Source organism: Poromitra crassiceps (assembly GCF_964638095.1).
Source record: "Poromitra crassiceps genome assembly, chromosome: 3".
Classification (NCBI taxonomy): Eukaryota; Metazoa; Chordata; class Actinopteri; order Beryciformes; family Melamphaidae; genus Poromitra; species Poromitra crassiceps.
Genome location: NC_139625.1, coordinates 79,289,577 through 79,361,665, shown reverse-complemented (window position 1 = coordinate 79,361,665; position 72,089 = coordinate 79,289,577). Strand labels below are relative to the sequence as shown.

The following is a 72,089-nucleotide window of genomic DNA, read 5'->3' as shown; positions in this document are numbered from 1 at the left end:
AAAAGAAAAATCCTTTACTCAGTCTGTGACAGAATGAAGTTGGTCTGTTGTGATTCAGAAATTCAGAAGGAAAAAAACATTGTCACAAATGTCCACCTGTGTGTCCTGTAGGCAGAACCGCTGGACCAAGCGCGGCCTGGCTGTCGTGCCCACCAAGTTTGGCATCAGCTTCACCGCCCTTTTTCTCAACCAGGTGAGTCTGACACCAATCTGGCACCAATCCATTGCTTAAAATAATACAAATGATTTTGTCTGACACAGCAGATCTTGATCTGGACTGATCAAGACTTTCCAAACCAACTCACCCAAACCTCACCTAAGCCCAGACCTCTCTCTGTAGGAGCGTTCCCACCTATACTGAAATACTGAAAAGTATACATACGGAAAGACCTAGATCAGTGGTCCTCAAAGTGGGGTACAGGGACCACCAGTGGTCCTTGAGAGGGTTCCAGGCAGTTCCCTTAGCAAATTCAGCATTAGCCTATTTTATTTACATAAAGTTAACACAATTGGAGAACATAGAAACATCATTATATTGATCATAGTTTCACTGTTATCTACCTACATTACAGATAGACATGGCTTTCTGGACAAAATCACATCAAACAATGTGTGTGTGTGTGTGTGTGTGTGTGTGTGTGTGTGTGTGTGTGTGTGTGTGTGTGTGTGTGTGTGTGTGTGTGTGTGTGTGTGTGTGTGTGTGTGTGTGTGTGTGTGTGTGTGTGTGTGTGTGTGTGTGCGTGCGTGCGTGCTTGTGTGTCTGTCTGTGCAGGCTGGAGCTCTGATCCATATCTACACAGATGGCTCGGTGCTGCTGACCCATGGAGGGACAGAGATGGGGCAGGGCCTTCACACCAAGATGGTCCAGGTGACAAACTGAGTCTCTGTAGAAACCAGCTGTACATGTAAGGGATAATCAACTCCTAGGTGTTCGTTAAACGGTTTTAATGCACGACTTGGAGGCGAAGAGGTGGTTGCCTCAGTGAAGTGCCTTAAAATCGTTTAACGCAAACCTAGGAGTTGATTATCCCGCTTATACCATGGTCATTTGTCAACAATATAAAATAAAAGCATCCGTGATTTTTGTGTGTGCAAGTTTAGCAATCAAAATCTTTATTCACAAGCCAAAAGCCATGACTCTGTTTACCTATAGCAACACTATTGGGAAAGCGACTAATTCAGTACCTGGGACAATCATTACCATCCTGTCAGCTTTTCATGGAATGGAAACTTTGTTCGCTGTTCCAGTAAATAGGACGGACCTTGGATACGTGTGTGTGTGTTTTAATCACACCTGCTGGCCAATCAGAAACGAGCATTCACCCAGACCATGCTCTTCAATAATCATGAACTCAGTTTTTTCTGATGGATCAGTGTAATCACCACCTTGCTGTTTAGCTGTAGCAGTCAAACTAAATTCAACTAACAGCAAAAGCAAAACTTTTGGATTCGTTTTTTTTAAATTCACATTACATTTCTAACCACACATTAATTTGACTTGCAAAATAATATTTTTTCATTGCAGTGTGGACAGTTTTACTCTCCAATGTACAGTGTTTGGGGAACTACTTTAAAGCTGTAGTTTACCAAACTACACGTTCCATTACAATCAATGAAAAGTATTAAAGTACATCTAAACTATATCACAGCAGGGTGGGAATTTCATCATTTTAGGGGCAAGGCCATCTGGCCTGTGTCATCACAATATTTTTTAGGGCACAAGGCCACATGCCAGGGCACAAAGGCAATTGCTCCATTGACATCATGAAGAGCGATTTTTTTCTGAAACTTACACATCCTTTGCATAGGGCAGGCTACATTAAACTGAGACCACTGATGCTTTTAAAGCAACTGACAGTAGCAGGCTGCTAGCAGGGCACTGCCAAGGTGGCCTTAGGGGTCTCAGGGCATCATGGCCAGATGGAGGGGCAGCACAGGCCATGGACTGATGACCTCTGTGTAATTCCCACCCTGCATCACAGTAAATGATCACAATCTGAGTCTGGCGTTGTTAGATAGAGTACCGTACTTTATTTATCCCTCGAGGGAAATTCTTGCGTTACAGCAGCAGTAACCAATGACAGTAACACACACAGGTAGGTGTCGGTGAAACAAATATAGATATTACATACTATAAATATATAATACAGTATATACAAGGTTCAAGGTTTTTCTTTATTTGTCTCCCTTGGGAGAAATTTGTCTTGGAGACAGGGCCACAGCTGCATACATAGAACATTTTACAGAAAACACCAAAACCAAAAACATTGCATAATACAAATTAATACATCATTGCACATACCCCCGTGATAAAGTGTCTCTAGTCATTTCTAGTTGTCATTAATCATTTTGATTGACAGAGGAACAAATGAGTGTTTATATCTATTATATTTGCACCGCGGTATCCTATATCTCCTGCCAGATTGCAGTAGTTCGTACTCTGGGTTCAGTACATGCGAGGGGTCGGATAAGATATTCCGAGCTTGTCTTATCACTGATTGCTCAAAAATGGCTTGGGGGGTGATCGGGGGGGTGGACATCCCCATGATCTTCCCAGCCATTTGTGCAAGCCTAGCAATTTGAGATTTAGATTTATAACTATATATACATACTTTACGAAACAATATATACATGTTTTACACCACTACTAGTAACTGTCCACTTGTATCATATTATATTATATAATATAATACTATACTAAGGATTAAGGATAGGATATAATGGATATTAAAAGCATAGTGCATAATTCATACGTTTGGATCCAGTATTTTCCTTACATGAACATAATTTAAAAACACTTACAACTCACCAATGTGTCCACATGTGACCGCACAAACAGCCTGTGTTTATTCCTCTTTCTCTCTCATGTCTGTGTTTCTTCAGATCAGATCGATAGCCTACATATCACTGTGGATGGCCACAAGATACAAATGCATTTGCAACACTTTATGATTTCACTTAGTCTTATTTTTTTTACTACACAAAAGTTGCATTGTAACCTGATGTGCAAACCGATCCAGTGTGTGGTCTTTTTAATACGTGCATGAAGGGAGGGGGGGGCAATGTTGTATTATGATCCTCTCCTTGCGCCTGTCTTTTTACTTTCGATTTCAGCTACCGCTTGTTCTCTTCGGTCTGCCTCTCTCTTCCCCGCTCTCTGTCTGTCTGTCTGTCTGTCTGTCTGTCTGTCTGTCTGTCTGTCTGTCTGTCTGTCTGTCTGTATGTCTGTCTGTCTGTCTGTCTGTCTGTCTGTCTGTCTGTCTGTCAGTCTGTCTGTCTGTCTGTCTGTCTGTCTGTCTGTATGTCTGTCTGTCTGTCTGTCTCTCTCTGTCTCTTTCTCTCTGCCGAATCACGCGGCCCCGTAGCAAATCCTTTGCGGAGCGGCACCAGTCCGGGGCCCGGCGGTTGGGAACCACTGTTTTAAGGAGAGGATAGGGAGCACTTGCTGAGGTGGAATCAGGGAAATGCTAAATTTCTGGGGAAATCCATAGATCACAGACATCTTGGTCACAAACACGGGGGATTTGAATCAAATAGCTGGTGATGTCATTAAATGACAAATGCGGCCAATGAGTTGTGGCATTGTGCCATATTGTACAGCAAAAAGAGAACAATGAAAAAAATCATGAGAATACTATGAATATTTACTGTAATTTATGAACTACCTACTATTGAAAAAGTGACTACGTGTAAGATTTGAATGTAGTTAAATTACCAGCCGAAGCAAGCAATTAACTACTTCCCAACACTGCAAACCTATTCTGTTTGATTGCATAATAAAGAGACTAAAGTAGCTCTGTATCTGTGCAGGTTGCCAGCAGGGTCCTGGGGGTTCCCTGCTCCAGGATCCACATCTCAGAGACGAGCACGAGCACAGTGCCTAACACCTCCCCCACCGCTGCCTCTGCATCCTCTGACCTCAACGGAGCCGCTGTCCAGGTCACACACACACACGCACGCACGCACGCACACATGCACTCACACACACACCTACACACGCATGCATGCACACACACGCGCACACATGCACTCACACACACACCTACACACGCATGCATGCACACACACGCGCACACATGCACTCACAAAAAATTTGGGGGGTTGGAAGCCAGATTTAGAGGAATATCTAATTTTAAATTAACAGACTGAGCAGGTGTAACCATAAGGCTATTTTCCAAACTGCTCAGCCTCCTGGAAAAATCCATAATCACCAGACTAAATACATTGCCACTGCCCAGGCTCAATGGACTTGACAAAAAAGGGAGACCACATGTTTCAAAGCAATGTAACACAATGTTTATTTTGGCTGGTATTGCCTTTTCAGAAGGTAGAAATCTTTCCTCTAGAGCAGGGGTTCCCAACCTTTTTTGTACCAAGGACTGGTAGATACATGGGAAAAAAAGTTGCGGACCGGTTGTCAATTTTAATGGTTTTAGTTATATATATTTACTCACCAGGTGGCGACAAAGGGTAAATAACAGCCTTTTGCGTTGTACTGTATGTAGCCTATGCAGTATTTATGTTTTTGTTTTAACTACAAACATACATAAACGTAAACTTGAAACTATGTTTCAACTACCATACACAGCCTATAATATTATAGCCTATGTTTATTTTTATTATTATTATTATTATTATTATTATTATTATTACCGGTATTTATTTTTTTTACCTCTCAAAAATCTGAGGGGGCAATTGCCCACACACTCACACACACACACACACACACACACACACACACACACACACACACACACACTACATTCAACCGGTTACCGTATTTCACCCTTCCGTCTTCTCCTTAAGGTTACATTACACATTTTAAGGAAAACTTAAGGGAGTTTTGTGCAAAATAATTTATATTAAAACTATACCTTAACCCGGACTTTAAGGGAAATCTTAACACAACATATTTTGTGCAACCAGCCCCAGGCCTTTATATTACCCTTTGTGTGATAAGTGATTAGCTCACATTTTAGTATCAAGCCTCCTTGTTTTCTGATCTGCTTCTGTTGGTTTTTCTTAGGTAGCCATTTTTTGTGTGTTTGTTATCTCCGCTAGAGGCGAAGCCGGGGGGAGATTATATGATCGGTCGTGTGTGTCTGTCTGTGAGTGCGTTTACATGCAGACAATAAACGGATAACTGAGAATAATCAGTTTATGGCAATAATCTGATTTCTGCGTTTACATGCACTTTAATAATCCGACAATAGGAGAAACCCGGGTTTACATGATTCAGTCAATTAGTCGGATTTCTCTCCAGAAGGCAGTGGTAATTCTGCAATAAAACAACAAAAGAAGTTGCAAAATGCAAAATCACATTTTCATTACTTCTTGTCTGGCTCGGAGGATGGTTTAGGTGAAAATTAGTTTGTATCTCGTTGTCGGGAGGCGTCGCTTTGGAAGTGTGAATCTGTCATATATTTCCAACTTTACCAAGCACACAGAGACAGGCAGGCGACTGAAGCACGTCAAATAACATGAACGATACAGATCTTGACCCAACTGAATTTAAATAGCTGTCAGAAAACTGAGAGAATTAAGGTCTTTAGTGGCGGATAACTTGTGTTTTGAACAGCTGAGTAGGCTACGTTTTGTTCGTATAAATCTTTTTAATCCGTCATCTGAAAAAACCCGTCACACACAAATCACGGCTTGCACACTGAGTCCAATGCGTTTTATTAATGCGTCGTTCTATTCGCAATTCAAGACAAATATTCGTCATCTCCTGTATCCACATTACAACATAGCAGTGCAGCAACGGGGAGGCAGCAGGTCGGGAAACGCCTGTTGCAGGAGCTCCGTGCTGCTCACCTTCATCTCATCAAGCCGGCTGTGGTGCGCCATGGCCGGGGAGAAGAAGCAGAAAGGGGCCAGTGAGTGAGTGAGTGAGCAGCGCGCGTCTCCAGCTGCCTCTCTCTCCCGCAACGTGTACATGCGCAGATGTATAAACCCGAAAGAAAGCTGGTTATGCTGTATACATGCAGAGAGAACACCGATTATTGCCCAGAAACCTAGGTGTGTTTATCGGTTTATTCATAACCCGTTTATGACCATAAACGGATAAAGCTTATCGGTTTATGCTGTTTACATGACCACTTGAATAATCAGGTAACTCAGAAATCCGCTAATAAACAGTTTATTGGTGTGCATGTAAACGCACTCTGTGTGCGTCTCTGTTCCCTCCTCACTTGTTGCTGATGCGTTCGTCTGTGTGGCTGTTCCCTCCTCACTGGGTTGTTTTTATATCATCAGTTTCTGTCAACTGATGACAGCACAATTTCTGAATGACATCACTGATGTCTATCATTGCTGATGCTGTCACAATGGCTCTGTGAGAAGGCCTAAAAACATGAAATATCGCTGTAGTGCCCCCCTACTACTATAATAAGGCGGCCCGGCATCTTTGCTGATGCATTCGTCTGTGTGTCTGTTCCCTTCTCTCTGGGTTATTATTATGACATCATCAGTGTCGTCATAAAATGACTGATGACGTCACAATTCTCGAGCCGACAGAGCCATCTTGTGTCATACTGCCATCTTGTGGCACTTCCACCGTTGTTTTTTCCCCCCCCCCCCAGCTTGTATTTGGGGCAGGCCTTTATTTGTTTGTGTCGCCCATTGACTACCGACCATTAAAGGAAACAGGGTAAATTCTGGTTACAATACTGACACACTCATTTTGAAGACGTTGATGTCTCTCCTCTGCAGAACGCCTGTGAGATCCTGGTGAAGCGTCTGGAACCCTACAAGACCAAAAACCCCAAGGGATCATGGGAAGACTGGGTGAGTAGCAGTATTATGATGTATTATTCTCATTAGTAGTAGTAGTATTGACAGTATGTACTCCTCTCTCTGTTCCAGGTGACAGCAGCTTACTTTGACAGAGTGAGTCTCAGTGCCAATGGCTTCTACAAGTAAGTTCATTGAATTGATCAACTAATCAGATTCAGATCAATAAACGGATCAATAGGTGTGCCTCCTGTCAGATGACAGATATGTGTCTGTCTCATCAGGACTCCAGACCTAGGTTATGACTTTGAGTCAAACTCTGGACGGCCGTTCAACTACTTCTGCTACGGAGCCGCCTGCTCTGAGGTGGAGGTCGACTGTCTGACCGGCAGCCACAAGGTGTGTGTGTGTGTGTGTGTGTGTGTGTGTGTAGGTGTGTGTATGTGTGTGTGTGTGTGTGTGTGTGTGTGTGTGTGTGTGTGTGTGTCTGTGTCTGTGTCTGTGTCTGTGTCTGTGTGTGTGTGCCCTCAGGATTACACTACCAAGTGTGTTGCCAAGCAACAGGTAAACTGTGTTTTTGTCTGCTAAGGGTGTTTTTGCACAACCCTTAGGTGTGGTATAATAAGCATATGTACGGCCTCTCGTGAACTATTGCTGAAATATGATATGACATTAGGCTACATGACTGACGTTGTGCCCTGTATGTTGTGTGTTGTAGAACCTGAGCACCACCATAGTGATGGACGTCGGCCACAGTCTGAACCCAGCTATAGACATCGGACAGGTGGGAAACTCATGGAGGGACCTTTTAGCTTGTTTTAGCTTGTAACTTTTTATGTTAGCTTTTTACCGTGTAACTTTCTGCAGAAGACCTGATACCACTGTGTTGTTACCAGAATAAATGGCTGGTTGGAGCTGAAAATGATGCACAAAATAACTGTTACAACATTGTGATATTGTGGTTTTAGCTGGCTAATGTTAGATAACGTTAACTTGCTTGCTAAGGTGGACGAATTGCTATTTAGCTACAAGTAGCTAGCATAGCTAGCCAATTTACCATCCAGATCAACCCTGGGAGTATAATGTCCGCTATTTCATCCAGATGCTTGGGCATGATCTGGCTGGTGAATTTGCCTGTCTGTCTGTTTGTCCTTCTGTCTGTCTGTCTGACTGACTACCTGTCTGTCCCCCCCAGGTGGAGGGGGGCTTCATACAGGGTCTGGGCCTCTTCACTCTGGAGGAGGTTCGTTTCTCTCCTCAGGGGAGCCTGTTGACGCGGGGTCCCGGCTCCTATAAGATCCCTGCGTTTGGAGACATCCCCACCCGGCTGAGCGTCTCTCTGCTGCGGGACGCGCCCAACCAGAAGGCCATCTTCGCCTCCAAGGTCACTGTCAGCATTATTATAGAGAGCCAAAGTCACACCCCCTTCCGGGTTAGGCATATGTACCAAGGGATTTCACCCACCATTTATTTTTCCATAGACATTTCATAAAATTCTTACAAAAATACTTTTGCTTGGTCAAACCAAGGGATTCAGTTATATTTAGAATTAGGCGAGACCATAGAACATGTCACTTCCAGACCAGTTTTGGCACTTTGGCACCTTATTGTTTTGGTCAGAATCTTAGCTTATTGTAAATTGCTCTAGCTCAGTGTCTGATTGGTCAAAACTTTTAAAATTTGGCACACCCCGGTAAGTAGGTCTCCAATCGGTTTAGTCGCATTTTGGCCAGAGGGGGAACTACAACATGCAGTGAAACTTAAATGTTCAGACTCCCGGCTTCTCCATGTGACCATTCAAATTAAGACCCATAAGGTTTGTCTTTGTAAATACGTCAACAGTTGCATTCGCACCTTAACCACACTGTCTGAGACAAATAACAGACAGGGCAGATTTAAGACTTCTTACAAAATGAAAAATGTCAGCATGATATTATGAAAGGCTATCACAATATAACATGCTATATGAAAAATTCCATCACATCCGCCATGTTGGAAAATTTGAAAAACATTTGACAATATTCTCCTCCTGAACCGTAATTCCAAATGACACTAAATTTGGTATGCATGGCCGGTGATGGACATGCCCAAACCAAAAAGAAAACTTTTCGTAATGATCGGGTATAAAATGGTGGAGTTAGTAGCCAATTATGATTTTGACAAAATGCAATCTATCAGTCTATTGCCATAAGTACTGTAATGTTCTCTTGTACATGTTTCTTAATGTGATCTATCTAAACTGAAACCCAAAATATTCATGTATTACTGACACATATCCTGACATTAAGTAATAATAAGTAATGTTGAAGTACTGTAATACATGAAGACAAATACATTTGAATACACTAGATAGAAATAGGTCTTAAAGGAGAATTTCGTTTTTTTTTAACCTGGAGCCCTCTCCTCACATTAATTATTATCTGACGACTCACCCAGTGTTCTCCGCAGCGTTTTTGTGCCTCCTAGGCGTTGTTTGGAGATCAATAGTGTCCAAGCCAGTCCTAGAATTGAGCTCCGTCGGGGCCACATGGCAGCGTGCTGTTCCTCCATGTAAATAGACAGTTTTATTCCCGTTTTCGACCCATATCGTCATTATATGATCCCCAAAGAAACATCAGACTGCCAATCTCCCCCGGGCTATTTCCAGCAGTCTTTACAGGGATCCCATTTCCTCATTTCGGGTCAGTGTCACCAACTCTCGTCAAGTCAGTCCACAGCGGTCCACAGGCCAGCCGGCAGGAAAGTCTCGCGGGACTTGACGAGAGTTGGTGACACTGACCCGAAATGAACTAAAGCTAAAGCTACATGTGATGTTCGTTGATGTAGTAGCTAAATATGTATTTGGAAGAAAAAAAAAATCAGTGAATATCTTAGTCACAACTAGATTGAGCTAACAAGGGGCAGCTTTGTGTTAATACGTATGTGTGGTGTGTGTGTGGAGTTTGGGAACTCTAGATCTAGATCTCTAGATCAAGTTAGCTTGCTAGGTCAGGACCACATTTCAAGGGGAGAGGTAACCACACCCCTTTTAGGAAACCGGAAGAGTACCATTTCATAATGAGCAATCTATATAATCCATCATCTATGACATTAGTTAACATTATTAACAAAACATGTATAACATATAACAGTGCTCTCTCTCTCTCTCTCTCTCCAGGCGGTGGGTGAGCCTCCTCTCTTCCTGGCAGCGTCGGTCTTCTTCGCCATCAAAGACGCGCTGAGCGCGGCGCGAGGGGAGGCGGGGCTTAGTGGCCCGTTCAGGCTGGATAGCCCCGCCTCCGCCGAGAGGATCCGTCAAGCATGCCCAGACCGCTTCACACAGCTGGTATGACTCAGAAACCGTATAAATATATGGACATAGGGGCATCTGGGTAGTGTAGAGGTAAAGCACTATTCTACCACCACGGAGACCCGGGTCCTACAGACACAATTGGCGGCTGTGTCTACGGGTTGGAAAGCCGATGGGGTATGAGTCCTGGTCCGCGCTACGTCCTGCCGGTGAAACTCCTCGCTGTCAAGTGAAAAGAAGCGGCTGGCGACTGCACATGTATTGGAGGAAGCATGTGGGAGTCTACAACTTTCCCCATATCGGCAGAAGGGGTGGAGCAATGACCAGGACAGCAGGGGGAATTGGAAAAGTACAATATTCAGGCGTGTCTCGTCATAGACGTGTGGTCAATGGGTCAGCATGGGGGGAATCCTCCCACTCTCGCCATTCAGCATAGTTAGCATTTAGCTGCTAGCCCAGCCCAGGCAGACAGCATCAGGGATTCAACCACCGCAGTAAACGCACATCTGAACAGACGTCTATGTAGGCCTACCTGCTTTTGAATCCCCAATCCTGTAGTGTAGAGCCACAGCACCGTCCTTTGGTGAGTCAGCCCATAGATATATATGGGGGGTTATCCCCCACCGTCTAGTCTCGCACGTCAGCCGTAGTAACATTTTGTGGGTGTTCCCACATAGACAGACTGTATCTATTGGGGAGACAAATCTTAAAAAACGCGATTTAAAAAAAATATATGGACGTAACTACCGTGACGTCACCCATTGGTTTCTGGACTCCCATTTTGAAACCTCGTGTTTGTCATTTTGGCCATCGCCATTTTGGTTATTTGGAGCCAGAAACAGCGAGCGTGAGACCAGGGGTTTCCCAGAGCCACGGCGCCACCTGCTATTGGTCTGTGATTGGCAAGCTGCGTGATCACTGCACAGGCGACCTGTCAATCACACCCAAAACATACTCTGCTTTATTGTCTATTTGACTCTAATTGGGCCCATCATTGACTAAATGAACATCAGGCTGTATTGAAGAAGACTTGGAACTAGTGATTGAGAAGATCAACTCATTAGGAAAGTGTTTAATGAGGTTATAAATCAAGTGAGAAGTAGGGTCATCATTTCCCATTGACTTCTATACAATCAGACCTCTTTTTGCAGCCATAGACTGTAAAAACAGGATATTCTATAAAAATTCACCCCACATACAGTTGTCATGAACAGGAAAATTAGCTATAGAGACCAATGTTTTTGAACCAGGCTGTAAACATGTTAATTTCTGATGTAAACTTTGGCGTTTTAACATCGGGGTCTATGGGGAATTACTCGTTTTTGGAGTCAGCTTCAAGTGGCCATTTGAGGAAGTGCAGTTTTTGGCTCTTCCGCGTTGGCCTAATTTTTCAGCCTGGTGGTTGCCACTTGGTGTAGAAGTGTGTTTTATTGGTTCGATACACTGTTTTCTATGAAGGAAAAGAAATGGGATGAAAATGTTTTGGGCATTTAGTGATAAATACATGTATATTATGACATGGAAACTGTGTCTGTTCTGATCTGTCTGCTTCTCCATTACAGTGTCCTCCTGCTGAACCTGGAACCTTCACACCCTGGGATGTACAAGTCTAGCAGGCTCGCCCAGAGAGAGAGAGAGAGAGAGAGAGAGACAGAGCCAGAGAGGAGGAGAGAGAGAAGGGGGTAGAGGGAGGGGAGAGAGACAGAGGGAGTAACGTAACCCTAAAAGGCACTTATATCAGGGGTTTCTGATTGTTAGAAAAAACTTCTGAGGACCACCTTCCCAAATATATGGGGGGCATACAAAAGTAATTGAAATTTGAAATTTTGCATTTCAATTGCTTGTTTGTTTTTTAATTTATGTAAATTCTTGAGCACATTAGAAATACAAAAATATTAGCATTGTAAATTGCACCACTGCCTCCGCGGCGCACTAGATGGTGCTCTGAAGCCCACCAGAATAGCTGCTCTATGTCTCCATACCCCGCCCCTTCTTTGGCCCTGATTCCTGCAGTAAATTCCCTGCTAATTTTCTCTACATTAACTCATTGAGTGCCAAGGACGAGTATGTTCGTCAATTCAAATACTAACGTAGAGTGCCAAGGACGAGTATGTTCGTCAATTACGTTTTTTGACGGTGGGACATGGATCAAAGCCTCTTACATCTCCTATAAAAATATGGGAGCTATTGAATGTGTATAATCTATTTTACAGACCCATTAGGTGGCGACAGTGCTCTCCAGATTAGAGAAAGGTCAGGAAAACAGCAGGAAAAAGCCCCGTGATGCTGCAGCCAGAGCCATATAGATTGCTCTGGCTGGAGTTAACGTTGGCTGCGAACAGCAGTCAATCCGCGCCCACAACTGAGCCTCTCTGTCTCTGCTGTATAGTTTCTCCACACGATTAGCCGCCAGAAAAGCAGCACCCGATGCCGAAGGGCCAAACCATTCTCAGCAGTCCGGTTTGGCTTTTCCGTGTCGCGCTGGGAGCCGACGCACAAAAACGGAGCACTCCGAAAATAGACCTGGGTGCGTGAGGCTGTGTGTTAGTGTGGGGAGGAGTTTGCAGCTGAGGGGGGGGGGCGGGGGGTGGGGCACGCAGGGCACCACACAACTACACCACGTTACTACATCAGAAAATATTAGCTTCAGACTCAGTGAATGTGCTTGAAATGCTTAATTTCACAAAAGGCTGAATAACTCAGCTTCTAATTTGAAACGCCTGTTTTTGCTTAAAACAACCTATCTTCTCCGGCTCATAACTAAAGAACGGAAAATGGTATCAATAAACTTTTTTTTGCTGATGATACAATAGACTCTCCTCGTTCTTTGTGCGTGTTCGGTGTTTACATAGTAATATCACACAATATTCTGTGGGCCTCGAGAAATCACTGAAAACGCTCTGAAACTCTGGCACTGGGAGCGTCCGTTCTCCAAAAGTGGCTGGCACTCAATGAGTTAATTTCAGAAAATCTAAATATAGATTATTATTTTTTTCTTTCTTTTTCTTTCTTGGTCAAAGTATGAGGCCACAGCACTAGTTTTCAGTCACAAGGGGAGGAACCTGACTGACCCCATCTGACTAATGGCTAAATATAATAGGATACAGAAATGGCTGCTTCTCAAAAACTACAAGGAGTTATATCAAATACTCAAACAACTTCATTTTCAATACAATATGTGCAGTGATCCAGCTACAGTAGTGTTAATCTGATATAAGTATGTCAAATTAATGAATGTTAAACTTATTTATTTGTGAATTTCTGGCGTTTTTAAAAGAAAATCAACTTTGTCTACCAATTAAAGGAGAATTATGGTTTTTTACACCCCGGACCTTATTTCCAGCTTAGAAAATTATGTTTTACTCACCCAAATAACTTTGGTTTCATTCTGAGCCACCTAGAAGATATCCAGATCCGAGTAAAGTCCTTGAACTGGCCAAAATGGGCGTAAAGGGGGCATACGTAGTACACACTGTAAACAACATATTTTCTGTCACGCTGTGGTTCATTATGGTTGTTATATAATATCGATAACATGAATTAGCTATGTAACGATCCTCCGTGCTGCCGACAGCCTGCTCTGTTTGCTGTCCAAGTGTCCCTCCCAATCCTTGTGTAATCCATTATTCCAGACCAGCTCAAATAAATACACGCGCCCATTGAATTCATCGTCCATAATCTCGAGATCAGATATGATCAGCCAGCATGTAGTGTAGCTAGCATGCTACAGATCGGCTGCTCTGCTCTCTGAAATCTGCCTTGCAGGGCAGAGTTCGAACTCAGAGCAGTCGATCTACAGATACAGATGCATCTCTGTAGATCGACTGCTCTGAGTTCCAACTCTGCCCTGCAAGGCAGATTTCAGAGCTCAGTCTCGGTCTGGAGTAATGTATATAATGGATTACACAAGGAGACATGTTAGTAATATTGCACATTGGTACCCCGGTTATCTTACCTCCCAATTGGGCAACCCTGTCTAATTTATTCTTGTTCTGTACACTTAGTGCTCCACCCCCCAACACTGAATACAGAAGGTCAGCACACTCTGGATGCAGGTCTTATAGAACAGTATCTGCAAGGTTCTGTCCACTTTAAAACTTCTAAGTTTCCTTAAGAAGTAGAGACGTTGTTGAGCCTTTGCAGACCTGGCATTGGTGTTGGCATTCCATGTCAAACTGGACTAAATGCAGGCATTTTGAAAGTGTAATACCGTGGTATTTGTACGTATTTGTACGAAATGCGGTGAGATCAAGTTGCAAGGAACTCAGGAGTAAAACAGGAATTCTTAATGATAGAATGGTTTTTCAATCATGAGAGACTAGCAAGAAGGTTCAAATAAACTTTAATGATACAATAAACATTTTAAGGTTTGGCGTATGGTTTTAAGTCAACTTTCCACTATTATTCACTCTATGGCTAATCATAAAGACCCCCTAAAGTCAAAAATCTGTTTTTCTTCAAGTGGATGTTTGAGCTTCACTGTACAGAATGATGCACAGTATGACAGAAGGCTGTTTTCACAGTCATCTGCTGAAAGTGGAAAGATTCTCTGAGCTCATTCTGCTCACTGAAAAGGCCGTTTTCAACAAACATAATTCCTGACATCACAAATACTGGAGCCAATCCCTGTCCAGTATTCAGCAGTTAAAGCCTCAACACATTCTCACTCCCAACTCGTCATACTGCAGATCAGTCAGGAACCCTTGTCGTCACTTTGTCACGAGTTGGGAGTGAGATTGTGTTGAAAGCCTGTGTTGTATGCTGTGATTGGCTAGTTAGGTTCTAGATAACCCTGATTGGTTGCTTTGGATTTTTAATTGATGGAGGAGGGGAAGTAATTTTTAGGATTTTAACAAGATAATATAACCTTTTTTATCTGAAAAACCATCAGACACAAATTATTATTCAAAGTAGAGTATTTTATATACATCTTGATACATGACTTTAGAGGGTCTTTAACTTTGTGAAAGAATTGAATGGAAATTCACATCTAGAAGCCACTGTTTCTGCTCTGTAGACAGTGTGAGTTATACAATCTGCCTATTAATAGCTTGCAGTATGACCTCTACAGACATTGCCTTATATTGCACACACTTCAATGCATATGAACAAAATGTAAGTAAAGTAAGAATTCATGTTATGATTTGGTCCATTTGAAAGAAAAACTGTGATTGTGGTTGTATTTGATTTAAATAAAGCTTTTGCAGCATACTCTGCCTTGTGTTTGGTCACACTATTGTGCTTTCCAGCAGATGGACACAAACGCAGGCACACAAGCGCGCACGCACACACACACACACACACACACACACACACACACACACACACACACACACACCGGGAGAAGTGGAGTAGGACAGCATGAATGTCACAAGGTGTGGGCATAATAAAAAAATATAACTTGTGATTACCATAGTAAGGAAGGAATTTGGATAAAAATATGCAATATGCATAATGTAGGCTATGCTAAAAGTCAAACCACAACAGTCACATGGTTTAACACAATCAAGTCTAATTCTTTTTAAGTTTTAAACCTTCATGTTTCAGCTCCTCTTCCTCACAGCTGCAGTGAGATCAATCAGACAATGATCAGTTTCCTCCTGATTTGGACACTCAGTCAATTCACATAATGTCCGACTCAGTGTAAACAGCCTGCTGACTGGAAAACACTGCTCAGTCACCTAAAACTACAGGAGATACTGTTAACATACAAAAATAGTTCTAAGCTTTCGGATGGTAGATACAACAGAAACACACACACACACACACACACCTCCCTGTCAGTTCTGTGGTCAGAGTGTGAAATGTTTGGATCACATGTTTGCACCGTCGCCTCCAAAACACCAACAGCCAGGATGCAACTCAGCTCAATCTGTTCTGTGTTAACTTTACCTTTTGATGTAAGATAGACACCACACACCAACAATCATGTGCGTTAAAAAGTAATGCCAACCAAGGGTTTTTCACTCTGTCAGAACTTGGTGCATTTTACTTTGCTTATCATCACTAACCCAAAATGATAAAGACTTACAAGATTTTGGGCTTTTGCAATAGTCTGAAAAATACAGCAGAGGGTGCTCTACATCTACACCTCCGAGAGAGACCAACACCATACACTGTTTTCTTTCTCTCTTAAGTAACATTAGAGGGACTAGAGAGAGAGATACTGAGATAGTGAGACCCACAGACACTCCGAGAGAGAGAGAGAGAGAGGGGGAGATACACACACAGAGAGAGGGAGACAGAGAGAGAGTGGTAGAGAGACCTACAGTCAGTGTGATCATGGCGTCCAGGAGGATGGAGACCAAACCTGTGATCGGCTGTCTGAAGACTCTGCTGTTGCTCTACTCCTTCATCTTCTGGGTCAGAAAATAAGTTATTTTCATTTATTTTATTTTATTTGTTTAACTCTTCAGTTCAGTGAAAACTTCCAAAAACAAATGTACGACAGTACAACAGCTAAGACTTTTTTAGACTTCAAATTTATGTATTAACTATCTGTGAATAACAACACAGTTACTTTTACGCTATTGCACATACAGTTATACAGTTACTAATTATTGTAGCCAGTACACAAATGTAAATGATTCTGAACTAAAAGTGTCAGTGATATTATATATATATATATATATATATATATATATATATATATATATACAGTATATATATATATACATACATACATACATACATACATACATACATACATACATACACTTTTCCCAAGGCCTTGTCCTCATTCATGCTTTGTATGTTAATGTCCAGTGATTTGTATGTTCTATTCATTTTTCTCTGTTTTCTGAAGCCTTCCTAACCTGCAAACCTATAAATATTTGAATAACAACAAATAACTGACACTAAACAATTTATTGATTGTTTTTTAATCAATATTAACTATTAATCAGTTGAATTACTGACTATATACTATAGGACTATACTTAGGGTTGGGCTGTAAAACCAAAAAATCTAATCAAGCTTCATTTGAATGATCCGATATCGATCCATACAATCTCAAGATGGATCTTTTAATGTCTGCCTTTTCCCGTGGATGCTTGAAGTTTTAACCCAATCAGTCTGGATTTAAAATCTAAAGTTGGCGTTTACACACTGCAAGAAAGCACTTATCTGCTCACTCTCACTGCTATGGTGTGTTGGTCATGGACAGTAAATAAAAAAGTACATTCATGTAACTGCTTTGGGGTCAATTCTTAATGTAAAATTAATATTTTTAATAATGCACCAGGTTAGAGGGTTCCTTGTAAAATGTACAGCATTTACAGCATTAGTCTTTTCAGAATCTCTTTCGTATCCAAGCAAAATTAGCATTTTAACTGAAATATCCCTCACCAAGTCGATAGTAAATTGAATCTAATCGAATCGGAAATCGAATCGGGCCTTGTGTATCAAAATCGAATAATTTCGAGTAATCAATGGTGAAACCCAGCCCTAATAATACTCACTATACTAAACTATTTAAATTTGCCATTTCCTTTCAGCCTTTTAGACGTTTATTCTGATGTTTTTTGATTGAAACCCGGACAGTGCATGATGATTAATTCCTGAAAGCCTGGAATGTGTTGTCTGTGTTTTGGTGCTAAGACAGCCAACTTCTGATTGAGTTGACAGAATGTGTTGTGTGTGTTTTGGTGCTAAGACAGCCAACTTCTGATTGAGTTGACAGAATGTGTTGTGTGTGTTTTGGTGCTAAGACAGCCAAATTCTGATTGAGTTGACAGAATGTGTTGTGTGTGTTTTGGTGCTAAGACAGCCAAATTCTGATTGAGTTGACAGAATGTGTTGTGTGTGTTTTTTTGCTAAGACAGCCATATTCTGACTTAGTTGAAAAACGATTATTCACCAACAAATCCTTCCATACAGTAAACTGAGGTCAGAGTTCAGCAGGTCAGCTGTGGGTAATTAGCTGGGGTTTGAGGCATGCAGAGTGTTTCAGGGCGTGGACTCGACCCGGCGCTGCGCTGTGACATCACTGTGTGGTCAGTTGACTTGACACACAGATGTTAATGAAAGCAGTCTATAAATAGAATTATAATGGGGGGGCGGGCGTGACACATACTGCAACATCCTGGAGACACAAACTGGAGAAGCAGCTTCTCCAGTAGAGCAGAAAAAAATTCTAAATTATAATCCCCCATCCCCCCCCCCCCCCCCATTTACTTTTTTGTTTTTGCTTCAAGTGAAATGTTTTATGGTCACTCACAATTCATCTGCTGGTTGGTTTTCTTGGTTCCAGGCTTATAGACCAAATCAGCGGGATGTTTACATTTACTTCCGGGTACCCCTGAGGTCCACACATTATAATGGCGGTGGACGGCACAAACTGACGTGTTGAAGACAAAAACAGACAAAGAAGACAAAAATGGTTCGTCCGTGTTGTTGTTTAATATCATTCATAACAACACTTTCACTAACGTTAGTGGAGACCAGACTAGCTAATTTACCTGTTGGACCAGACCAGAGTAGACTTGAAGCTAAATTAAATTAACTTGGCGTCAGTAGCTCTGTCTGTAATAACCTCGCGTCACCAGGCTCTTCTCACGAGTCTGCAAAAAAAACAGCGAGTTTGACAGACAAACAAACGTTATTAGCTAGCTAACACTACATAAAACAAACACAGAAGAAAGGCTAGATACGTCGGACAAGCATGTTTACCAACCGTTTAACCATTTAAATTGAAAGTAGTCGGCCGAAAACAGCGAGAGGGTTTGACAGCATTTATTTGACAACACGCACATTTAAACCTGCCGCCTTCCCCAAGTGGTACCCGGAAGTAAATTTGTTTACATGGTGACGTCACGGTGATTTGGTCTATACTCTTTAAAGGATTTTTGGAAACAATGGAGAAAATGAATGGAGAAAATGAATGGGGAAAATGAATGGAGAAAATGAGTGGGGAAAATGAATGGAGAAAATGAGTGGGGAATTCTCTTGTGGAACCAGAAGTGGGCGGGCGCTGTTGTGCTCTATTACCCCCTGCTGTCCCGGTCGTTGCTCCACCCCCTCTGCCGATCTAGCTGGAGCTGCAGACTAGCACATGCTTCCTCCGATACATGTGCAGTTGCCAGCCGCTTCTTTTCACCTGACAGCGAGGGATTTCACTGGCAGGATGTAATCCGGCTTCCCACCCGCAGACACAGCCAATTATGTCTGTAGGAATGTTTGACAAAGCTGGAGAAAACACCGGGGCTCAAACTTGCGACCCTCGTGTTGCTAGGCTGGGAATCAAGGCAGATTTCATACACCGAGACAATTCAATGTGATTAACAAGAATTACAATAAAAAAGTGCAAAAGTACAGACAAGACATACAAAAGATAAAAGACTTAAAAGTGAACTAGTGCAGTTTTACTCTTTAATAAATCTAGCTGCTAAGCTATTGCTAACTGGTAAGTAGCCCCAACGTGACCCTACTAACTGTACTTTGTGTACAGTATATACACACGTGCAGTATTAGGGTCACATAGCGTTCCAATAGGCAATAGGGGGGAACAGCTGTTCAAAACGCTCTCCAACCCGTCTCCAACGTCCGATTGCAGATCCAAAGATATGATAGTCCTCCTACGGAAGCCAGTAATTTAGCCAGTGCTGTTAAAATGATACTGCTGCGTGAAACAACCGTTTAAAAGCAGTCTTTCCACAGCCTGCACTGAATTTACAGCAGGGTGTGTTTGATCTCACTGTCATGGTGCACCGCTAATACTGCACAAGTGTATATATTATATACACAAAGTACAGTAGTAGGGTCACGTTGGGGCTAACTGGCTAAGTAACTACTGTAGCAGATCTGAAAAGCATGTAAACAACTGTGGGATTAGTGAGAAAGTCGCTAAAAGGAGAGAGATGTGAGAGCTAATAAGTGTATAAATGTACAGAAAAAGGTATAAATGTACAGCGGGTAAGTAGCTGCTGTAATGAAGAATATATAGTGAAATAAACTGGGTTGAGAGAGAGAGATCAGTAGAGATCAGTAGCCTAGCAGTTGCTTGCATACGAGGCATTTAGGGAACCTCTGTAAATTGTAGCATGTGAGGCGTTTAGGGGAAATCTGTATTTTGTAACTACAGAAAAGAGCACTTACACTTATACGTCATCGTGGGTTAACCTACTTAATTTTTCTATTAAGATATTTATTTTGTTGAGGAAAAAGGGCTGAAAAGAGCATTTTAATATTGGTTTTGGACTTGCTGCTCTACATTTTGGCCACGATGCCCCAATATGTTATCTAAGTGACCTTGCCCTACAAATGACTTAATTCCAGGCCTGGTATAGATTCTATATTATATTATAGATTATAGATTATAGATTATAGATTATAGATGACAGATTATAGATTATAGAGGATAGATGATAGATGTTCTGGTTGTTGTTTGTTTGTTTGTAAATGATAATTAGATTCTGTTTTTCTTCTCCATCTGTCGGTCAGCTTTCTCTGACAGCTGTTAGAGAGTCATGAGGTAAATGATCTCCCTCACTTTCCCTCTCTCTCACCTCCACTCCCTCTCTCTCTTTCTCCCTCTGTCTCTCCCCCCCCCCCCTCTCGGTCTGTGTGTGTGTGTGTGTGTGTGTGTGTGTGTGTGTGTGTGTGTGTGTGTGTGTGCGTGCGTGCGTGCGTGTGTGTGTGTGTGTGTGTGTGTGTGTGTGTGTGTGTGTGTCTCTCTCTCCCTCTCCCTCTGTGTGTTTTGGTCACATTCTCTCTCTTATCCCTCTTCCATGTGACTCAGCCCATCTGGCCATCAGCCCTAGGTGTTAGTCTAGTCCTGCTCTCTCCTTCTCTCTTCCCTGACTTCCACTGACATCCTGGCAGCTTGTGTGTGTGTGTGTGTGTGTGTGTGTGTGTGTGTGTGTGTGTGTGTGTGTGTGTGTGTGTGTGTGTGTGTGTGTGTGTGTGTGTGTGTGTGTGTGTGTGTGTGTGTGTGCGTGCGTGCGTGCGTGCGTGCGTGCGTGTGTGTGTGTCACATTAGCGCAGCCTTGCTATTGTTTGAAAAATGTGGCTGAGCATATCGCTCTCTCCACCTCCCTAAGTGCGTTTCCATCCATCAATTTTTATGCGCATTCTCAATTAGCGCATAAAAAACCTGGGTGGAAATGGCAAAAATGTGTAAACCTCAAAATATCGTAAAAATTGTTTATGCCTTGGGGACGTGGAGAAATTGGTGTATTGATAAAAGGTACTCCAAATGCATCGGAAACAGATTCAGTGATGTCCCTCAGGTAACCAAACCCCTTTCAAAAACTAGGCAGTTTCATGCTGCCTTTGCTCACTGGCATAAGTTAACAACACCCCGACCGTAAAAACATAATGAAGGCTTGTTATGGATCATAGGATTCACTCTACATGTCATCATCAATAAATACCATTCTAAAGTAAATATAAGCAGCACACATTTAGGCACGATTTGAAGGTGTGGACAGCCGAGCCCGCTGCCGTTTGTTTTCACTGAAGAAGTCTGTGGGATTCATTCTGCCTTCCAATGGGGTGGTGTTTACCGGGTTTATGACATGAGTCCATATTGATGAACACTCTCCTCATGTGGTATTCACAACTTGGTAAGTGGAAGTTTTCTGAAAGCTACCAGTTCACAATATTGTGTACATGACTTCCCAAGCAGTAAATACAAGTTCCATTTGAAGGCAGCATAACAGGTGACTGACGCATTGCTATTTGATTCACATACAGTGACTGCTCAGTGGATTATATGTGTGCCCAATTGAAGAGTTGCACCTGGTAATCCAGAAACCTGCCTGCATTTTATGGTCAATGTAGCTTTGTGGATGATGAAGAAAGTTGAAAGGGAGAGATGTTTTTCATAGAGCTCTGCACAGAGGGTGTTTGTGCTCTCTGTCAACAAGCTTTCTATCACATTTTCCCGATGGATGTGTTCTCTCTACCTCAGTCATGTATTCAGAGAAACAAGGTTATTTTCTGAAAGTTTTCCTTCGTTATGCCCTCTTCTTCTGCAGTGGTATAATGGCACCACTGGAGAATTAACACCACTTACTTCTTGTCTCTTCCAACTCTATTGGCATAAAAGTAACATCGCATAAACCAGGTACAGGATGGACAAACCCCGTCTTTATTAGTCACAAGTCCGCTCTCTCACATAGCCTCTCTCGTCCTAGCTAATCCCCAGAGAGCTTACTCCCATTCTACCAACCCAGCCAATCCCAGGTGAGCTTCTATCGCTAAACCCCACCCACTGGACGTATACTGTTCACTGTCCCACCAAAACCCCGTAAATCCCCAACAAACAGACCCACATGCACAGACATCACCAATAAACAGGTACAGCAACACACAAACACAAAAAGTGGGGGGAAATCGTGAGAGAATCGTGATCTCAATTCAGTGCAGCCCTGTTTCCGTGAAGTCAGACTATCCCTGCGCTATAAAATGTTACTCAGGTCATAAATCAAGTGAGAAGTAGGCTCATTTTCCCATTCACTTCTATGCAATCAGACTTCTTTTTGCAGCCTAAGGGCCTGTGTCCACCTAGCTTCTTTTTCCGACGTTAAATGCTGGGAGTGCGCTGGGGAACGCTGATCCCAGCGCACAATATACAAGGAAGCAGTCTGCAAGTAACGTTAGTTCAGCTTGATAGCTGACAGCTAGCAAGCTAACAACACAGGTAGGCTACGCTATTAAAAGCAGTAAGCACAACACTCACCAGAAATATTAAGTGTCTAGCCGATCTGCTCCCACAATTGAGCCGTTCTGTCTCTGTTGCGATAGTTTTTCCATATGATTAGTTACCAGAAAAGGAGCAGCCGACACCAGCGTCTTTCTGAAAAGTTAAAATATTTTCAGCTGGAAGCGCTGGGAGTCGGCGCACAAAAACGCCGAAAAAAGACGCTGGGCGCTCTGCACTTTCTCTACACGTCCGTGTGCGCTCGCATACGCTCTCCTCCCATTGGAAACAATTGAAAATAGACGCTGGACCTGAGGAAAAGACGCCAGGTGGACACAGGCCCATAGACTGTAAAAACGGGGTTATATAGACGGTTTTCACGGAATGGTCACTCCTCCACCTTAATGTTTTTTTCCCCTTTTCTGTCCATAGCAAACACTGCAACAGGAAGTGAGCTGGGGTTCAATTTAGAATGTTTTTGTTGTCAAGTTAAAACCGTCTATAAAACCGTTTTTTGAACTAGGCTGTTAACATGTTTATTTTTCTGCTGTAAAGTTGGGGCATTTTAACATTTTAACATGGGGATCTATTGGGGAAGGACTTACTTTTGGAGCCCGCCTCAAGTGGCCATTCGAGGAACTACAGGGATTTGCATTGGCTTAACTTTTCCAAGACAGAGGTTGCTGCTTGATGGAAACGTGCATAAATTCACATTTTCTTTTCTTTTCTGACCCCCCTCCCCCTCCAGGTGACAGGCTTGGTGCTGTTGTCAGTGGGGTTATGGGGGAAGTTTATGTTGGGACCCTACATGTCTTTGATCGCCCGCGGGCCCTCGGCCGACGCCCCGTACGTCCTGACGGGCACCGGTGCCGCGATCGTCCTGTTCGGCCTGTTCGGCTGCTTCGCCACCTGCAGGGGGCGACCATGGATGCTCAAACTGGTGAGTAGTGTGACTCACTGCCTCTGCAAACTCCCGAACTAGGCTACATTTTTGGGGATTTTTTTTTTCAGATTCCTCCCCGTTTTCTCCCCAATAGAGAGCCAAGGTTACGCCCCCTTCCAGGTTAGGCATACGGACCAAGGGATTTCCATTTTATTTTCCCATAGACATTTTGGAAAATGCTTATAAAAAACATTTCTACTTGGTCAAACCATGAAAAGAGGTAGAGAGAGACACACACATCCAAACCTGAATAGGGCAGGTGCAGAGCTAGGGGTAAAAACTGGGGGGGGGGGGGGATTATTTCAGCACAGTGGTAACAGCAAGCGAGGTCAGGAGAGACCATAGAACATTTCACTCGGACCTGAACCTAAAAACAAAACGTTGAATTGTTTTTAATCTGCTATTCTTTTTTTGTCTCAGTGAAATGTTCTATGTTCTCTCGTCTGATTCGCTTGGTTTGACCAAGTAAATTTTTTTTCTAAGGATTCTACGAAATGCCTATGGAAAAAATGATGCCGGATGAAATTCCTTGATTCGTAAGCCCATGTAAATGTTGCTTTCCACATGTGCTCCACACCAATCCTTCATCATCCTAGTTTTTTTTCTTCCGTGGCGCTTCAGTCAGTATTACCTCTGAACTCTGAATGAACTCATTATGACCCCAGTGTGACCTCTGACCTCTCCGCAGTACGCCATCTTCCTGTCTCTGGTCTTCCTGGCAGAACTCATTGCTGGAATCTCTGGATTCGTCTTCCGCCATGAGGTGAAGCACACACACACACACACACACACACACACACACACACACACACACACACACCACTGTAAAATTGGCAAGCTCGGCAAGGGATATCATTAGTTATTTTCATCATCTTTGGGATATTTTGTAACCCTTTGAACCAGTGCTCAACACTAACGTGTGTGTGTGTGTGTGTGTGTGTGTGTGTGTGTGTGTGTGTGTGTGTGTGTGTGTGTGTGTGTGTGTGTGTGTGCAGATTAAAGGGTCCTTCCTCAGTACGTACAGTGATGCGGTGCTGCAATACAACGGGCGGGATGAGAGGAGTCTGGCTGTGGACGACGTCCAGCGCAGAGTCAGTGTCTCTCTATCGCTCTCTCTCTCTCTATCGCTCTCTCTCGCGCACTTTTTACAACCTGATGTCATGAAGGAACTTCGGCAACATAACCATATTTGACCTCACCTGCATGTCTGAGCTAGTTAGTTAACACGTTCACTGCCAACAACGTGTAAACACGTTTTCAGAATCCAGCTGTTGACTGCCAACAACGTGTTTACACGTTTTCAGAATCGATTTTTTTTTTTTGACGGTGGATCGTTGATCTGGCCCTTTTGCATCTTCTATTATACTGTTAGAGCCGCCGGGCGTGTGCAATCCATTCCGCCGACCCACTGAGTGGCGACGGTGCTCAGACTATTGAGTGTTGTTTGGCCAGAAACGCACGCATTCCAGCTGAGCTCAACCGAGGACCCAGAAGCGAACGAGCCTCATTCTCATACTGTAGGCGAAAACCTTTCACACGGGCGCACGGCGGTGGGGGGTTCCAAAGGTGGACTGGGTGGAAAGCACACTTTGAAGCGCGCAGCATAAAGCCTAGAGTCACACAAGGCTTCGTCAAAGCTCTCAACCGAAAATCCAAGAACGGATTAAGCCACATCCACGCTCGCCGACGAGGGGCCGCCAGAGAGGGAGGCTGCTGCTCACTGCTCAGACAGGCAGGAGAGACTGGCTTAAGTTGTGACTGACAAACGCTGCTGAAATCCACCAGACACGCCCACGGAGGGAGGAGTTGTAAGGAGAGGGGGTGCGGGTGCTGCTATGGAGGAAATTACTGTTCAGAACTATATTGTTTATGTCTGATGTCTCACTGATGCCAAAAATAAATGGTTAAAGTGACTGTTTGATATTGAATTTCACAAAACTGCGATTATCTCAGCTTTTTGTCTCAGACGCTGAAACCATGCTGTACTCAACGGCTAATATCTACATAACTACTAACTCTACAAACTAACTCTTTTAGACAGAGAAAGCACACATTCTATTAGTACTTTTGTGAACTTTGTGTTGACAAACTCCAAGCAGAAAATTATCCTTGGCTCTTGTAAAATGAGCCAGAATCCTCAAAAAAACCCTCTGGCAAAAGCTACCTACAGTAAAAAAAAAAAGGCTGGCAGTGAATGTGTTAACATTGCTAAATAGCTAGACAAATGTTAGCTAAAAACTAGCTACCTAATTTAATTTGTAAAATGGCTGAAATCCCACATATAGCCTACAGTAGGACTAATCAGTGATGACAAAAAAAAGTATTTTCGGTTGTCACTGCAGTAGAAGTATGAAATAACGTTGAAAAGCTGTGACAAACAAACATTAGTATCTCAAAAACTATAGACATCGCTTATATTTTGACATTGTGAGTGAGAGCATAAAACTTAAACTGCGATTTTGCAAACCGTAGAAAAGACCAATTAAAGCTGAATTAAGGTGATATATTCCTAAATGTGGTGACTTGTTTCAAGTTTAAATGGAGTGTCTAGCTTAAAGTATGAAGGCGTAGTTAGCGTTCAATTTTTTTTTTAATTTTTTTTAATTTAGCCTTTATTTAAGCAGGTAGAAACACGTTGAGACCAAGGTCTCATTTTCAAGTGTGACCTGTAGGGCTTGGTCTCACCCCATCAACTGATGTTTAAAACCAACGGCAGTTGCACCCGGCCCGAAGTATTGCCAATGCGTTTGTTTACAAACATAGAGATTTGCCCTACTGCTATAGCTGTTAGAAATATAAATGACACATTGCACATCAAATTAGCCCATGTGTTAAAAACTTCAACAAACAACCATTCTCTATTAATGATGAGGGCCGCCATGTTTGAAGTCAGACAGTCAGAGATGGATTTTTCTGAGTTCTGAGTTGTCTTGACTTGACCACAGTAGCCTATATCATGTCAGCTAACCATCACTGTAACACATCTGATTAGCACTAGCTAATATCTAGCTAATATCTAGTAGCTGCTAGCGTTAGCATGCTGACATTAACATCAGTGTGTTTGCTAGTTAGTTAGCTAACAGTTTGTTCTGGTTAACTCTCTCTCTCTCCCTCACTCTCTCTCTCCAGTTACACTGCTGTGGAGTGTATGACTACACCAGTTGGTTTGGCAGTGTATATTTCCCGGTTAGCGGCGTTCCGGCTAGCTGCTGTGTTAGCTTCTCCGACTGCAGCGTCTCCGACCTGCGGAACGCCACTGTGGTGCCAAGCAAAGTCCACCCGCGGGTCAGACACACACACACACACACACACACACACACACACACACACACACACACACACACACACACCTGCTTTAACCCCCATCTTGTGTGATTGGAGTGTGATCACTGACCACTGAAGATCCGCTAACAGTTCACCCCAAAATCCAAAATACATATTTTCCCTCTCACCTGTTCCTCTTTATCATCTAGATTGTTTTGATGTGAGTTGCTGAGTTTGGGAGATAATCAGCCGCTCAGTATTCCCATGATGTCACAAGCATTTTCCTCCCAATATGGTGCTACAATACACAGAGCTCATTGGCTGTTTGTGTCATTTGATTGTACTGTAATCACCTGTTTATTGATTACAATCACCTGTTATTTTCCTACCAAGATGGCCGTCTGATGATGTAACAGAGTACTATCAATACGGGGCACGGTGGTGCAGTGGTAGCGCTGTCGCCTCACAGCAAGAAGGTTGTGGGATCGATTCCCGGCCCGCCTGGGACGCTGTGGGCGCTGAGGGTGTGTGTGCCCATTACCATGTCCTCAGTCCCTACTGCCCATGTGGGGTCGTCAAAAAAGGACCTTTCTGTGTGGAGTTTGCATGTTCTCCCCGTGCTCTTGGTACATCAGTTAGCTAGCCATCTCGCTATAAAATGGCCATGGCAACAAAAAAGCTGTAGCTGGCTAATGAATGCGCATCAACTGTAATGCTATTCAAGTGTGAAACGATTAGATTCCTATTGAAGATACACATTCATCTGTGGTAGTGAGCTAATAGCTAATAGCTAAATGGAGCTCTGTCCAGTAAACTGTGACTCACAGCTCGGGCAGCGGCAGTGCGCATGCGTGACTCAGATCTCAGCGACTCAGATCACATAGTGACAGTGTGTGTGTGTGTGCGTCTGTGTGCACGTGTGTGCATGTGTTTGTGTGTGCAGGGCTGTTACAACCTGGTGACATCCTTCATAGAGACCAACATGGGAATCATAGCTGGAGTCACGTTCGGCATCGCCTTCTCTCAGGTAGGATCACATAGAGCATGGGTTTGTGGGCCGCCCCAGACAAAGCTTGTGAAAAGGAGCCCCCCTCGCTCACTTCCTGGATGCCTATAGGAATCATGATTGATATTTGATCCCACAGACACTCAACAATTGAGCCACAATAGATATTGCTGTTTGACATACTTCAGACTACACCAAATACATAAAAAGGTCTGTCTGAAGGCATTTATTTGTTTCTGACTCTGGGAAAGTGTTGAAAAACAGTCAAATTCCACAAACTGCTATATCCCAGAAATATCTCTTTCACAAAAAGCAGACACATTTAGGCTATTCTATTCTATCTCCTTTTGAGAACTAATGTAATATAATAACTAATGTAATATTTTCTCACTTCGATTCACTGAGCCTCGCCTGTTTAGACCCCATGGGGAGGCCCACCTCCCACTTTGAAAACCTCTGGCTCTGTTTGTTTGTTTGTTTCCATTTTTGTCCCACATTGGATGACATCATCAGCGAGTGTCATAGGCATTGTGACATCATCAGTGACATCATTATTCCAAAATCATCTTATGACATCACTGATTATGTCATAGCATTGACCAAAATCATCTTATATAAGTGAGTGACATCATCGCATCGCATAGCACGCGAGATTTCTAGTTTATTGTTAAGTGCTTGTATTATTTAATCACTTTATAGCAGTGGTTTTCAAAGTGGGACGCGGGCCTCCCCAGTGGGCCTCCAAGCAGTTTCAGGGGAGGCTCAGTGAATGGAAGTGAAAAAATATTACATTAGTTATTACATTAGTTATCAAAAGGAGATCACATAGAATAGCCTAAATGTGTGTGACTCCAATAGTCTGAAACAAATGTGCCTTCAGACAGACCTTTGCATGTATTTGATGTAGTCTGAAGTCAAACAGCAATATCATTCTATGAGCGCAACTAAGCAAGTAAAATGGGGAGGGGGGTCCCAGGCTTTGGGCGAGGGCCGAGGGGTGGCCCACAGTGTCAGACTTTGGAAAAAACCCTGCTTTATAGCAAATAAACAATTAGTTTTTTTCTGAATTATAAGAGAGAAAGAGAGAGAGATCAGTATGGCAACAGAGAGAGAGTGTGTGTGTGTGTGTGTGTGTGTGTTTCAGTGTGTGTGTGTGTGTGTGTGTGTGTGTGTGTGTGTGTGTGTGTGTGTGTGTGTGTGCATGCATGTGCGTATCCGTGTGCGTGCTTTCATCCGGCTAACATGCCCCATTAGCCCTAATGGTGCTGCTCGTTGTCACGGCGACCTACTCCATTACCCATAATAGGCCTTGGAGGGGCTGAAGGTGTGTGTGTGTGTGTGTGTGTGTGTGTGTGTGTGTGTGTGTGTGTGTGTGCTGTCGCTCTCTCCTCGGCTCTTGGTTTGGTTAATTAGGCCGTTAAACAGTAACAGACAGAGAGCATGAGGGGGGAGAGAGAGAGCATAATGTATGATGTGTAGCAGTAACACAGCGCCCTCTGTTGAAACATTGCAGGCTTTGTTTACTGATTTACTGGATTCAATACATTTTCTTTTCATATTCATATTTCATCACTGTCAGTGAAACGCTCACTTCTTTTATTCACCATTTTCACACTAGTCATTTTCATAGAGTGATTTTATCTTATATCATACATTTCCCTCAACTACTGTTTATTGAACTTTATAAGACAGATCAAATCAGACCCAAGGCCTTTTCAAATCAAACAGTCTGTTTTTCTCTATTTCCATTGTGTCTGATTAAAGTGTGGAGGGAGTAGATGTGGTGTTAATAAACTCTATCCAGTCAGCCTGGTATCATTGCCAATTCACCCACCGGTCCAGCGTGTGTGTGTTACGTTTTGACTCGGCGTGTAAAGTAGGCTACATGACCCACCTTCCCAGAATGCCTTGCTGTTCGACAGAGGCCGAGCGCCAGTCGGGAATCCACGAGTTTGAAAATGTTGAATTAGGTAGGTCCCAAGGGTTGATTGTTACAGTTATGGTTAGGCAAGTAAAACAACTTGGTTAGGGTTTGGTCATGTTATCTGCTGTAAGCCATTCTGGAGGAAGGGTTGAACACGCTTCTCATTTATCCTGACGCTTTGGGTTGGTGATCTGGTCCCAACCCAAAGTGTCAGGATTTGACTGCTTGGAATGAGAACTGTGTTGACTCAATGCTCTTTGTGGAGTTCTCTCTCCTGATTGGATAAAGTTAGATCCTGATTCAATAAAGTGGGATACTCAATGCTCTGTGGAGTTCTCTCTCCTGATTGGATAAAGTGTGATACTCCTGATTCAATAAAGTGGGATACTCAATGCTCTGTGGAGTTCTCTCTCCTGATTGGATAAAGTGTGATACTCAATGGTCTTTGTGGAGTTCTCTCCCCTGATTGGATACAGTGGGATACTCATCCTCTGTGGAGTTCGCTCTCCTGATTGGATAAAGTGGGATACTCAATGCTCTTTGTGGAGTTCTCTCCCCTGATTGGATAAAGTGGGCTACTCCTGATTCAATAAAGTGGGATACTCAAACATCTGTGGAGTTCTCTCCCCTGATTGGATAAAGTGGGCTACTCATCCTCTGTGGAGTTCGCTCTCCTCATTGGATAAAGTGGGCTACTCAATGCTCTTTGTGGAGTTCTCTCCCCTGATTGGATACAGTGGGATACTCCTGATTCAATAAAGTGGGATACTCAAACCTCTGTGGAGTTCTCTCCCCTGATTGGATAAAGTGGGCTACTCCTGATTCAATAAAGTGGGATACTCAAACCTCTGTGGAGTTCTCTCCCCTGATTGGATAAAGTGGGCTACTCCTGATTCAATAAAGTGGGATACTCATCCCCTGTGGAGTTCGCTCTCCTCATTGGATAAAGTGGGATACTCCATCCTCTTTGTGGAGTTCTCTCTCCTGATTGGATAAAGTGGGATACTCAATGCTCTTTGTGGAGTTCTCTCCCCTGATTGGATAAAGTGGGCTACTCCTGATTCAATAAAGTGGGATACTCATCCTCTGTGGAGTTCGCTCTCCTCATTGGATAAAGTGGGCTACTCAATGCTCTTTGTGGAGTTCTCTCCCCTGATTGGATACAGTGGGATACTCCTGATTCAATAAAGTGGGATACTCAAACCTCTGTGGAGTTCTCTCCCCTGATTGGATAAAGTGGGCTACTCCTGATTCAATAAAGTGGGATACTCATCCTCTGTGGAGTTTGCTCTCCTCATTGGATAAAGTGGGATACTCCATCCTCTTTGTGGAGTTCTCTCTCCTGATTGGATAAAGTGGGATACTCAATGCTCTTTGTGGAGTTCTCTCTCCTGATTGGATAAAGTGGGATACTCAATGCTCTTTGTGGAGTTCTCTCCCCTGATTGGATAAAGTCGGCTACTCCTGATTCAATACAGTGGGATACTCATCCTCTGTGGAGTTCGCTCTCAATAAAGTGGGATACTCAATGCTCTTTGTGGAGTTCTCTCTCCTGATTGGATAAAGTGGGATACTCCATCCTCTTTGTGGAGTTCTATCTCCTGATTGGATAAAGTGGGATACTCAATACTCTTTGTGGAGTTCTCTCCCCTGATTGGTTAAAGTGGGATGGGATACCAGAAAGGTTTCTCTTCTGTTTAGCGCAGAGCGAGTGGTAGACCCACATTAGTGACCAAACACTATATCAGTGACTGCTGTCAGAATAGAGCTATTAAATACTAATTAATTATTATTACTTATTTTAACAAAAATATATGCTTACAGCAGCTATAAGAAAAACAAGTGTTACAAATTTAAATGTGGCTTACACTGGGAATCGAATCTCGGTCAAAGGCAAACGTATACTATACACCCTTACTGGCTACGATTTTATTTCAGGCACCATGTGCCTATATCGCCCCCTGCTGGTTACTGCACCTTCATACACGTGTGTACTTTTCATGCCTAGACGAGGCAAAACATGACACTGGCACACTGGACCGGCAGGTCTATTACACATTTTGGCGTGATACTGGGTTGATTCAGTTTGACTATAGTTTGTAATATACTCTATTGATTCTGTATCATGCTCTTTGCTGATGACACCTCTCTCTGTCTCTCTCTCTCTCTCTCTCTCTCTCTCTCTAGTTAATAGGCATGTGGTTAGCTTGCTGTCTGTCTCGCCTCATCACTGCCAACCAGTACGAGATGGTCTAACAGCTACTAGGTAAGTAACACACACACACACACACACACACACACACACACACACACACACACACACACACACACACACACACACACACACACACACACACACATACACACACACACACACACACAAAGTTAGAGACATATAAAGTTCATATTTAAATATTTAGGCTCATCTCTCTTGTTTCTTGTCTCCTTTGCTGTCTTTCAGAAATGAGAGGCGAGGACGCCCGACATCACCATGGAAACCCGGGGAAACACACACACACACACACACACACACACACACACACACACACACACACACACACACACACACACACACACACACACACACACACACACACACACAGTGGTGCCGGCAGGATCATATTTCATTGTACTCATCTGGCTGAGATAACAGACAAATAAGCATGACTGCTCTTATATGAGGGAGTTTGAGAAGGGAGAAAAGAAGAGGATGGAAGATGTTCATCCCAGCTGAGACAGTGGAAAACAGCCTACAGTGAGCCTGAGCTGTGTTTGAAGGGCAGTCGTGAACAGATACAGCTTCAGTGGAGCACAGGCTTTTCTCCTCTACAGCAGAGGAGAGCTGCTGGCCGGCATGGAGAAATCAGGCATGCTTCTTGGTGTGAACCAACTGTGACTCGAGCGCACCGCCAATCCGCTTAATTGGCCACTACACACTGACTGTTTGAACTATCTGAGCGTTGCTACAGTTCATACATCTATAGACCAGAACAGCGCCACGTCATCAAGCGCCAAGGCCGCAGCCCTTTTACGGGGAAACCCACCATAGGAAAAGACTGTATAAGTAGTCAAAAACACATCAAACAAACGATTTAAAACCCTTTCATTTGATATATGTGAAGTTGAGCAATTGTGCGCTGAGTGATGTCACTCGAGCACTCCATGATGTGATCAGTGATAGTCACTTAAGAAATTGTGATGTCATCAGTGAGTAAGTGGGTTCTGTCTGTTTGTTTTTTGTTTGTTTCTCTGCGATTTTTGTCCCACATTGGATGATGTCATCAGTGATGGTCACTCGAGCAATTGTGATGTCACTGATGATGTCCTAATGTCTATGACATGCGATGTTGAGCAATACACTGAGTGACACCTACACAACGCTGTTACACATGTAACCTGGTGGAAACTCATCAGTGGGCTGGATACAGCGTTCATATAAGGCAAAGTACTGTTGTCAATGTATCTTGCACATTTTATGGCCGGCCGAGTTTAAATTGTCATGTCATGGTGTTTTTGGGTCATTTATAAACTAAATTAATTCTGTTCTTTTTTGATAGAATTTTTTTGTACTGCTATTTTACATTGAAGTCAACGGCGAGTGGCTTGCGCCCTTGACGTTTTCCTAAGTACCCAGATGTGCCTTTCTGGTCTATGGTTGCTACGGGCAGAATGCTGTTGAACTACAATGATGTGCGCACAGTGCATACAGGATTTTGCCTGCCGGCGCCACTGCACGTACACACGCACGCACGCGCACACACACACACACACACACACACACATATACACACACACACACACACACACACACACACACACACACACACACACACACACACACACACACACACACACACTGCATCTTGTCTCAAATTGGATGCAACCTGTCGACGTTCTTTTCTCGTCTTTAATTTTATTTTGAAAATCTGTGAATAACGTGAAATGTTTCTCTCTCTCTCTTGCTTCTAACAGAGCTAATGTCATGTTGGTAAATGTCAGTTGAATCCAGTGATAATCTTTGAGGAATTCAGAGGTTTTTCACTGCTTTTGAGTCCACAGATGACACAGACGACTCCCATTCACCCAAATCATTTACACCATTTCTTCGTTTCCCCGCACACTTTATATTTCTTTTCCTTCTTTTGTTTCATTTGTGTAAATGAAATAAACCCAAAACTTAAACTGGCTGTAGTCCAGATTTGGACCATTGACTGTATACAATATGGACATTATGACAGCTCCTCAAACTGAAGCTAAAACGTCTCAATCGCCCTCTGGAGAGTGGCTGCAGTATAGAGAGGGCGTGGCTGCAGTAGGCTACAGGTCATAAGTCCAAATAGCCTACGTTTGTCCCAAAGATAGTTTCTGTAATTTTCACGCTGATGTATTTTCAAGTGCTATTTTTTTTTTGCTAAGTTTGTTAAGTTATGACGTCATGATTGACAGCAGTGACAGCCGCTCTCAAACCTCCATCAGACGGCTGACGGAGCGTGTTCCACCCATGGATGTATTAAAAGAACTGGATAGGGGACGTGCCACGCCCACCCATGCATTCGGACGGAGGTTGCTCACTGGCGCATGAAGCCATCATGGGGGGGTTTTCTTCCTGGTTTTACTTCCTGACTATGCAGCCCAAGGCGAAGTGCGCATGTGTGCCATGACGTGTTCCATGACGTCTCCCACCCCTCCCACCCATGGATTGTATTACAAGAAGAAAATACACCCGTATACGGCTCTTAGTGGCTTCTGAAGAGAAAATGCCCCATAAAAAATTTGTTGATAATTAAAAGAGTCGTTTTATACTTTGAGTGACACCCGGAAAAAATTCCCCTGGGTTTAACAGCTGCCGGGGTCCCCATGCAAGTGGATGGGAATTTTCCTTTCTGGGCTGCATGGCGTCACATGACTTGCAATACAGAGCTTCGCCACCATGTTCAAATGGCTTCACAGCCCAGCGCTATTCCTGGGGGCTTGGTTCCACCGCCCGATTCTACTGCACGGACTCGGGCTCGAAATTACGTCACACAAGCAAGATGGCAGCTCGCGGAAAGCAGATGTTTTGGCTTCACTTTTGCATAGACGCGCCTGCAATCTTTTATATACAGTCAATGATATGGACTCTGCTCTGCATGGTTACCATGGCAACCACGCCACCATGTTGGAAGACTGACAGCCAAATCAAAGACCTAACCAAACCTGCCAGCTCTGGTCTATAAAACCATATTTTTATTTATTTACTGTATTTTACAGCAGAACCACTGAAATCAGACATTTTCTTCATCATAGGGAAACTTTTTTTGTCAATTTTTCAACTCCAGCTTTTTCGTCATTGTCGACTGTAGCCAACAACTTGTGTTATGGTTATGGTTAGGCACCTAAAACAACTTGGTTAAGTTTCGTTTGGTCATGGTTAAATAAGAAGAATGTTTGTTAAAAATGTAAAGTGTCTTAGGTTGAAATGTACTTTTTGAAAACACTGGGGGTCGAACCCGGTCATCAAAATTGAAGGCAAACATATACGCCCATTCTCCACCCCGACCACAACGCCCTTACTGACCACCGTTTGATTTCATTGTCACACTCCTGTGTCATCGATTTCAGATGTTGTGGGAGTTCTATAGAAGTCTATTGGACTGCCCTGCACATTGTGGTAGTTCTATAGAAGTCTATTGGACTACCCTGCACGTTGTGGGAGTTCAATAGAAGTCTATTGGACTACCCTGCACATTGGGGTAGTTCTATAGAAGTCTATTGGACTAACCTGCACGTTGTGGTAGATCTATAGAAGTCTATTGGACTTCCCTGCATGTTGTGGGAGTTCAATAGAAGTCTATTAGACTACCCTGCACGTTGTGGGAGTTCTATAGAAGTCTATTGGACTAACTTGCACGTTGTGGGAGTTCTATAGAAGTCTATTGGACTACCCTGCACGTTGTGGTAGTTCTATAGAAGTGTATTGGACTACCCTGCACCTTGTGGGAGTTCTATAGAAGTTTATTGGACTACCCTGCACATTGTGGGAGTAGAAGTCTAGGGTTTTCCCATAGAAAAATCCCACTGACTTTGAGATGAGGGAATCGGAAGTGCAGGGACCCTGCGCTACTTAATATCTGCAATGTTTTGTGATGTAGCTCTACTGTCTACGGCAAGCAAGGAGGGCAAACTCTGAATGAGTTTTACACGCGTGTTCTTTTCATTCCAGTGTGTGGCTTTGTGTTTTTTGGTGGAAATCCAATCCTATGTGGATAAATGTAATTTAACTAATTGTCTTCATTCAAAGTTGAAGCGACTCTGTGTCAGAAATGTTTACTGAATTTTCTGTATTAATAAACTGGTTGATCTCACAAAAACCTCACTGGGCTTTAACTGGACACTGCACGTTGTGTTGAAAATGAACTTACTAATAATAATAATAAAAACAATTAAAATAATATTAATAATAATAATAAACAATTATAGTACTAATAATAATAATAATAATAATCATATTATTATTTATTATTATTATTATTATTATTACCTTTATAATGATGTTATCAAATTCAAGCTTAGTGGATTTAAATGAGTAAACAGTCTGCCAGTCTAATGTCTTGGGGAATTATAATCATTTTTTGTAATAATATGCAGAAACAGACAGGCACAAACAGAATCAGACATCAGGAGTCAGTTCCACCTGTGGCCACAGAGCGGCGCTGTTCCATTGAGACTCAGTGCAGACTGGATTATTCTTCAGTAGTAGTTACTGGAACAGGGAGAGTCTGGCAAGTGAGACTAGAGGAGCAGCAGCAGTATTCTTAATAAATAGCAAGCCAAGATTAGCAACTATATGGGCAGAGTGAGTGCCCTGGCAGCAGTACAGTGCAGCAGTACAGGGCAGAGTGAGTGCCCTGGGGCATCAGCTAAAATGATTCTGCGGCTAATTGTACTGTCTTTCAGAGGCTGTACCGTGCTCATTTTTAAAGCTAGAGTGAAGGTATGATATCAAATTAAACTAAAAAGACCGAATGAACATTGCTACCAAGCATGACATGCATTGTCGGGAAGGGGGCTAAATACCGCTCCAATATTAGACAAAAGTTTGGCAAGGGAAAAACGGGCATGGCCATATTCAAAGGGGTCCCTTGACCTCTCAACTCAATATATCTGAATGATAATGGGTGCTATGGGTACCCACAAGTCTCCCCTTTACAGACATGCCCACTTTATGCTAGTCCATTTTCTTGTTAAAAAAGAACATGCTTGTAAATTCAATTAGCCCAATTCATGTGTGATGAATCATGTTAGTCTGCATCATGATGTAAAGGTCTTTGCATGCTACATGTCTTGAATGTGTGGTATCTGGTATATGTGTGTTGAGGCTCTACTTTAGCAATACAGTCATGTAAATATGTCGTATTTATTGCCATAGTAAATTTCACTTTTTATGTGTGGGGAGGGGGGGGGCACTTCAAATCTCGGTCATCCAGGGGCATCACAGTGTTAATCTGGGCATGGTAAATAGACTAATAATAACTTTATTTGTGTGGCCGGCACCAGTCAGAATGCAACTCAAAGTGGATTAAAACAAGCAAAAAAAAAAGGACACAATAGAGAGCCAAAGTGAACGTCACTGTACCAGAGATTTTCATCCACCATTTATTTTCCCATAGACATTTCGTAAAATGCTTATAAAAATAGTTGTACCTGTTCAAAAGGATTTAGAATCGAGAGAGACCATAGAACCACTTAGGAATAGTCTAGGTGACAACCAAGTATAGTTTGGTGACAAGCTGGAGAGACAGTTGACGGTCGGAGAGACGGCACCCGGTACGGGATGGGTTTAGCACCCCAGCCTGGCTCTCTCGTGAGGGAGAAATCCACAAATGCTACGGATTAGCCTCCTGAAAAGCTATGTAAAGCGAGGTGCTCGGCGCAGGCGAATGACGTGCAGCGCACAGGCCTTCTCGAGGCATCCTCTCTGCACATGGTACGGCAGGGTAGGATTGCCTTTGTACCAAGTGAGGGTCTGGTGAGACGAAGGAGGAGCGCGGCCTGGACGCACCCACAGGGCCTTAGCCCTCCATGCACCGAAGGGTCTTTCATTACTGCGGTGTAGCACTAGCTCTATAGCAGCGGATTGGGCATGCTACCCTTCCGCGGGCAACGTTACAGACAGAGTAGGAAGGCTGATCCGTGAGCGGCTGCTTCCGGGATGCGGGTCAGGCTCTTAATCGGCCTCGGCTGGGTCTACTGGGCAAGGGTGTATGATGTTGACAGACCCGAAACACCTTTACCCCAGCTAACATCACTGATGACGTGTCCCAGCGCATGCTGTAGTATGTATTTTGAAACGTAGAACATTTCACTCGGACCAAAACGTAAAAAAAAAAAAAAATCCGCAATTTGTTTACGTTATGGTCCGAGTGAAATGTTATGTAGTCTCTCCTGTCCAGTGCTGAAGCAGGAAGTGATGTTTACTTTGGCTCTCTATTATGATCTTATCAAATTTACAGACCCTTGTCTTCTCTATAAGATTCTGCATGGCTTCTTTAAATGAACAGATTAAAGTAATAGTAATAGTAATACTAATAATCATACTCATAATCATAATCATCATAATAATTTACAAAAAACAGATTTGGGGATACATGTAATTTAATATATTGTAACGTATCGGTGATACGCCAAGGAACGGAGAGTTGTAGTTGGTACAGGGTCTTTATTCACAGGCTCCTTTAGCTCCTAGCAGCTAGCTTCACACAGCTAGCTCTACACACAACAACCGGTCTCGCTCACTCCATAGCTTGACTGACATCCGGCCACACGGCCGCTGGTCCTATATACCCCGTTTCCCCTAGGAACACACCCACACACATTAGTTCCTAGCTGCAGTTGAGACACTTCTATTGCACATCACATTACAGGTAATACCTGGATTACCTGGAACGCTACATACTCCTCACCCAACATTAGTCAATGCCCACATTGACACCCACAACCCACACATATCCCCCTGTACCAAAACACACCAACACTACATTTTTCGCATTTCCCCAAATAGGCTCTTATTTTTTCAGCACACTTTTCAATTTCCGTTCCACCACCACCATTTGCATTTCTTTTCATTTCTTCCCTCTTTTCCCATTCCTTTAAATTCAACCCACATTTCCGTTCACATTCCCATTCCAATAGCCCTTTTTTTTAACACCACTTAATTTTTCATTCACTCCCACCATCATTTAGTTACTTCCCATTAGCACCCTTTTCCCCCAACATTTTCACTTAACACAAGCCCCAACATTTACATTCCCTCTTTTCTCTTTACACACATTTTCAATTCAACCCACATACCATTTCAGTTCGACAATAACCCCAACATTTACCTTATTTCTCTTTTCTTCTTTACACATTCATTTAAACCACCATCATTTCCATCCCCCCTTTCAAAGCTTCTGTCCCACCCGAAGCACATTACAGTCAACACAGCGAAGGCAGTAGTCCCGCACATCCTCCTTCTGTTTGCCCCAGTAGTACATGCCACCGATGTTGCTGAGTGTCTCTTCGGGCCCATAATGACTGGATCCAAGGCCCTTATGTGCCCACCGTAGCGCCAATCCTCGCAGGCAACAAGGCACAAGCCACTGGAACCCCGTGCGTCCGTGCCCCTTTCTCTTCACAATCCCCTGATCCAGATACAGGTCCGGAAACATGCTCCACAGTCCCCTCGTGGCACCGGAACACAAGCGAATCTCCTCCACAGGGGGCCGGCGTCCGGCCGTTACCCCCTCGAGCACCGGACCGATATCCGCGTCCTCCGCCTGCCTGCGTCTCCACTCGCGCAAGTCGACCTTCCAGATGGCCATGTCGTCGTCCAGCTCTTGCACTCGCTCGTCCTCCCGTCCCGCTCCCCCAGGGGGCGGCGTGTTGAGGGCAGCAGGGCAAACACCACCGGCGTCGATCTCCACCTCGGCTCTTTGCAGTGCAACCGTGGGGGGTGTGTAGCGGTTAGGCTGGGCCGGTTCCCCCGGCGGTAACCCCCCAGGCTCACCCGCAGGCTCGAGTGTCGCTTCCCCGACTGCCACAGCATTGCAGGTGATGTCTCCCGCTTCCCTCGGGCTGTTCACTGCTCCGCTACTCCGCTGCTCCTCTGCCTGTTGCTCCGGCTGCTCCCCCGGCTGTGTGTCTCTTCCAGCGCCCACACCCTTAGTGCAGTCTCTGGCTAAATGTTCAGGCGACTGGCAAGTCCAGCAGAGTCTCACCTGTCTGCCGCCTGCACGTCTCTCCTCTCTCGCTGTCTTCCAGTCCCCGACAGCTTCTCGACACTCTCTAGCTAGATGTCCGATCGCTCCGCATGCCCAGCAGGCTCCCTGCTGTCCATGTCGTTGTCCCGCATACCCGGTCCGTCTCCCGGGACCGCCTCGGCACCACCTCGCCACGTGGCCCGGTTCTCCACAGCTCCAACACAGTCTATTTTGTGGTTCCTCCGGCCGTTCTCCACACTGCATTACCTCCGCGCTCATCAAATCCACCCGCTGCATAACTTCCCGCAGCGTCTGCATCACCTCTACTGCCCAGGCAGGAGTCTCTTCCACCAGCCGTCTGACTTCTTTCAACACACGGGCTTCCATGCCCGCCAGCATCGAGCTGATCTCCGTCGTCAGCTCCTCTTTTCTCCCGTTCGCCGACAGGCATTCTTCTAAGCGCACCATCACACGTGGCGCTCGTAGCAGCTAGCTCACACAGCTAGCTTGCTACTGCTAGGTCGCTCGAGCCTTTGATCTCCAACTTTTTCTCCGCCGTTCCTCCTCACTCTCTCCCCTCTCGACCGAATCAGAGGCGCTACCGCTTTACTGTCTGACACCAATGTAACGTATCGGTGATACGCCAAGGAACGGAGAGTTGTAGTTGGTACAGGGTCTTTATTCACAGGCTCCTTTAGCTCCTAGCAGCTAGCTTCACACAGCTAGCTCTACACACAACAACCGGTCTCGCTCACTCCATAGCTTGACTGACATCCGGCCACACGGCCGCTGGTCCTATATACCCCGTTTCCCCTAGGAACACACCCACACACATTAGTTCCTAGCTGCAGTTGAGACACTTCTATTGCACATCACATTACAGGTAATACCTGGATTACCTGGAACGCTACAATATTGTAACGAATCGCTTGTTCGCCAAGGAACCGGAGACTTGAAGTTGGTACAAGGCTTTTATTCTTGGCTTCACAACAGCACCTAGCAGCTAGCTTCGCTGCTAGCTCTACACGCACCCGGTCAGCTCGCTCACATAGCCTGACTGACTTCCGCCACGCGGCCGCTGGTCCCATATACCCCCTTCCCCCTAGGAACACACCCACACATATCAGTTCCTAGCTACACACGGAAACACCACAATACCTGCAATTACCTGGATCACTACAATATTATGTAAAATTATGATTACATTTTTCATTAAATATTAAATATTCATCCATTGTAGAATCGGACGATTCACCAGTATTGTTTGACCTGTGTTTTTCTCTCAATCTCTCTCAATCATCTCTCAGTACGTCCTAATTGGAGATTAGATTCAACTCTGGCAGATCGAGACTTTTGTAAATCAATAGCCATTGCTATAGATAATTTCTTATACTAACAAATAAATCAGACTCAGTATCACCATCTATCTTATGGGAGACTCTCAAGGTCGTGATTAGGGGAGAAATAATGTACACTGCAACTTGCAACAAAACCAGGAAGCTAAGGCAGGAACAACTCATAGTTTTTTGTTTTATTCTTATAGTTTATCTTGGCCGTTGTATTAGATAAGTCTTTCAGAAATTACCTTGTTCTGGCAGATAGGGGTGGCCGGGAGGGGGGTGGGTGGAAAAACAAAAACAAGAATTTGTGAGAAAACAATACTTTTTGTTGGGGGGGGGGGGGGTGTATATATATATATATATATATATATATATATATATATATATATATATATATATATATATATATATATATATATATATGTTATTATTTTTAGAGTTCGCTGTACCGTTGTACAGCCATACCTTTTTTAAGTGTGTTTAGTTTGAGAATCATTCAATCTAGTAGTGAAATTGTTATTTTGCATTTAGGCTATTTGGGGCAGGGGCGGGGCCGGGGAGCTCTCTGATTGGCTGAGACTGGAGGTTCGGTCAGTGGGCAGCTGTCAGACGTCACACCCTCCACCCCCTCCCCTCCCCTCCCCTCCCTCTCTCTCTTTCTCTTTCTCTCTCTCACACGCACACACAGACAGACAGACAGACAGACGAGTCAGACAGCCAGCCAGGCAACGCGGGACGCGTGTATACTTTTGCCAAGTTGCCAACCGCTCAGCTTACGGTAAGATCTCGGTGACTTTAGCATGCGAGGCGTTGCGAACCGTCAGCTAACTGTCAGCTGTATGTGACTGCTTTGTTTATCATCATACTGATGCAACGCCTTGAGATCCCCGGGCCCCACCACGGGCACGGCCACTGAATGCTACGATACTTCCTGCTGTAACTTCTCTCGTCCTTCTTTCCTCAGCGTGTCCCGTTACTGTAACGTAATACACTACTACTTATACTGTAGCCTTACTGTAACGTTAGGCTACTTAGTTACTGACGTGACTCACACAGCATCCATCCATCGTCACTCGAGTTAACGCTTTAACAGCCGGGAGACATCATTTCATCGGCCATTTATTTTCCCATAGACATTTCGTGAAATCCTTATAAATTGTGTGTGTGTGTGTGTGTGTGTGTGTGTGTGTGTGTGTGTGTGTGTGTGTGTGTGTGTGTGTGTGTGTGTGTTTGAGTGTGTGTTTGATTCTAAATATAGCTGAACCGCTTGGTTTCACCAAGTATAGGCTAACTATTTGTATACGCATTTTACAAAATGGGGAAATAAATAGCGGATGAAATATCTTGGTGCTTCATCCTGAAGCTATAGGCTAAGGCTATGTTGTGTGAGTGTGTGTGAGGGAATCTCAATTCTCAAAGTGGGGTCCTTGAGGGGGTTCCAGGAGGTCCCCTGCAACAAGGGGGATACTTTATGTTCACTATAATCCCATCCATAAGTAATACAATGACAGAATGACTGTTTTTGTTCATCACTTTCTGTAGTAAAACATCTCAAAGCAAAACTCTTATCAGAGGGGCGACACTGGGACAAAATCTTATCAGATAGAAGATTTTTGCTTTTAGATGTTTTATTACAGAAAGTGTATGAAACCCATGACCAAAACAGACAACAGTCATACATGCTGGCATTCTGTTACTTATGGACTGAAAATAAATCATTCCCCTTTTTGCTGTGGACCCCCAGAACCCCCCAAGTAAAGGACCCCACTTTGAGAACCACTGCAATAGAGTACTGCAGGAATGAGTCCAGAGTAGCACTTCTGGTTCGTAGGGGGGAAAGTGAATATGATTTTAATATGGGGATTTCAGTAAAATGCATGACATAAGGCCTGTGCTGTTGTTAACAAAAGTTTATGAAACTGTGAAGTTTGTGTTCAGCAAAATAATCGTCACAAATCAAGGACCACTTTTATGACTTTTGAAGGGTAAATGCATTCTTTTTTTTTAACTCCATTTTCAGAAAACGCTTCAAAAGTCATAAAACTGGTCCTCGTTTGTGAAGATCATCTTGCTGAACACAAACTTCACTGTTTTATAAACTTTTGTTAACCACAGACCTTGTTTCCTCACATTTTTTACCTGAAATACCCATACTAAAATCCCATTCACTTTTACCCTTACGAACCAGCATGGCGGTGATTTCTGGGTAAAAACACACCAGATGTGTAACCGACACTGAAGCAACGCTGAAGCGCAGAGAGTTTCATTTCAGCGGCCTTGTTAACAGGGGAGCCCGATCACACCGGCCGCAGCGTGTTGCCTCGCCTCGCGATGCGTGCAGCGAGAGTTTCGCGTCGGGTCTATTTTTGACCCGTGACACGAGCGGCCACGTGCAGCCTGGCATGAAGTCAATACAAGTTGTGACCGGCGCAGGCCAAAACAGACTGCTTCTGGTGTGAATTGCAAGGCTCTTGCTCGATGATTCCATGACGCGCTGCTTCTGCGATGCTTCAGGTGTGAACCAAGCGTAAGCCTACAAAAATACATCATCCCTGCGGTACTGTATTGACACATTTTAACTGACTGGTTTCCAAGTATACCTGTCTGCAGCCTGCAGAACGGGGCGGAGTTCAACATTGAATGTTTAATCTCACCCACCGTGGGATTAAATTGTCATTTGTACATTTTCCTCTTTTCTTGACTGTGTTTTCTGCATGCATGCGTGCGTGCTTGTGTGTTTCAGACGCTCTGTCCTGTTGTTTGAGCCGGTCTGGTGGCTTGTTGCCGAGGAAACACCCTTCATCCTCAACCAGGAAGCTCTCCCCCTCCTCAGTGACCCGGGCAGACTCCAGGTGCATGCTGGGTAGGCGGTTGGCGTACCTATATAGAGCTCCTAGGCAAGCAGCAGTCAGTCAGCCTGACCTGTCTCTGTCTGCAGCCTGACAAGTAATCCTCTAAACAGCTTTAGCGGCTAAGTTTGTCCTGGGCCACAGACAGCTCCAGATCAAGGTAGGTCTGTGCAGTATACCAATATGATAGATATGGTCATATGTAGGGGGCTGAGTATCGTTTGGATTTTAAGTAACGATTCCGATTCAGCTTAGCGATTCCGGTTCTTAAAGGGATAATTGTGATTTTTTTTAATGTGGGGTTGTATGAGGTACTTGCTGACAGTTAGTGTAGGCTACTACATGCAGTAGAATGCAGCCAGCATGGTCCCAGTTTGGAGAAATGGAGACCGGTGAGCAAAAACATTAAAAAAAAGCTTCCATACTGTTCACCTGGTGTAATCCAAGTCTCCACAAGCCCTGAGATGCCAAGTTGACTTGAAAAGACGTCATTTACACCCTGTTTTTAACTTAAATATATCCATATGTGCAGATGGAACGTGCTTGAGCACCTGGCTACAGCGCATATTACAGCTAAAAACGGGGTGTAAATGTTGTGTACCTCATACAACCCCACATCACAAAATATGAACTATCCCTGAAAAAACCTCACTGAAAAAACAATGCAGATTTATTTTGCACATGGTCTCACACGTCTGAAAACTCTAAACAGTTTTGCAGAGATTAATTTAGTTTGACAGTTATTGAGAGTTTATTTGAGTTCAGTTTGATGCCAGTGATGCACAAATGACATCACTGGACCACAACTTAACTCAAATCAACTCTCAATAACTGTCAAACTAAATCATGGGTGAGATCATGGGCAAAATACATCAGCAAAGTTCTAACAATTCTCTCTCTTTTTTTTTTACTATTACACAAGTCATATTCAGCCATATTCATATTATCATAACATTGTTTGTTGTTTATTATGAACGTTTAACTTTTTTGTATAGAATTTTAAATAAACACTTTAATTAGCGATCTGTGTCCGCCACTAATTTCAAGTATGTTCTGCACGCAAAATTTGTTTAGGAAACAATAAGCAGAATCAAAATTAAAATGTCAATCCCTTTTCGATTCCTGTGTAGTTTAGATTCCTTTGGAATTATAATTTTGGAACTGATTCTCGATGCCCAACTCTAGTGATACGAGTCTAGATATGGTCTTACTGTAGATGTTGGATATGGTAATATGGTGATATGAGACTAGATATGGTCTTAGATGTTGGATATGGTAATATGGTGATATGAGACTAGATATGGTCTTAGATGTTGGATATGGTGATATGGTGATATGAGACTAGATATGGTCTTAGATGTTGGATATGGTAATATGGTGATATGAGACTAGATATGGTCTTAGATGTTGGATATGGTAATATGGTGATATGAGACTAGATATGGTCTTAGATGTTGGATATGGTAATATGGTGATATGAGACTAGATATAATCTTAGATGTTGGATATGGTAATATGGTGATATGAGACTAGACATGGTCTTAGATGTTGGATATGGTAATATGGTGATATGAGACTAGATATGGTCTTAGATGTTGGATATGGTAATATGGTGATATGAGACTAGATATGGTCTTAAATGTTGGATATGGTAATATGGTGATATGAGACTAGATATGGTCTTAGATGTTGGATATGGTGATATGAGACTAGATATGGTCTTACTGTAGATGTTGGATATGGTAATATGGTGATATGAGACTAGATATGGTCTTACTGTAGATGTTGGATATGGTGATATGAGACTAGATATGGTCTTAGATGTTGGATATGGTAATATGGTGATATTAGACTAGATATGGTCTTAGATGTTGGATATGGTAATATGGTGATATGAGACTAGATATGGTCTTAGATGTTGGATATGGTAATATGGTGATATGAGACTAGATATGGTCTTAGATGTTGGATATGGTAATATGGTGATATGAGACTAGATATGGTCTTAGATGTTGGATATGGTGATATGAGACTAGATATGGTCTTAGATGTTGGATATGGTAATATGGTGATATGAGACTAGATATGGTCTTACTGTAGATGTTGGATATGGTAATATGGTGATATGAGACTAGATATGGTGTTAGATGTTGGATATGGTAATATGGTGATATGAGACTAGATATAATCTTAGATGTTGGATATGGTAATATGGTGATATGAGACTAGATATAATCTTAGATGTTGGATATGGTAATATGGTGATATGAGACTAGATATAATCTTAGATGTTGGATATGGTAATATGGTGATATGAGACTAGATATAATCTTAGATGTTGGATATGGTAATATGGTGATATGAGACTAGATATGGTCTTAGATGTTGGATATGGTAATATGGTGATATGAGACTAGATATGGTCTTAGATGTTGGATATGGTAATATGGTGATATGAGACTAGATATGGTCTTATATTTCTAGTCTGCCTGCTCAACCATGTGGCAGTGCGTGCGCAACCGCAGTTGAGCAATTGTGCCCCTCGCCTTATTATAATAGTGAGATGATCTTTGGTCCATATTGCCCAGCCCTACAGTATATTCAGGGGAGAAGGAGCCGGGGGCCCTGCCTCGTGGCCATGATGCAGATGTCAGACTCCTACAACCAGAAGCAGTCTCTGTTCCACGCCATGAGCCGCTTCACCAGCGCTATCAACAACATGGAGCAGACGGTGCTGCTGCCCAGCCTGCTGCGGGACGTCCCACTGCACCACGCGCCCCCCACAGAGTACTTCCAGGAAGGAGACATGTACGGCTCGTACATCCTGCTCAAGTCCATCCGCAACCACATCGAGTGGGGCGTGCTGCAGGGCAAGGTTAGTATAGCTTTGCATTTTTCACTTGTTTTTATTTTTATTTGGTTTTGAGTTTTTGTTTTCAATTTCTGTTGAGTTTGAATTAGTTTTTATAGTGGAGCTGAAATGGCATTTCGAGAGTATCTAATTTCCTTATCATGATGTATTACCAAGTTGCCCAGCCCCAGAGCAGGGAACCGTGCAGTTCCCCCCGGGCAGACAGACGCTTCCCGCCCGGGGAGAGTGAGCCGGCCAGGAAAGAGCCATGAGCCTGGTATATCGTGAATAGCAATATTCCTGGAATCCGAATTATAACAAGCCAATTACATATCCTTTGCATCTACATTAAACTAAGCTATTCCCTTTTTTAATGCCTCCACCGGAGATAGCCGTGGCTGGTGGCATTATGTTTTTGGGTTGTCTGTACATACGTCCATCTGTCTGTCTGTCTGTCCGTCCGTCCGTCCGATGCTCGTTAATGCGATATCTCAGGAACACCTTGACGGAATTGTTTCAAATTTGACTCAAACATCCACTTGGACTCAAGGATGAACTGATTAGATTTTGGTGGTCAAAGTTCAAGGTCACTGTGACCCAGGGTAGGAAATTAGCGGGGGCTTGGGCTTGGGGGAAAATGAACCCCAAAAAATCTAGAATTGCCCTTGGAACTGGGGTGACGGGGGCTTTTAAATGCCCTCATAAAATAAAGAGTTTAATACTTTCTGTATTTAAACATTATTCTGCATTTGCAAAGCGTGACTCGAAAATGGCCAACTAGGCATCCGTACAAACCCTCTCCCTCAGTGACAGGCAGCACAAGCTAGCTGGCCAGCTAGTTCACTCATGTTTTTGCGAAGTACATTAATAACATGCCAGACAATCAACAGTGTTGTTGAGATAGGAAATGGGGATCTTTAACTGTGATTGTTTATGAACTTTTAGAAATAAATTATGCTTGGATAAGAGTCATTGATTGGTCTGTCATGCTACATAGGTTAAAGTATTTCCCAACATTTGATAAAATTGCCCTGGAAATGATCCAAAATGCCCCTGAAATATATTTCAGAGGGGCAAAAATAGCCCTAGTTTAAAAAAGTTAATTTCCTACCCTGCTGTGACCTCACGACCGCCCGTTTCATGCTCGTTAACGCGATATCTCAGGGACGCCTTGAGGTAATTTCTTCAGATTTGGCTTAAACGTCCAGTTGGACTCAAGGGTGAACTGATTAGATTTTGGTGGTCAAAGTTCAAGGTCACTGTGACCTCATGACCGCCCATTCCATCGGATAAAATATAGGGATGATATACAGATTTGTGGCTTCTACAGGAAGATATAGCATCCTTTCACCACTGGAAGACCCGCGCTAAGTCTACCTTGGGTGGTTATGACATTATGGCTAATAATCAAAATCATTGCAGAATATCAAGGGGAAATACTCTTCTGGAACGTCACATGACTGTTGAGCTCTATACAACCACGAGGCAGTTCTTTCTAGTTTCATACCTAGTTTTAGTTATCTCATTAGTTTTCGTTAATGATAATCACCTTGTTGCAGGGTGAGGTGAACTCGGGCGTGACGCCGGGCACGGAGCGTGACCTGGAGCTCGAGGATGACCTGGAGAAGCGGTTCCACCTCCACCTCAGCGGACTGCACGCCGTTCTGTCCAAGCTCACCCGCAAGGCCAACACCCTCACCAACCGCTATCAGGAAGAGATCGCCATCAGAGGCTGTGGCAACTGCCAGACTGACACGAGACCAGACAGAGAATACCAATGATATTAAGATATATTTATTCTGTTAAGAGGGAATGTTGTGATGTCAAGGCCCGGGGAGATTTCTTTTTTCAGCACCCCGACCGACCAGGTCGGCGCTAGTGCAGTGACCAGGACTCATCCCCCACTGGTTACCCACCCGTAGACATGGCCAATTGTGTCTGTAGGAACGTCTGACCAAATCGGAAGTACCGCTGCAGGTTAACTCAAGATTTTGTTCGTTATGAGTGTCTTTAAACATTTAAAACATGAAAAAAGTGATTATTACATGGTATTTTCTCCCGTTAATTTGCTAATTCAGTCGTTCTGGTTGTTAGATATTGATTGTCATTTCACACGGTTGATTATCATTTGTTTATAATTGTATTGTTTTCTTCTGATTGTTTGCACTTTGGGTTTTGGCGCGTCTGTTCTCCCTGTCTGTTCATTTCAAAGCTATTCAGCATCTCACTATGAGAAATTATTGCAGTACTGCTTAAAAACAATATCTGTCAACAGGCCAAAATCATAGTAATGTGTGATAAAAGTCCATATATTTCAAATAATCTCATTTTGTGGGAGACTTGAATTAGTTCCTTTTTGTCGTGAATTCAGATGACAGAGTTGTCTTTCAAGTAGGGCTGATTGAAATCAGATAATCATGATTTTTCTTGATATCAATGTATATCACGATATGGTTCATGTATGCAAAATCGCATTACAGTAAATAATAAAATGAATGTTCATCTCATTGAACTGAATGGTAATGGTCAGTGTGATGTCAAACAAAACAGAAATATTCCTACCATAGGCTACCCCATTTTGTCAGTTTCTTTTTAAAGAAAAAGGTTGTTTGTAAAAAAAAAAAAAAAAAATAGTCCGTCTGTCTGAATTACTCAGTTTTACAGTAAATGTCAGGACTTTGACCTGGATTCATCAAGAACACAGCTAATTTCCAATATATATTGATTTTCAGCAGAAAAAAGTGGACAAAGTGTTGAGTATCTCTTTAAGTAAAATTTGCTTGTCATCAATTTAAACAGCAGAAATGTGTCACAACAGTACAGTTAATATATCTTCATATCATCACGATACGATTCCACTGAGAGACGATAATAATGAATTATGGGCCAGCCCTCATCTGTCGACAGCCGAAAACCCAGAGTAACTTGTCAGTCAGACAGTCAGCTCCACTCAACTTCATCACTTGTTTTCGTGAACGGCCAACTGTCGAGTGTATGGTACACTAAAGGAGCTAACAGTGTATGCTACACTAAAGGAGCTAACAGTGTATGATACGCTAAAGGAGCTAACCGTGTATGCTACACTAAAGGAGCTAACAGTGTATGATACGCTAAAGGAGCTAACAGTGTATGCTACACTAAAGGTGCTAACAATGTATGCTATGCTAGAGGAGCTAACAGTGTATGCTACGCTAAAGGCGCAAGCACACCTTTCCTTAGCATTTAGAAAATTCAACCGCTCTTATGATTCCCAGATACGTCCAGGTCGGAACCTTCCTAAGTTAAAAATACACTTCAGATGCAGCCCAGGCTTCAAATTGATGGTTAGGTGTAACGTTGGGTTCACGACTCGAGGAAATGACGAGGCACTGTGTGACTGATGGGGTCATCCCTATGTTCCCCGGGTCCTATGTTCCCCGCTTTTCCCAAATAGGGTCCTATGTTCCCCGCTATGTTCCCTGGGAGAGGTTAGGTTTTGGGTTAGGGTCTGGGGGAGGTTAGGTTTAGGCGTGGGGGGTGGGAGAGGTTAGGTTTTGGGTTAGGGTCTGGGGGAGGTTAGGTTTAGGGTTAGTGAAAAACGGGGAATATAGAACCCGGGGAACATAGACATGATCCCACTGTGATTAATTAAAGCTTTAAGAAAGAAGAAAACCAAACAAACTGTTAGATGTGGATCACATACAGAGTGTAAAATTATCATGTAAATTCCACATGGAGCTATGCATTTTTCTATCTAATATAATGTATATTTATCATTTGTATATATATACTGTATGTGGCTTGGCAATTAAAGGTTTTGATGATATCTATCTGGTTCAGTGACGTTCTTCTGAAGATGGTTCTGGTTTTGCTGCATTCAGATCGACTCAACTCTTTGAAACTTGTAGAACATCGTCATTTTGGAAAATTTGAGACTATATAGAAAATCATAAATGACATGTTAGATTTAAAAAATAAAATCTTTAGACATTTTATAAGTCTTAGATGTTTGCTTAGAATGTTTTTTACATTTTAGAAAATTAGAAACATTTCAGAAAATATTTCAGATATTTTAATTGATTTTGTGCATGTCCACTAATTTAATTGAAAAAATAAATTAAAAAAATCCAAGAATAATAGAGTAATCTGATGTTTTGTCAACAGTGTAACTCCTCCCATATGGTGTCATAGTGTTTGTGTGAAACACTTTCCTTTACTCTCTGAATTGTCTTTTTCCAGTGAAAGCAGATGGAGGGGGGTTTACAGGACGAAATAAATAAGTGGAATAATGAGCAGAGAGATCATTAATTATAGACTAATTAGTATTTGGTAATCGTTCCTCATAAAGAGCAAGAGCAGAATCTGATGAATGTGTTACTGTACAGAAGTATCATTTCATTGTCGATCACCGCCTCACTGCCGTTGTTGCTGTGGAAAAATCACACACACACTCAGAAGAGGATGCTGCGTTTTTTGTCACCAGAGACGCAGCTTTCTGTCAAAGGGAAACCAACACAATGACAACATATAACAATGCCACACACACACACACACACACACACACACACACACACACACACACACACACACACACACACACACACACACAGCCTGCTATTGTGTTCTCATGTTACAAACCTGTTGGTGTAGCTAAGGCAGAATGTATCATCAGCACTTTCTGTGTAGGCTGAAAAACACTCGTCTATCTTCTATCTATACAATAATTGGAGGATTGTCTGTCTCTGTCTCTCTCTCTGTCCTTCGCGTATCTCGAGAACCGTTGGTCGGATCGACTTCAACGTTGGGGAGTGTGCTAAGGGGGACCTGGTGGAGTGCAGTGCCCTGTTTTCGTGCAATTTGGATGCGAAACACGTTCAATATTTGAACATTTCAAAAATGGGTTAGTGACTAACCCATTTTTGAGGGCGCACCATTAGTCCATTAGTCCAATAGTCCAGGCGCAGTGAGCGTGTCTTCATGTCCGTCAGGCACAGTGAGAGTGTCTTTATGTCCGTCAGGTGCAGTGAGAGTGTCTTCATGTCAGTCAGGCACAGTGAGCGTGTCTTCATGTCCGTCAGGCACAGTGAGAGTGTCTTCATGTCCGTCAGGTGCAGTGAGAGTGTCTTCATGTCAGTCAGGCACAGTGAGAGTGTCTTCATGTCCGTCAGGCACAGTGAGCGTGTCTTCATGTCCGTCAGGTGCAGTGAGAGTGTCTTCATGTCAGTCAGGCACAGTGAGAGTGTCTTCATGTCAGTCAGGTGCAGTGAGAGTGTCTTCATGTCAGTCAGGCACAGTGAGAGTGTCTTCATGTCAGTCAGGCACAGTGAGAGTGTCTTCATGTCAGTCAGGCACAGTGAGAGTGTCTTCATGTCAGTCAGGCACAGTGAGAGTGTCTTCATGTCCATCAGGCACAGTGAGAGTGTCTTCATGTTAGTCAGGCACAGTGAAAGTGTCTTCATGTCAGTCAAGCGCAGTGAGAGATCTTCATGTCCGTCAGGCACAGTGAGCGTGTCTTCATGTCAGTCAGGTGCAGTGAGAGTGTCTTCATGTCCGTCAGGTGCAGTGAGAGATCTTCATGTCAGTCAGGCACAGTGAGAGTGTCTTCATGTCAGTCAGGCACAGTGAGAGTGTCTTCATGTCAGTCAGGCACAGTGAGAGTGTCTTCATGTCCATCAGGCACAGTGAGAGTGTCTTCATGTCAGTCAGGCACAGTGAAAGTGTCTTCATGTCCGTCAGGCACAGTGAGAGTGTCTTCATGTCTGTCAGGCGCAGTGAGAGTGTCTTCATGTCAGTCAGGCGCAGTGAGAGTGTGTTCATGTCCGTCAGGCACAGTGAGAGTGTCTTCATGTCAGTCAGGCGCAGTGAGAGTGTCTTCATGTCCGTCAGGCGCAGTGAGAGTGTCTTCATGTCCGTCAGGTGCAGTGAGAGTGTCTTCATGTCCGTCAGGCGCAGTGAGAGTGTCTTCATGTCCATCAGCATCAGGTGCAGTGAGAGTGTCTTCATGTCCGTCAGGCGCAGTGAGAGTGTCTTCATGTCAGTCAGGTGCAGTGAGAGTGTCTTCATGTCCATCAGGTGCAATGAGAGTGTCTTCATGTCAGTCAGTCGCAGTGAGAGTGTCTTCATGTCAGTCAGGAGCAGTGAGAGTGTCTTCATGTCAGTCAGGTGCAGTGAGAGTGTCAGTCAGGGGCAGTGAGAGTGTCTTCATGTCAGTCAGGTGCAGTGAGAGTGTCTTCATGTCCGTCAGGCACAGTGAGAGTGTCTTCATGTCAGTCAGGTGCAGTGAGAGTGTGTTCATGTCCGTCTGGTGCAGTGTCTTCATGTCAGTCAGGTTTGGTGAGAGTTTCTTCATGTCAGTCAGGTGCAGTGAGAGTGTCTTCATGTCAGTCAGGGGCAGTGAGAGTGTCTTCATGTCAGTCAGGTGCAGTGAGAGTGTCTTCATGTCCGTCAGGCACAGTGAGAGTGTCTTCATGTCAGTCAGGCGCAGTGAGAGTGTCTTCATGTCCGTCAGGCACAGTGAGAGTGTCTTCATGTCTCATGTTTCATTCGGAATTGAACAAATTCAATGTTCTTTGTTGTTTCCAATAGAGCAAGAAGCATTTCTTTGCTATATGACAGGTCTATTAAATTGGTGGCCTGCGGGCCCCATCTGGCCCGGAAGCAACCTCCGAGTTGCCCAGCTAGCAGGGACAGGTAGACCTCGGTAATTAAGGAAGAGTGCAGTTCACGTTTGATGGGCTCTTGCAAGCTGAGCTTCTGATATCATCAGAAACTAGACATCAGGAACGAATATGCTTGCTCACTGGGGAGTGGGCGTAACATAGCTCCGAATCAGGCAAAGTTTTTGACAAAGGTAAAGCTTTTGACAAAGGTGTGTGTGTGTGTGTGTGTGTGTGTGTGTGTGTGTGTGTGTGTGTGTGTGTGTGTGTGTGTGTTGGGGGAGAGAGGAAAATACTGATACTGTAGAGAGAGAGAGATATGATGTGCCTGACACAAAAATATTTCAAAAGTGTAACGATACATTTTTTTTTTTTTTTTTTTTTTTTACTACATGATTTGCAGAAGTTTTAAATAGGCTGCTGACAATGTCCGGCCCATCTACAATTCCTGGTTTTAAAGTCTGGCCCAATTGAATTTTTAATTGAACAGCCCTGTCATATAATATTACACAGGGTTTACGGAGGTGTGAGGAACCTTAGTGTTTTCATTTTCTATGTTGCCAGGAAACATGGCTCACTGAACCTGGACATTATCTGAACCTGGACATTATCTGAACACTTCTCTCTGATACAGACTCATCTGTTCCATCATTTACCTCAAACCAAGTTTCTGCTTTATTGTGCCTCCTCTCTCTCTCTCTCTCTCTCTCTGCATCCCCCCCTCTCTCTCTCTGTTTGTGTGTGTGAGAGGTCACAGGGATTATAGCTGATTACAGGTGGACAGAGGTCATTATGTGTTGTGCTGTGATTGGCTCAGAGTCAGTAACTGGGGCAGTGGTGGTGAGCTTGTGACCGGAAGGTCGTGGGTTCAATCCCCGGGGCCGACAGAACAAATCTTGTTGGGGAAAGTGAAAACATAGAGCTTGCCCCTCCTTCATCACCACCACTGAGGTGCCCTTGAGCAAGGCCCTTACCCCCAACTGCTCCAGTGGAGCTGCTCAGTGGCCAGCAGATGTGTGTGTGTGTGTGTGTGTGTGTGTGTGTGTGTGTGTGTGTGTGTGTGTGTGTGTGTGTGTGTGTGTGTGTGTGTGTGTGTGTGTGTGTGTGTGTGTGTGTGTGTGTGTGTGTGTGTGTGTATGCGCGTGCGTGCGGTGTAACTTGAGGTAAAACTCTATAAATAGAAGTCAAGTAAAAAACACTGAGACATGAGCTGGGAGCATGTTGTGTGTGTGTGTGTCTGTGTGTGTGTGTGTGTGTGTGCGTGTGCGTGTGCGTGCATGCGCGGCTGTCCCTGTTTGTGATATCTGATAGTGGTGTTTGTGTGTTGATGTACTGACTGTACTGTACATACAGTGAGTGTACAGTAACTTAAGATATTGACAGTGTCTGATGCAGCAAGTGCACATCTTAATTGCAGCTGACTCTATTTCACATTTCATCAACATCTGTACAAAATCTGTACATTTGTCGTGTTGGGCATGAAAGTCACACATTTTTGTATCTGCTCTAAATACCTAAACGATATTTTTAAGTTTTTTTATACTCTTATCAACATGGGAGTGGGCAAATGTACTTGCTTTCTGTAAATGTATGTTTATTGTTATTGGAACTATCCAAAACAAAAAAATATTGGCCACAATATTCTCCATAATAACCTCAAAGTGCATTTAGTGCATTTAGGCAAAAAAAGGCAAAAGGCAAAAAAAAAAAAAAGCTAACATAATGGCAAGAGAGATTGCATCATCATCACCCCAACTAGATACCCCGAACCTTAGGGCAGTGGTTCTCAAAGTGGGGTCCGGGGACCCCCATGGTCCTTGAGGGGGTTCCTGGGGGTCCCCAGCAAAAAGGTGAATCATTTATTTTCCCTATAATTCCAGCCATAAGTAACAATGACAGAATGTATGACTATTTTGGTCAAGGATTTCATACATTCTCTGTGATAAAACATCAGCAAAAAAATGATCAGATGGGGGACTCTGGGGGACAGAATCTTATCAGATGGGGGTCTGTGATCTAATTTGTGTCAGTTTAGGGGTCCTTGATGTGAGAAGGTTTGAGAACCACTGCCTTCGGGGACTTCCTTCGTGTTGGTGAGCAGAGGATCTCTGGTCGTTGGATAAATCATTTGACTCGCAGGTGTTGACATGCGTTGGCCCAAGGCTGCCTTTCATGCCAGGGTCATTCAGGCACCACGGATCCCAAAACCCCTTCTCAGAGTGGGAAGTACCCTCATCATGGTACCCTGACAGACCGTGTGCTCTAGGTGCTCCCGTAGTTTGAGTGGTCTGTGGACAGAAACTTAGATGACATTTTGGACAGAAACTTTTATGAAATTTTGGACAAACCTTTTTGACATTTTGGAAAGAAATGAAGAGGACGAAGGTCAAACTCATCCTGAATGCACACTTCATTTGTCTTCATCCTTTAATCTCACCCTTCCAGTTCTAGCACTGCCATTCATCCAAAAATAGTTGTAATATTGCAGCAGGAAAATGCATGGATTTTGTGTGCCATCTGCTGGTTTTATATTATATTACAATGTGAGTACTGGTTACTCAGTAGTGCCTGCCAGTGGTGCGGGAAGTGGGGAGCTGCTGGGGCCGCAGCCCCCCTGGTGGCGGCTGCAGCCCCTGCACCTTTCTGACACAGCCCTCCTGAGCCCCCCTGGATTTTCACTTGGCGATAACTAAAAATGTAAATTTAGAATTAAAAACATCAAAAACATAGTATAAACTCTTTTATAAATATGGGTAGAATGTGTTAAAAGCGACTATGAAATATTTATTGAGGAGTGCTTTTATTGTGAAATTCCTCCTCACGGACCGGATCTTCCAAATCCACTTCACGTCCGTGACTTGACACATGTAGCAGCAAGCAGCAGAATGTATCTGATTCCCCGCCAGCAGTAAACAGTAAAGTAAATGCTAATGTTAGTTACCAAAGTTACTGAGGACATGCCAGGCTAATGTTAATTACCAGCGTTACTGAGGACATGCCAGGCTCGGAACAGCTGCAGTGCAAAGTGGCACACAGAAAGGAAAAAAGTAAGTGAATCACTCTGTAATATTGGGCAATTAAATTCTGAGCATGTTAGTATTTGCTGTAGCCTAGGTGTAGATGTCAGATCATGGCAAATGAGGGGTTTTGTATAGGCTACAGTGTGTGTAAAAACATGTTGCAATGATGCTGACCGAGATTTCTTTAGAGCCATAGTGGCGTAATTCCATGCAAGTTTTAATCGCATGCCGCGGCTGCTATGTGCGCGCGCGCATACGCGCATGCGCGTAGGGCAGCTGGTGGTTCTGAGGCGAGGCACACAATTGCTCATCGGCCGAGGTCGCTCCGCGGCCGAGCTGCATTTGCGAGCCTGCGAAGTGGACGAGACCAACAAGGCACGGTAGAAATGACTGCTGCCAGTTCAGCGGGCGAGCCAGCGAGGGACGCTCAATTTCTAGTAATAATAGTTTGTTTATTGTATACACATTCCTCACAGTACAGCGTATCCAAGGCAGCCCGCAGCCCCCCCTGCTGAAAATACGTTCCCACGCACCTGGTGCCTGCAGTGCCACAGTAGGATATAGATCATGTTAGATCATGTTTTGAAGTTGGGCTTACATTACAGGTAGATCCGGGTAAAGGTAAGGTTCATCTGGTGAGCAGACCTGTCAGGAGTCTTGTCTATATGTGCTTAGATGTGCCCAACTGTACCTAATGGCAAGAAGAACACAGTACGAGGGAGAAGGCGGGATATTTTAGTAGAAACACCAAACCAGTATTGTGCACTCACCTCCTCTGCAATAATGCTGAACTGGTGCTTCACGTGTATGACTCTGTGTTTGTGTAGTATCGTAATGTACAGTACATAATCTAGCAAAATGTCTAGTATGTATATGATGTGTAACCTATGTTGTGTGTAGATATATCATGTAGACTGTAAAGCACTTTGAGACATGCTCATGATAAGGGGCTATAAACTGAACTGAACTCTCAAATAAGTAAAGATAGCATACAGTAAGCTTGTCTGCGGGCAAAATACGAGATTAGCATGTTAACAAGTTAATTTACAATGATAAAGACATAAGACCACCAATCTAACATAAATCCTTAACAGGTAATCCACATGCAAAGGACAAAAAGAAAGAGAAACTGAACAATGAAATCCAGCTAAGTGGGTTCTGTTTGTTTACATTTTTGTCCCATATATTGGATGATCAGCAGGATGATCAGCAATTGTGATGTCCGCATGTCTGCCCAATCACCAGACCCTGCTGTCTCTACTTTTGTATGTCTTGTATTTGATTGTTATTAGCTTGTTTTGTATAAGTCTGTTCTGTTTATGTCTTTGATTATGTACCATTGTGTTGGCACAGTTTATGTCTTTGACTTATTTGTACGGTTATTTGTTTGCACCTTAAAGGAGAATTTCGGTTTTTTTGAACCTGGATCCATCTCCTGGCATTAATTATGATTTGGCCACTCACCAGGCGATCTCCGCGCCGTTTCTGGCCGTCCTAGCGTTGTTTTGACATCAATAGCGTCCAAGTCAGTTGTAAAATGGAGCTGACTTGGGGCCAAGTGTGAGCCTGTCTTTCCTGCATCTAAATAGCTATTTTTATTCCCGTTTTCGCCAAATATCGTCAGAATCTGATCCCTCAAGAAGCACCACAGTGATATTTCGCCAAAGGCTGTTTCCTGGAGTCCCACAGGGATCAAATTACCTCAAACGTGATCTCGGTCACCAAGTCTCGTGAAGTCCCGCGATACTTTCCTGCCGACTGACCAAGTACAGGAGGACGCTTTGCGGTGGTGGTTTTAGCGCAACCTATGTGGGGTTTGGCGTAACCTATGTGGGATTCGAAATAACGAAGGTTATGCCAAACCCCACATAGGTTGCGCTAAAACCACCACCGCAAAGCGTCCTCCTGTACTTGGTCAGTCGGCAGGAAAGTATCGCGGGACTTCACGAGACTTGGTGACCGAGATCACGTTTGAGGTAATTTGATCCCTGTGGGACTCCAGGAAACAGCCTTTGGCGAAATATCACTGTGGTGCTTCTTGAGGGATCAGATTCTGACGATATTTGGCGAAAACGGGAATAAAAATAGCTATTTAGATGCAGGAAAGACAGGCTCACACTTGGCCCCAAGTCAGCTCCATTTTACAACTGACTTGGACGCTATTGATGTCAAAACAACGCTAGGACGGCCAGAAACGCCGCGGAGATCGCCTGGTGAGTGGCCAAATCATAATTAATGCCAGGAGATGGATCCAGGTTTAAAAAAACCGAAATTCTCCTTTAAAGGTGCAATATGTAAACTTAAGTAATATTATTACATTAAATTATCTAAAAATGAGTAGACCTATGTCATACACTTTTTGTTGTTGTCTACTTACATTATCTTTAAAGGAGGACTTACCTCCAAAACACTTTTTTTCAGCTTTTAACCAATATATATGACTTTGGGGGTGATGTGTGAAGAATTCTGGTCAGAATTTCCACATTTGACACCAAACTGTTGCCATTTTACCATTTGTATCATTTTTCAGCAGCATATCTGGCATAAGCGCCCTCTTAGGGTCCAACACTGCTTTTTTTTTTTTTCTCAAATGAATGGGAGATTAGGAACACACTGACGTCACAGTGTTCCCAAAGACTATGGGATTTCAAGATAATTACTCCCCTACCCCCTCTGTACCCTTTCGGCTCCTCAGAACTCCAAGCCTATTCTTATTGAAGTTTGCTCTTAAAATACTGAACCAAACGTTGTCAAAGTTGGCACATGTCTTAATTATAGTTAGTTTCCCGCTGAATGTGTCACTACTTTATTAATATCTTACCTGAATAAGCTCGAATGATGATGTATATATTATCAGTCCGAGTTGGAAGCAGCTGTCTCCAGCCCAGCCAGGCGGGAGAGAGTCGTACTGTAAACCTCATGCACTAGCTCCAAGCTCCGCGGGCGCGCGCAGCAGAGCTGGGCTCTCTCGGACTCGGCCAGAGCAGAGAGAGCACAGTCTGACATTTCCGCGGCTATCAGTCCGACTTGGAAGCACTGTCTCTCGGCCAGTCAAACGGGAGAGGAAATGTCAGCAGAGTAGAGCGACTGGGGACTGGGGGGGGGGGGGGGGGTTGACTCGCTGTGTGCGAGCACGAGCTGCTGTGTGCTCAGGCAGCGGGGACGCGCGGGCAGTGAGAGGCGGGGGCTTTGAAGAGGAGAAGAGCTCTGCGCTGCCTCTCCTGCACCCTGAGAGGAAAAATGCTGCTGTCATGCTGTAAATCACGAAAAGCCCCAAAACGCAAATTAAAAACGGATTTCATTGCGCGGTTTATCTCTAGTTAGACGAGGGAATTACGTGGAGAAATCTCGCATTGTGTTACCCCAGAGCGAGAGGTTTGTCCTATTGTGGGTGTGCTGCTGTTAACGAGCCCATGTCACTTTGCTCCCGTAACGTAGTTTGAGTAGTTTCCATAGAGATACATGCAGAAAAATAATTAAATTTCTAGTTCGCCACTGAATTACCAAATTGATATAACTTAAAACCATTTTCAGATTTTCTGTTTCCATACAGACCAACAGCGTTGGTTAGTTGTTGATATTTATAGAGATATTGCCCCTCTCAAATAAATTATTTTTGAGGCAGTAGGCAAACTGTAATGGCGTCGATTTCCGAAAAAGAATCTCGACTCGAACACAGCCAAAGAGTCCAGTATAGACAAGAGCATATGTCATTTCTTGGTTTTTTCCATAGGTATTTTCAAATCACTGTTCTAATACATATTGTAACGTATCGGTGATACGCCAAAGAACGGAGAGTTGTAGTTGGTACAGGTTCTTTATTCACAGGCTTCTTTAGCTCCTAGCAGCTAGCTTCACAGAGCTAGCTCTACACACAACACCCGGTCTCGCTCACTCCATAGCTTGACTGCCTCCGGCACCCCGGCCGCTGGTCCTATATACCCCGTTTCCCCTAGGAACACACCCGCACACATTAGTTCCTAGCTACAATCCAGACACTTATGTTGCACATCACATTACAGGTAATTAGGGGTGTCACAATATATCGTCCCACGAAATTTCGCGATAGTAAAACGTCACGATATGTATCGTTGAGATTAAATCTCATATCGTGAAAAAAAAAAAAAAAAAAAAAATTTTTTTTTTTCCAAAAGTAGACAAAGAAACGTCTTTGTTTGTTGAAGTTCAATGTGTGGAAAGTAGTTCAGTTGAACAAGTCTCTGAAGAGACACATGAGAAGTTATACAGGAGAGAAACCATTCAATTGAGTTTCTGGCAAAACTGTTTACTTGACAGGAAAAACTGAAGATGCATAAAAAATAGACTAAGAAAAGTCTTGTTGTTTGAGTTTGAAGAAAAACTGAAGATGCATAATGAGAATTTATACTGCTGAGAAACCTTTTAGTTCAAAGTAAATCTAAGTGACGGTGTAACTCATTCTATTTCAAGATAAGCCTTATCTCCAATCTCATGTTTTTTCTAGTTGTTATTGTAATAACAATTTCCCACAACAGCATGTTTTGTATTTGTGCATTTCAAATAAAATACTACTTTTCCAGTCATATATTGTCATTATTCAAGTTTAAAAAAATATTGTTAAAATCGTATCGTATCGTATCGTTATCGTGAACCCAGTATCGTGATACGTATCGTATCGTGAACTGAGTGTATCGTGACACCCCTACAGGTAATACTTGGATTACCTGAAACGCTACATACTCCTCACCCAACATTTGTTAACGACCACGTTAACACCCACAACCCACACATCCCCCTGTACCAAAACACACCACCCCACAACATTTTGTATTCCCCCAATTTGTCTCTTATTATTTCACTACTTCTTAATTTTCGTTCCACCACCACCATTTGCATTTCTTTTCATTTCTTCCCTCTTTTCCCATTCCTTTAAATTCAACCCACATTTCAATTCACATTCCCATTCCAATAGCCCTTCTCTTTAACACCACTTATTTTGCATTCACTCCCACCATCATTTAGTTACTTCCCATTAGCACCCTTTTCCCCAACATTTTCACTTAACACAAGCCCCAACATTTACATTCCCTCTTTTCTCTTTACAACCCATCACATTGACATCATTCTTTTTTCCATTACCTTCATTTAAACCTTTTTTTTCTTATTCACATTATCCCACTTCACTTCAACCACTATTTCCATCCCCCCTTTTAAAGCTTATGTCCCACCTAAAGCATGCTAGTCCCGCTCAACCCCCAGTGGGGTTAGTCCTCTGCAGTGTAACTCTTTTCGGTCCCCCCTTTGTGCCCCACAGACCTCACACTCCCTGCAGTATCTCCGCACGTCCTCCTTTTGTTTGCCCCAATAGAAATGTCCACGGATGAGGCTGAGTGTCTCTTCGGGCCCACGATCACCGTATGGGCCCTTGTGCATCCACTTCAGTGCCAATTCTCGCAGGCAACCGGGTACCACCCACTGGGTCCCGCTTTTCCCGTGCCCCTTTCTCTCTAAAACCCCAGCTCCACCCAGTTGCAGGTCCGAAAACATGTTCCACAATCCTTTCGTGGCACCGGAAAACATGTGAATCTCCTCCACAGGGGGCCGGCGTCCGGCCGCCACCCACGCATACACCGGACCGATATCCGCATCCTCCATCTGTCTGCGTCTCCGCTCATGCCCGTCGACCTCCCAGATGGCCCTGTCTTCGTCTGTCTGCTCCACCTCTTGCACTCGCTCGTCCTCCCGTCCCGCTCCCCCAGGGTGCGGCGTGTTGAGGACAGCAGGGCGGACACCATCGGCGTCGATCTCCACCTCGACTTTCTGCAGTGCGGCCGTGGGGGCTGTGTAGCGGCTTGGTGGGGCCGTCTCCTCCGGCCTTGACCCCTCTCGCTCCCCCGGGGACACGAGTGCCGCTCCCCCGACTGTAACAGCTCTGCAGATGATGTCGCTCACTTCCCTCTGGCTGTTCAAAACGATCCCCGCTCTCCTGATGGTCTCGTCGCTGATGATGATGTCCCCCTCTACCGGCTGGTATGCAGAGCAGCTAGCCTGGGCCGGCTCAACAGTCACTCTCCTGCCCAGAACAATCGGCTCTGCACTGCTCCGCCGCTTGTTGCTCAGGCTGCTCCGCTGCTCCGCTACTCCGCTGCTCCTCTGCCTGTTGCTCCGGCTGCTCCCCCGGCTGTGTGTCTCTTCCAGCGTTCACACTCTTAGTGCAGTCTCTAGCTAAATGTTCAGGCGACTGGCAAGCCCAACAAAGCCTCACCTGTCTCTCCTCTCTCGCTGTCCTCCAATCCCCGACAGCTTCTTGACATTCTCTGGCTAAATGTCCGATCGCGCCGCATGCCCAGCAGGCTCCCTGCTGTCCATGTCGTTGTCCCGCATACCCGGTCCGTCTCCCGGGTCCGCCTCGGCACCACCTCGCCACATGGCCCGGTTCTCCACAGCTCCAAAACAGTCTATTTTGTGGTTCCTCCAGCCGTTCTCCACACTGCGCTCCCTCTGCGCTCATCAAATCCACCCGCTGCATGACTTCTCGCAGCGTCCGCATCACCTCTACTGCCCAGGCAGGAGTTTCTTCCACCAGCCATCTGACTTCTTTCAACACACGGGCTTCCATGCCCGCCAGCATCGAGCTGATCTCTGTCGTCAGCCCCTCTTTTCTCCCGTTCGCCGACAGGCTTTCTTCTAGGCGCACCATCACACGTGGCGCTCGTAGCAGCTAGCTCACACAGCTAGCTCGCTACTGCTAGGTCGCTCGAGCCTTTGATCTCCAACTTTTCTCCGCTGTTCCTCCTCACTCTCTCCCCTCTCGACCGAATCAGAGGCGCTACCGCTTTACTGTCTGACACCAATGTAACGTATCGGTGATACGCCAAAGAACGGAGAGTTGTAGTTGGTACAGGTTCTTTATTCACAGGCTTCTTTAGCTCCTAGCAGCTAGCTTCACAGAGCTAGCTCTACACACAACACCCGGTCTCGCTCACTCCATAGCTTGACTGCCTCCGGCACCCCGGCCGCTGGTCCTATATACCCCGTTTCCCCTAGGAACACACCCGCACACATTAGTTCCTAGCTACAATCCAGACACTTATGTTGCACATCACATTACAGGTAATACTTGGATTACCTGAAACGCTACAATATCTAGGGGGTAAGTCCTCCTTTAATGTTTTCAACAATGTTCCAATCCTCAATTCTATTCAAAGACACGGAGTGTTTCACATGATTGCATGTAGATGATGTCATCGCCTCTTTCCCGAAAACGCTGATAAAAGGAACCAAAGGAGAAAGTTCCTACTGAAGAAGGAGCGGGGACACAAAACACCGGCACACAACTCGCCCTCAGGACCTTGCTCCCCCCCCCCCCCCCCCCACATAGGCTAAATTAAGCTTCTCTGGGGTCACTGTTGACCAAAATATTAACTTGTTAGCAAGTACAGTCACACCTTTCAATCAAATAAGTGATGAAAAATCCGTTGCTTGGTTGCTGAAGAAAGGAAGATGATTTTTCCGTGATAGCAAGCTAACGCGGCTAATGCTGCCATCCCACAATTCCTTGCAGCTGTGGAGTCATCAACACACGACCTTTGCCATTGTTTTGAGAGAGGGTTCAGGAGAGTGACCCTTAGTGGGCGAAAATTACATACTGCACGTTTAATAAAAAAAAAGCAATTGTGATGTCACTGATGATGTCACAATGTCTACATCCGAAGTTGAGCAATTGTGCGCTGAGTGATGTCACTTGAGCAATTGTGATTTCATCAGTGATGCAAAGTTGAACAATTTTGCGCTATGGCAATATGGCGAGGCCACGCAGCAACAGAGCTGCGGGCGAGCTGCGTATGTGAGCCCGCCCAGCGGGCGGGCGAGGCCGTGCAGCGGTCGAGCCCATGAATCGAGCATGCGTAGTGCGTGAGATTTCTAGTTCCATAAATGTTCCATAAAACGAGAAAGGCTTCTCAAGGTAGTAAGGAGACAGCTAAGTTACGGCAGTTGTCATCCTTTATGTTGCATTACCGCCTCCTTCTGGATTTATCCATCCACTGTTTCCCTGGCATCATTCGCGTCTGCTTACACGTGCGCTAGTAGCATCTATGACATCACTGATGTTGTCATCAGTGATTATGAGTGGCATCGTGTCACTTCACAGATGAGGTCATTGGATACGATGGCCTCATGATGAGGTCATGTATCGATGATGTCACTCAACTTCGTGCCATTGCTGATGATGTCATCGCTGTGTGACATCGCCATCATCACTCTCATTGTGAGGTTATCACTGTGGCTTCCCATTCTGATGTCATAGATCACTGATGATGTCACTATTTGCGGTAGCTCCAGGGAACCGGCCAGCCTGATTGGCCCTGGATTGGGCCCCGTGGCAGCCGTCCCTTCGTCTCTTCGTCGGGTAGGAATAGTCTGCCAGTCCAATCCGGTCTGCAGTGAAGGCCCCTGAAATGGGACAGCTGCTCTCAGGGCTGACTTTCTGCTGTTCCATCACTCCAACAGTCACAGCACTGGCAGAATCACTGTCCAGTGCCACATGTTCAATCTCTCCTGCTAGCTCATGTGCGAGCTCCAGTATTTCTGCGACCACAACCACTATTTCAGCAGCTATGTCCTGCACATCAACTGCTACGGCCTCAGCCTCCTCGTCAGTGGTTCCTTGTGACACCGTCTTCAACTGAGACTCCGCAGTGAAGATGAACTCTTCACTGCTTCGCTTCGGAAGCGTCCCAGCAGGAGGTGCAATAGGCACCTGGAATCCTGGGGGGCTAGGCTAAAATTCCTGATGACCTACCAGACCGGGTGCTCCTCGCACCGGGGAAGCTCCATCAAAGGTCTCCAAGCGTGGAGTTACCTTGAGTGACAGTAAGATGAACCACCTCGTGGTGGCTTACAGTAAGTCAATCTTTAGGGTCCCCTGGAGACTGTATATGGAAGAAGCCATTTGGGCCATCCTTAAATCATATTCGGCCTTTGCCGAGCACTCATCCCATCCCATCCCACTGTCGCGCCATCGCCATTCGTGCCCGATCAGCCTCTAGTTGGGCTTCTCACGTTTGCGTTCCTCTCTTAATTCATGTTTGGGCTCGACACAACATGGACTAAATGTGTGTGTGTGTGTGTGTGTGTGTCTGTGTGTGTGTGTGCGTGTGTGTGTGTGTGTGTGTGTGTGTGTGTGTGTGTGTGTGTGTGTTTTGGCCATTTAAACGTATATCAGTGTTTTGTGGAATTATTAGTGTGTATATACTGTAGTGCGTGTGTGTGCGCGCGCACGGATTTGAGTGTCTGTGTATGCATATGTTTGTAAAACTGTGTGTGTGTGTGTGTGTGTGTTGCGGAAGGATTATCCAGGCAGTTATCAGAGCGCTGGCAGGCTCAGTAAGACACAACTACCGTTTACACACACACACACACACACACACACACGCACGTACGTACGCATGCACGCACACGCACCTCCCTCCACTGCCTGACGATAATTGAAAGTGGCAGAGAGAGAGAGAGAGGTGTGGCAATGAGACGTGACTGGTGTGCAAAACACACACACAATTCTACAGAGTAGCAGTCAATTACCTCAGAGAGAGAGAGGGAGGGAAAGAGAGAGTTTGATTATTTCCTGTGGCTATAAGGATTAGTGATTTTACTAGGAAGTAGACACACACACACAGACATATACACACACACACACACACACACACACACACACACACACAAAGCCTCACACCGTGGGCCCAGTGGGACTCAAACGCGCGACCTGCACCAGAAGGAGAATAGCTCAGATATTGAACTTTTCACCTTCAGACAGTGCATCGTAAGCCCCGCCCCCTTCCCCTCGTTGGTCAAGTGCACGACCCGGCACCTGTCACTCATCTTGATGAGCTGTCTACCCTGAAACAACATCCAGCCTAACGTCTCGTTCACACCGGCCAGATTTTCAGATATTTGCACAACGAGATTACAAACAAAGTCAACCAGTTTACATAAAAGTTAACAAGATTACATACAAAGTCAACGAGATTAGATAGAACATCAACGAGATTACAACGAAAATCAACAAGATTAAATACAAAGTCAACTAATTTACATACAAAGTCAACGATATTACATACAGATTCAACAAGCTTACATACAAAGTCAACGAGATTAGATACAAAGTCAATGCAGAAGGTCCTGGGTTCGATTCCCACCTGGGACGCTGTGAACACTGAAGGAATGCGTGTCCGTCCGCATGTCCTCGAGTGCCCACCGCCCGGGTGGGGTCGTCAAAAGGGCCTTTCTGTGTGGAGTTTGCATGTTCTCCCCGTGCCCCCTGGGGGTTTCCTTCATATAGGAACCCCTTCACCAAAACATGCAATATCCTGGTCGCTGAAGTGGTGCCTCCTCTGGTCGTTCGTGGCGCCTGTTCGGAGGGAGGGGAACTCATTAGAATAGCGTGATCCTCCCACGTGCTATGTCCTACCGGTGAAGCTTCCCCCCTGTCAGGTGAAAAGAAGTGGCGGCTACTGCCCATGTCTCGGAGGAAGCATGGAGCCAGTTTCGGCTCTCCCCAGATTGGCAGAGGGTGGAGCAGCAACCAGGATATATAAATTAAAATTAGCACTAACGGGGGATAGAAATGGGATAAAAAATCGTATAACAAGCTTGAATTTAGCAGGGGAGTTAGCAGGGGAGCTCTACAGTTCCTTCTCCAACAATGAAAAACTCCCACAACAAAGTCTCAGGTCGGCAAAACAATGCTCGTCTTACAAGTGTCGCAGAGACATTTCAAAGGTACTCACAGTTGCACAAAGGTTTTGTGACCATCAGTGTTGGGGTTTGAAAGCTCAGCGCTGCGATTACATAATTTTAATATTCTTATAAAAAACACAAACAACTTTCGCTAACACTGCTTTCCTTGAAAATCACATCACAGCCTTTACAGATGGCAAAGGTGTTTGACATTTTACCAACCAGCATGGGCCGATAATGAGCGCTGTGATGGCTGGGTGCACCAGCACAAATACAGGTGAAGACACAACAGCCATTATTATTACTAGAAATTGAGCGTGCTGCGTGCGCTTCTTTCTAGCCTACCGTGCGTCGTCGTCTTCCTCCTTCCCCTCCTCCTCCTCCTCCTCCTCGCTCATTTCTGCCGTCCGTCGTCATATTATTATTATTATTATTATTATTATGATAAAAAGACAGAGACACAACAGGAGATACAGTCAGTCATTGTTTCATGCTGGTTTTACTCACTATGAACACTAGGGGGCACTGTAACACTGTGGGGCACACACACACACACACACACACACACACACACACACACACAAATTTAGGCTGCAGACAAGAGAGAGGTGTGTGTGTGTGTGTGTGTGTGTGTGTGTGTGTGTGTGTGTGTGTGTGTGTGTGTGTGTGTGTGTGTGTGTGTGTGTGTGTGTGTGTGTGTGTGTGTGTGTGTGTGTGAGCCACAAGCCAACACTGCCAATTACCGGTTGACAAGGTTAGACCCAGCATAATTAACAAACACACACACACACACACACACACACACACACACACACACACACGCACATGCACTAATGAATGTGATTAACTATCCACGTGTGCAAATGTGTGTGTGTGTGTGTGGGGGGGGGGGGGGGGGGTCACATGTGGATAATGTACATAGTGTGTGTGTGTGTGTGTGTGTGTGTACAAGGTCAGAGGTGAGGAGCAGTGTGTGTGTGTGTGTGGGGGGCAGTGTCTGTGTATGCGCATGTGTGTGTGCGTACAGTGTATGTGTGTGTTTTTACCCATGCTTAAACAGCAGTGCCATAGATTAGTTTAGTGTATTTCTGCAGTGCTATTTCTCATTCACTGTTCGTACCAAAATCGAGGAAAAGTGATCACTATCATCATCATCATCATCATCATACATAAAATTGCCAAAGTGGGCTCTGTCTGTCACGTTTTTGGTCCCACATTGTGAGATTTGTGATGATTTTACATGATTTGTGATAATTTTGGTCAGTAATGATGTCAATGATGATGTCACAATGTCTATGACATCATCAGTGATGTCACGCGAGCATTCGATGATGTCATCAGTGATGGTAATTCGAGCAATAGTGATGTCACTGATAGGGTTGGGTACCATTCACTTTTGAACCGATACCGGTTCCGGAAGGCACTAGCACCCGTGCAATACAGTTTTGCGTCCATGGAACGAGAGAGGCGGAACTCAATTGCGAGGGGCAATGCAGCTGCAGCACCCAGACAGCATGCGCACAATTACTCTGCGCTAAGAGCTTTGAAAAGCACCTATTACGCGTTAAAATACCCCGCTGCGCTTGCGCAGCGCAGAGGAATTCCTTTTGGATATGTCATTATGCACGGATGTGCCACTCCTGCAGATCAAATTCTGCTGCTAAAATTGGCTATTAGCAGATAATTCAGCGAGGCAATCAACTATGTTCAAGATACAATGCTTCAGCATGCGCTGGGACGCGTCATCAGTGATGTTAACTGGGGTCGTAAGGTGTTTCGGGTCTATCGAACATCATACACCCTCGCCCAGTAGACCCAGCCGAGGCCGATTAAGACCCCGACCCTCGTCCCAGAAGCAGCCGCTCACGGATCAGCCTTCCTACTCTGTCTGCAGCGTTGCCCGCGGAAGGGTTGATCATGCCCAAACCGCTGCAATAGAGCTAGTGCTACACCGCAGCATTGAAAGACCCTTCGGTGCATGGAGGGCTAAGGCTCTGTGGGTTTCTCCCGGCCGCGCTCCTCCTTCGTCTCACCAGACGAAGGAAAATCATAATTCACTGAGAAACGTTTATCACATCGCAAAGAGGGGTTAATGGCAAATTAATTGAGAAAACTTGTTGGACAATGAACATTGTAGCCTACTCGCAATAGGCTATTCACCTTCACCTATCCCATAACCCGGAGGGTCGTTGGCACCACAGACGATCTGTCGACAAGCTCTCTCCATCTCTGTCGAGTTGGCAGCTCTGACGGAGTTTTAATTGAGTCCACTCGAAATACTCCCATCTTCTATCTTGTCTCCACCATTTCCCCCTGCAAACCTTCTATTCCCCAGTCAAAAAAAGAAACCAAATTACAGCGATTGCTAGACGGAATCTGATTGGTTTGATTGATGTAACGCCCAGGCATTGCCTGGCCACACCTGTGAATAATGCTGGTGCTTAAGACCGCCCAAATCCCATTTGCGCTGGCATTTTGGGGGTGCAGATGACTTTCTGAGCTGTTTTAACTTAAAAAACAGGGAGGTTACATCTACCCAGACAATTATATCATTTTTAAATAGTTACGTTTCTGTATAAATCATTACAATATGCACCCATGAGGTGGGGATGCGTTTCGCGGCGGCCGGGCGGGGGTGCAAAACTCGGCATAACACCTGGACACTTGCACGTGGCGGACTGCTATTGTCCCTGCAGGGACAATAGCATAACTACGTTCACACAGGGCACCCAAGCCTTGCCTACGCCTTGCCTTTACCCACGCTTTTAAATAGGCGTCCTTTTTAGTCAATGAGGCTGTGTACACAGGGCGCCTCAGCGCGAACCTTGCGTGTACCCACGCCTTGCCTGACCTGCGCCGATTTTATCGTTTAGGCGTGAGTTCTATTTTCAAGCCGACTAGGCGCGTGAAGGCACACTTCTTCTGTCAAGCCATGAAGGAAAAATGCGACAATATCCGTGGGAAATGGCAAAGTCAACTGAATTTCAAAATAAAATGGTGTTACTACAACAATGTTGAGCAGAGAGAGAGAGAGAGAGAGAGAGTGATTGACAGGTAGCTATAACATGGGGCTTTCTCCCCGTCGGTAAACAAATCTTCAGGAGAGAGAATAGCGACCGAAGAAGCAAGATGGACAATGAAAAGTTAATCCACTTAGTGCAACAGCATCCAGTTCTCTATGACAGCAGGCACCAAAGAAGGAGACCTGGTTATACATATCCAGCCCTAAATATATCCGATTTATTTGACCTACGCATGATAATTCGGGACCACATGTGACCAAAAAAAACACTCGGGAGAGAGGAGTGACTGATAATGTCCCCGGATGATTTGACTCGGTGGAAATAGCCTTCCAGATAGAGTCAGCAGCGGCATTCGCCACTCAACTGTCCAACTGCCCCCCCCCCCCCCCCCCCCCCGTTCCAACTCACGGCGCAACAGATCCCGACGATGCTCACTTAAACTACGCCGCCCGCCAACAGAACCAGTCACAGCGGTGTAGTAACTGTGGCTCTTTCTCACATGCTACGAGGGCCCAGAACTGCCCTGCCAGGGGGCAGCGTTGTCAGCGTACATTTTGTCAGAACCATTGTTCTAGGGTCTGCCGTTCTGTCCCAGCTAACTCTCAAAGACAGTCACCCTCAGCTGCCGACCACCTCTCACCCACGACCATTCACACAGTGAGTGCCCCCCGCCGCTCATTCAAAACGTGTACTGTGGAGCTGGACAGCGTGTGCCTTCCATTGCTGCTCGATACAGGGACGGACGCATCTCTCCTAAATGCAGCTACGGTCAAGCGATTTTTTCCACACCACACGCTGGCAGCACCCCCTTTGGGACCCATACAATGCAACACTATGTATGCAATACTATGCAAACTCAAAGATCGACATTGTTGGCACCATTTCTTTCTCCGTGGGTTATGGCGATAGAATTGTTCCCTCATTCACTTTCAAAGTCGCACGCCTTGGCACCAATCTCATGGGCCTGGATCTGCTCGCGGGTTTGGGGTTTCAGCTGGTGGATTACAGTGGGCTCAGCATCCACCACATCGCCTCGCCCTGGCCCCAGCAATGGCCCAAACTGTTTTCTAGCCTCGGTTGTCTTTCCACTTTCAACCATCAGCCCCTCCTCGACCCAGAGGTCCACCCAGTCGTTCAGCCCCTACGCCATGTTCCCTTGGCCCTGCGGGAGGAAGTGGCTGGGGAGCTCAAGAATCTGTGGGAGGCAGCCCATCAATGCTTCACCCTGGATTTCTAACCTGGTGGCAGCACGCAAGAAGACGGGACAGCTGCGCTTGTGCATTGACCTCAAGGCTGTCAACAAGGCAGTCATCCCCGATAAGTATCCGTTGCCTACAGCGGAAGAACTGACTACGCAGTTCCATGGTTCCACCATTTTCACCAAGCTTGATCTCCGCCAAGGCTATCTTCAGGTCCCGTTGCACCCCGACAGCCGGAACCTCACAGCCTTTGTCACACACGTCAGTGTGTTTTGTTACACAAGGATGCCCTTTGGCCTCAGCTCCACCCCTAGCTCCTTCCAGAAAATCATGGCCACCATGTTCGTGGGCATTCCCGGCATGGTGATCTACTTGGACGACATTGTGGTGCACAGCCCGACACCTTCAATCCATGACGAGCGCCTTTGCCGGGTG

At 44.5% G+C, this 72,089-nt stretch overlaps 3 protein-coding genes across 3 annotated transcripts in view; all 3 read left to right on the top strand.

The window, feature by feature from the left end:
* Positions 1-11,634, top strand: part of xdh (xanthine dehydrogenase) — a gene marked incomplete at both ends in the record, with an annotated part of 49,597 nt that extends 37,963 nt beyond the window's left edge. The window contains 10 exons of the mRNA XM_083633169.1: positions 112-193; positions 773-868; positions 3,811-3,939; positions 6,712-6,786; positions 6,865-6,917; positions 7,017-7,131; positions 7,451-7,516; positions 7,928-8,116; positions 9,890-10,057; positions 11,584-11,634. Of these exons, the coding sequence (XP_083489295.1) occupies positions 112-193; positions 773-868; positions 3,811-3,939; positions 6,712-6,786; positions 6,865-6,917; positions 7,017-7,131; positions 7,451-7,516; positions 7,928-8,116; positions 9,890-10,057; positions 11,584-11,634 (1,024 nt within the window). The remainder of the gene's footprint in view (positions 1-111; positions 194-772; positions 869-3,810; positions 3,940-6,711; positions 6,787-6,864; positions 6,918-7,016; positions 7,132-7,450; positions 7,517-7,927; positions 8,117-9,889; positions 10,058-11,583) is intronic.
* Positions 11,635-16,303: 4,669 nt separating this feature from the next.
* Positions 16,304-32,057, top strand: LOC310772802 (tetraspanin-7-like; the record flags this gene model as incomplete). Its single annotated transcript, XM_083632726.1, has 7 exons — positions 16,304-16,384; positions 23,413-23,604; positions 24,296-24,370; positions 24,603-24,698; positions 26,737-26,892; positions 27,815-27,898; positions 31,989-32,057. The coding sequence occupies 7 exons, from the start codon at positions 16,304-16,306 to the stop codon at positions 32,055-32,057; spliced, it is 753 nt and encodes a 250-aa protein (XP_083488852.1).
* Positions 32,058-42,036: 9,979 nt separating this feature from the next.
* On the top strand, positions 42,037-50,516 carry LOC310772806 (mid1-interacting protein 1-B-like). Its single transcript, XM_083632730.1, has 4 exons — positions 42,037-42,139; positions 44,105-44,370; positions 46,799-47,085; positions 48,621-50,516. Exons 3-4 carry the CDS (start codon positions 46,849-46,851, stop codon positions 48,840-48,842), a joined length of 459 nt encoding a protein of 152 aa, XP_083488856.1. The 5' UTR covers positions 42,037-42,139; positions 44,105-44,370; positions 46,799-46,848; the 3' UTR covers positions 48,843-50,516.
* The last annotated feature ends 21,573 nt before the right edge of the window (positions 50,517-72,089 follow it).

Coding starts and splice junctions, on each gene's coding strand:
- LOC310772806 (XM_083632730.1), top strand. CDS start 46,849: ATGATGCAGATGTCAGACTCCTACAACCAGAAGCAGTCTCTGTTCCAC. Junction 47,086..48,620: donor GGGGCGTGCTGCAGGGCAAG/GTTAGTATAGCT, acceptor ACCTTGTTGCAG/GGTGAGGTGAACTCGGGCGT.